At 31.8% G+C, this 71,624-nt stretch overlaps 7 protein-coding genes across 16 annotated transcripts; 4 read left to right on the forward strand and 3 right to left on the reverse strand.

Moving 5' to 3' along the window:
• Nucleotides 1–3,267: 3,267 nt before the first annotated feature.
• LOC124839203 (small ribosomal subunit protein uS2-like) lies at nt 3,268–5,929 on the reverse strand. The gene is made up of 5 exons (XM_047314945.2): nt 5,709–5,929; nt 4,690–4,952; nt 4,348–4,545; nt 3,963–4,179; nt 3,268–3,577 (listed from the first exon to the last, which is right to left on the reverse strand). The coding sequence occupies exons 1-5, from the start codon at nt 5,860–5,862 to the stop codon at nt 3,468–3,470; spliced, it is 942 nt and encodes a 313-aa protein (XP_047170901.1). The 5' UTR covers nt 5,863–5,929; the 3' UTR covers nt 3,268–3,467.
• A 6,149-nt stretch (nt 5,930–12,078) lies between these two features.
• PNT1 (mannosyltransferase family protein) lies at nt 12,079–19,233 on the forward strand. 7 transcript variants are annotated; one of them, XR_015785202.1, is made up of 7 exons: nt 12,079–12,359; nt 12,948–13,220; nt 14,024–14,206; nt 15,821–16,353; nt 16,523–16,833; nt 16,943–18,145; nt 18,949–19,233. XR_015785202.1 is itself a non-coding variant. In XM_088110695.1 (6 exons), the coding sequence occupies exons 2-6, from the start codon at nt 12,950–12,952 to the stop codon at nt 18,950–18,952; spliced, it is 1,290 nt and encodes a 429-aa protein (XP_087966821.1). In that variant the 5' UTR covers nt 12,081–12,359; nt 12,948–12,949; the 3' UTR covers nt 18,953–19,233. The 7 variants fall into 7 exon arrangements, 6 of the variants coding, with proteins under 6 accessions (XP_087966821.1, XP_087966820.1, XP_087966819.1 ...); XM_088110695.1 differs by lacking the exon at nt 16,943–18,145 and having other exon boundaries at nt 12,081–12,359; nt 14,036–14,206; XM_088110693.1 differs by lacking the exon at nt 16,943–18,145 and having other exon boundaries at nt 12,085–12,306.
• A 1,083-nt stretch (nt 19,234–20,316) lies between these two features.
• On the reverse strand, nt 20,317–23,864 carry LOC124839206 (beta-hexosaminidase 2-like). The gene is made up of 2 exons (XM_047314950.2): nt 22,961–23,864; nt 20,317–21,483 (listed from the first exon to the last, which is right to left on the reverse strand). The coding sequence occupies exons 1-2, from the start codon at nt 23,784–23,786 to the stop codon at nt 20,534–20,536; spliced, it is 1,776 nt and encodes a 591-aa protein (XP_047170906.2). The 5' UTR covers nt 23,787–23,864; the 3' UTR covers nt 20,317–20,533.
• Nucleotides 23,865–36,279: 12,415 nt separating this feature from the next.
• LOC124833957 (hypothetical protein At1g04090-like) lies at nt 36,280–41,630 on the forward strand. Its single transcript, XM_088108344.1, has 3 exons — nt 36,280–36,652; nt 39,599–39,682; nt 40,000–41,630. The coding sequence occupies exons 1-3, from the start codon at nt 36,532–36,534 to the stop codon at nt 41,547–41,549; spliced, it is 1,755 nt and encodes a 584-aa protein (XP_087964470.1). The 5' UTR covers nt 36,280–36,531; the 3' UTR covers nt 41,550–41,630.
• A 1,782-nt stretch (nt 41,631–43,412) lies between these two features.
• LOC124847350 (hypothetical protein At1g04090-like) lies at nt 43,413–45,277 on the forward strand. Its single transcript, XM_047324826.2, has 2 exons — nt 43,413–43,601; nt 43,746–45,277. Exons 1-2 carry the CDS (start codon nt 43,517–43,519, stop codon nt 45,209–45,211), a joined length of 1,551 nt encoding a protein of 516 aa, XP_047180782.2. The 5' UTR covers nt 43,413–43,516; the 3' UTR covers nt 45,212–45,277.
• A 13,518-nt stretch (nt 45,278–58,795) lies between these two features.
• Nucleotides 58,796–62,085, forward strand: LOC124842996 (UPSTREAM OF FLC protein (DUF966)). 4 transcript variants are annotated; one of them, XM_088111055.1, is made up of 7 exons: nt 58,796–58,892; nt 59,371–59,540; nt 59,810–59,879; nt 59,996–60,108; nt 60,274–60,982; nt 61,094–61,192; nt 61,812–62,085. In XM_088111055.1, the coding sequence occupies exons 2-7, from the start codon at nt 59,408–59,410 to the stop codon at nt 61,966–61,968; spliced, it is 1,281 nt and encodes a 426-aa protein (XP_087967181.1). In that variant the 5' UTR covers nt 58,796–58,892; nt 59,371–59,407; the 3' UTR covers nt 61,969–62,085. The 4 variants fall into 4 exon arrangements, with proteins under 4 accessions (XP_087967181.1, XP_087967180.1, XP_087967179.1 ...); XM_088111054.1 differs by having other exon boundaries at nt 58,799–58,898; XM_088111053.1 differs by having other exon boundaries at nt 58,832–58,936.
• Nucleotides 62,086–62,354: 269 nt separating this feature from the next.
• On the reverse strand, nt 62,355–66,114 carry LOC124842995 (elongation factor 1-delta, putative (DUF936)). The gene is made up of 4 exons (XM_047319617.2): nt 65,521–66,114; nt 64,220–64,486; nt 64,039–64,130; nt 62,355–63,372 (listed from the first exon to the last, which is right to left on the reverse strand). Exons 1-4 carry the CDS (start codon nt 66,076–66,078, stop codon nt 62,601–62,603), a joined length of 1,689 nt encoding a protein of 562 aa, XP_047175573.1. The 5' UTR covers nt 66,079–66,114; the 3' UTR covers nt 62,355–62,600.
• Nucleotides 66,115–71,624: the final 5,510 nt, after the last annotated feature.

Genomic DNA, 71,624 nt, shown 5'->3' on the forward strand with positions numbered 1-71,624 from the left:
CAAAGAGAATGTGATTTTTTTAGTGATTTTAAACTTTAGTAAACGACTAACAATGGTACAGGATTTGGTTTCGATAAATAGATCTCAAATTTGAGTTGAGTAAATAAAAAACGTGATTAAAATAGAAAATAGTATAAAAAATATTTATTCAAATTCTTCAAAGATTACATTTTTGTAAACTACATCTAGAGATCTATTTCAAAATTATAAAAAATCATGAATTTAATTTTAATCTATAATTAATTAAAAACTCTGAAATATAAAATATATATTCATATATTATATAAATCAACAAGTAGTTAATATGATTATTATTTTACAAAAATTCAACTTTGGATTAGGTGGAAAATGTGCACCTCTCATTTTAAATGTTGAATAACCTTTGAAGAAATATCAAAGGTAGGTTTCGCAAATAATTTGTCACGTGTATTAACTCGTGGATCGCATGGGCCGAATGTAGAGAAAAATCAATATATTAAAGTTTTATATGTGTAGAGAAAACCAGTTGTGTGAATAAAGACAAAATAATAAATTAGGATCTATACATGTTCAAATTTTAATTGCAATATATAAATTTGTAATTTTTAAAAAATATTAAAGCTAACATTTCTTTAATTATATATAAGAATATCTTATTTATACAAATTTTAATTTTAGCATAATAAAATTAATTATTTTTTGAGGAAAAAAAATGTCATTTGTTTAATGTCAAAATTAACGTTTTGTTCTTTCATTAATAATTACAACAAGAACACTTCTAAACCATTCTCAAAACCGATTCTTAGATTTATATAATTACAATTTAATAAATGCATTGTCTTTCATGAATTCAAATAAAGTGAAGTCTTTTGTAAGCCCAGTTTTGAACTCAAGTCCTTAACAGAAGACACTGAATTCTTAGAAAAATGGTTGATTGAAAAAAAATTGTTTTACTGAGAGGCATTTAAATATAAAATTCTTTCTATAAGAAATTCGATCAAATAATGAAATAAAATAGCTTAAATTAACTATTTACGAAATACACGCAATAATATATGTAATAAAACAAGTTAAATCAACTATAAATATTGAAATATAATGTACTTGTGTAATATCTAAACTACCTATACTTGTATTTTTGATAAATGTCAACATTATACTTTTGAATCTCTCTAAATATATGTGTCTTCTCACCGTTAGGATGTAAGATAATGTGAAATGTTTAAAAAAAAGTTTTATTCAAAATTGTTTTCCAAGTTAAATTTTTTGGTTAATGTTCGTTCAAAATAGTTTGAAGGATACCTATAAGATATTTCGAAACTAAAATTAATTTAAGGTTTAATTATTCAAATATTATTAGTATAGTACATACAGTTACATTCCTTCTTCTCTTAAACTTATATTTATATATTTTAAAATAATTTTTTTATTAATAACGATTTAATTACGATTCGATTCAATTATTAGTAATCATACTTTATTTGAAATTATTTAGTATTAGAGTTAATCACTTCACATATCAATCAAACTCCACTTTCATCCAATCTTAATGATGATTTTTTTGAGTTGTAACATTTCAATTATCTTTCTTTTTTTCTTGGTTTAAATGTTGTGGTACATGTTTGTTTTTTTTTTTTCGCGAGAAGTTTATTATTTTTTAGAGTTTTGTGTTCTTTATTTGAAGTTGTATTTAGTTTGGGGTGTGGTGTATTTTTACCCGTGTTAAGTTGATTTTGGGGTTAAAGATTTTGTTACAAATGTTACAGATCAATTTTGAATCTACAAGCACAAAAGATTCATGGTATCATCTATTTTTGTTGTGTTTAACTTTCACATCAAAATATTGACTATCCTTTTGACTCATTAATACGTATTTCTTATCAAAGATAAATTTTGCAGTACTATATCAATAACGAAAAATTGTTGAACCCGATCAGCATAAGCATTCCAAATACATGTATAAAAACTTTACTTAATACCAAAATATCAACCTTAACTTAAGTGATTAAGGGTGTCATATAACATTATTAAAATAAAATACTTTATTATAAATATTGAGAAATAAAATGATAATTCAATGTATATTATATATTAATATAGTTTTATAAGATAGAATTATAATAATATCATTCATATACTAGGCTACTTTATTATTATTTTATTACAAAACTATATCTATTATGTTCTAATATTAACTATAACTAAGACAATTAGCTCCTCGTCCACAACAGGCATCACTACACACATGCATCTTCGCCTACTCATATTAATAAGGTAATAATTGTAAAAAAAAAAAAAAACAACACAACAGTCACAAAATATACAAATAAAGTAAGTTAGGTGAAAAAGAGATAACATACTTTTAAAATACAATGTCATTCAATTTTCATATAAAAGCATACATAGATACAATCAAAGTCTTCTAGAATTAATCATTCAAAAACAAACATTAATGTCAAATCTCATCAGGTTTTGCTTTTGTAATGACATCTACTACTACATTACAGAAAATAGACTTTACCCTACCATTCATAAGATTAATTCTTTATTATCATAAAACTACAATTTTCTTTAAACCATAACCTCCTACAACTCTTATTACCTACCACATTTTCCCACCTGGTTATGCATACTAGAAAAAATATCTTCAATGAGATTTAGCCAACCATTCATACCTTTGTTTTATTTTACAAACCAAATACAAAGACAATATTAATGTAGCAACAGGTATCATAAAAATCATGTAACACAATTTCCAAAAATGTAGAAGGATTGGCACCCAATTTTATAGGGGCTAAATCTGATCATGAACCCAATTTTATTTGTATGATGGCTGGTCTAAGGTTGGTTTTATGATCTTAAACTAATACATTTCTAAAACATATAACATATAACCATTTCAAAATATTAATGTTATAATATTATTATCATAAAAATAATCATAATAATTCATTAAAAAATATTAAAATATAAAATCAAATTAAAAATTTATAAAAAACCTATAATAAAACTCTCTTCAAATACTTTAAAAATAGTATACAAAATTTTTAATCAATATTTTAAATATTTTTTTAAATACAATACCAAAAAGTAAATATTAATGTTTAACTTTTACTCACAATTATTTAATAATATATATCCGTAATTAAAATATATTATTAATAAAATTAAAATAATGGTAATATATAAAATAAATTATAAAAATATTTCATAAATATCATACTAAATATAATTCAACTTTTTTTTTAATTTAATAAAGTAATATAAAAAAAAAGCGACCCGTGGGGATGGAGGTCTCAAACTAGTTCCATTATGAAATAAATAATTATTAAATTTAAATGATAAAATTTCCTACAATATGTCAACAAACAAAATTTTACTGAGAAGCAAATTATGTTTCTTTTGTAAGATAATCTCGGAAGGGAAAATTCTGAGCCGAGGGGAAGAAAAACTATGGTTTTAACACCATGGAATCAAAATATCTTGTCCTAGTCCCAGCCAGTAGCAGGAAAAGTTTGGGCTGGAGGCACACCAACTTGTGGAGCCGGTACGGCAGCAGGAACCGGTGCAGGAACAGCCTCGCCCCAATCTCCTGCAGCTGTAAAAGGAACATTAGTCAAACAAATTGTGATTACACAAATTTCAAAACAATTATAAGAAAATGGTAACAGAAAAAGTATGGTGCGTGTCCCATCATCTTATCACTGCAGAATAAAAAATTCTCTGTCTTTGTGCACCAGGGGAACAGGAAATGTTGAATCATAGCAAAGTCACAGATTAGTACAATTTTTGCATACAATTTATAAAATAAAGATAGACGCAGATTGCATTATCTCAAATTCAAATCCAGACAGATTTTAGGATAATAAACAAGCTATATGACGAAGCTGAACTTATTCATCCTCAATCACCGCAGTTAAATTTTAGTACAACATCATCATAAAGCAAGGATCCAAAGTAAATTCAATAATTCATAGTCGTACCAGCTGTTTCTGGGGTCCAGTTAGTAGGAACTGCTGGAATTGGTTGTGGAGCGTCCCCTGTCCAAGGTTGGTCGAGTGCAGTAGGCCATTGTCTGTCGGCAGGGAAGCTGCTAATGGCAGTATCATTGAAATCGATGGCAAAATCTTGGGCAGGTGGTGCTTCATCTTCCTCTTGTTGCTTGGCTTCTTCAGGTTCTCTATAGAAGAATAAATCCACCTGCATAAGAAAAATTTAGATAATTGGTTACAAATCCAAAAACGTCAAGGAAAGCTCCCAAATAAAACTTATTTCTTACAAGAGTACACACATACGCCAACAGACTAAGACTTCTCTAAAGATATGGAACAGCCACCATTTAATTCATAAAAGCAACAGGTGTTTTACCATTACATCCCACTTGTGACCTGGACGAATAGTACCCCGCATCTGCAGCACCATGCGAGCTAAAAGCCAAAACAGACAACCAATGCTATGCTTCCCCTTATTATTGGCCGGAATCCCAACGTCAACATACCGCATTGGAGAATCAGTGTCACAAAAGGCAATAGTGGGAATGTTGCCAAGAGCACCTTCCTTAATAGGCTGCACAGAGATCAATAACATAAGGCAAAGTGTGGCAGATCATGCACAGTATAACAATATCAACATCAATTACTATCAGAAATTCAAAACATTCTCAATATGCCTGCAGTACTCTGGTTATAACTTCTACAAGAGATAAATAACCTGATGATCTGTTCTTGGATCAGTGAGAATTAGAAGACGAGGCTCATTGTAGGATGTCTGCATCTGATTGGTGAATGTTCCAGGAGTGTGCCTTCCTGCAATTGCATGAGCCCCGGTGTATTGAGCAAACTTAAGCACTGCCCTCTGACCATAAGGCCTGGCGGACTGAACAATAATATCTTGTGGGTTCTCAATGGCAACAATTATCCTAGCAGCAAGAAGGAGCTTCTCCCATGTTTTGCCAAGGTTAATTATGTATATACCTGAACAACCATAACCCCAAAAATCAACAAAAAACTCCAAAACTTTTTATTTTAGTAGCAAGAGCAAAACTATATAACAGTGCTAGAAAAAGAAAGCACCAGAAAAACCACTTTTAAAAAATTCAAATCAGTAAGAGTCCAACTAAAACCTTGCTTGGTTAAACCAGTTTGTAAACATATAATGGAGAAAAAACTACGAAGTCAAAATGAATTCAGTATCTCCATAATATAAAATCAAATTATGCACGTCAATCATTGGAGAAATTAACATTAGTTGATTTTAACATTTGGAGAAACTCAATTCTAACATTCTTGATTTATTCCTCCGTACATATTTAGGGAGAAATTTATCCAATGGCCTAAATCATACACACAACAGAAAACGTATTTCAGGATTGAATATTAAAAGACCATACAATTATCAAACGGCATGGATCACTGACCTCTCAAAAAGTCCTCAAAATTTAGAAAACTCATAAAACAAACATGGCTATTACTACAAGATCATGGCCACTATGAAGGAGATTCAAAGGTATCTAGAATTCTACATTTTGGTGACTATGTATAACTACATGAATTTAACTGAAACCCAATGGTGATGTATCAAAATGAAACCTATTTATATTACACAGACATATTCCGTTATATAACAACACAGAAAAACTAAGAACACGTAAATGGCCAGTGTTCGAGACAATGGATAAATAAATGAAAGAAAATAAAAGTAGAAAGGAGAATTTGAGAATGAGGACTGACCGTCAGTGCGGCGCTTGAAGACGTAGCGTTCCATTTGGAAGTCGCAGTTTTTTGTGCCGAGATGCACATCGGCGGCGAGCATCATCTGGATGTCCGTCTCCTTCTGCGAGAGCTGGCGTAAAGGAGCGGCGGCGGAGGAGTCGGCAGCGGCCATGGCTGCGGGAGTCGAAGAGGCGTAGTTGGAGAGGTTGGATTTGAGTAATTAGGGTTTCCGAATATTCTCCTCTATAAACACAAAACCCTAATAATTGCAAATGACGCTAATACCCTCTCTTCATCGAAACGGATGAGGGAAATACAACACAGACAGAAACCCTAATAATAATAAATGACGCTAATACCCTTTTTTCATTCTAACGGACGAGGGAAATACAACAAAGACAAAAACCCTAATAATAGGAAATGACTTTCATTTAATTCAAACCGCCCGACATAAATTTTTGGTCGAATTATTCTAAATTGTAATAATTACATGAAGATAAGTAGAATATGTAATATCTCAGTTAAATAGTTAAAATATTATTTAGGATTTATCACACATCTTAATATGATAACAAAGTTATCAAAGACATACAAAGTATTATAGTTATCTAAATATAACCATAAATTAAATTTTATAAATAACATTTTAAACCAAAAACTATACATGAAGGATTTTCAAATATACAATCAAAATTTAAACGCATGAGAACTAATATTTATAATTATATTATCATTACCTGAAACTTGCTCGAGAGACACATCTCTACCCTCTACTCATACCTACCAATATAATCATAACTGAAACACAAAAGTAACAAGAATACCCAAACACATAAGGAAACAAACAAGGTAAACTAGTGTAAACAGAATTATCATAGAATAATTAAGACTTCAACACATATCACAATTCCAAGCCAAGTAATCAAACATCCTAAAAACATATAATAAACGTTGACTTGACTCGTCCAAATATAGTATAAATGTCAAACTATGGTGGTTCATGCATTTGTAGTGGTGAAATAACCGGTCCATCCCAAGTTACCACACAAAGTTAGTCCATTAAACAATGTCTTTGGCTAAGGTAAAGTCCCTCAACTAAGACCTCCTGCTACTCTCACCACATGTTTCACCCCTCTTTACTTGAGAATGGATAACCGTCAGAGTGTCAGAATAAACCAATAGTACTTAGCTTCCTACATTCATACTAACAACACTTGAAACCACCAATAAGAATTTCACCTTAGAAATTCTTTTCAAACCACACTTTACCTCAATCATAACTTCATTCATGAATCATTCAAACGTTTCATATATTATACCAAACACACATTAAATCATCAGTGAAATCATTATTCACATAATCACAAAAGAAAGAAACTCAAAACTCATCAAAGGAACATGCTCAATTTTACTATTCTTTTGCTCCTCACTATAATTATCGCAAGAAAATACATGCTCAATTTTGAGCTCCCACTCCAAGTAAGCTTCAAGATCACTCTTACCCTAAAAGGTGGCACATTCAATTTTACTCCTTCTATTCTTCCCTCATTTCTATTTGGCCTTCCTCTTCCTGGTGGGATTTTATTCTCTAATTGATCCAACCTATCATGGAACTCATCTTGTTGTTGCTTCTATTTTATTTTGTTTACCTAGTTTCCCTATTTCTCATTTTAGGATAATTAGATTGTTACAAATAGAATATATGAAAATGTATTTTTTATGATTATGAATAATAAAATCAATCTTATTTTCAACTGTACGTTGTTCTTGTTGGTGTCTATTCAGCATGGATAATAAGGAACTAATCCAAGGTCAGGTCAAGTTTCATGTTCCAAGAGAGAAAATGGTAGGAAACATATACTTGGTTTAGCTTAGAGTAACAATAAGCAACATTGTAACTTGCAACTGCAGCTTCCTCAGGTTCTGGCTTTGATCCCAAAATAGACTCAAATTTCTTTAGTGCTTCATTATAACTTCCATTCCTTCAGCATTTAATCCAGGAACAGAGTGCACAATAACATTATCAGTGAGATAACATCATTTGTTAGAATTTTAACCGAGATATGATGAAAACTGAGATTTTGGAAAGAGAAGCAGGTACTTTCTTTAACCAGTTATTTAGGCCCTTGGCCATATTTGGGTAAGGTTTCAATCAATGACTGAGCAACAGAACAACATTTAGGATTCAAAACTAAAATTTCCAAAATAATTGCCGATGAAAGACAATATATCAATCATCAATCAGAGACAATTGTTTGATACTATATTCAGAATGTTTCTTAGTTCTTCCAAAGATGTTGCATTTCATCCCTTTTGAAGAATAGACTAATATTCTGAAATGTTAAGGGCTAGACAAACAAAGGATAGAAAGGAATACTAGATGCACCATAAATGTAAAAAAAGAATGATTTTGGATTGCTAATTCTTACTTATATAGTTGTAATCCTTCTCTCAAATCATCTGAAATTTTGCATGTTTGAGAATTGGCAATGAATGTTTGTACCCGCATGCAGACTATAGTTAATTATAGGCTTAATACCTTATTTTGTCCCCAGTTTCGCTCGACAATGTCAAATTAGTCCATCCTTTAAAACGTGCGTCAATTACGTCCCTACTTAATAAAATTTATATCAATGAAATCCCTTCCGTTAAATCCGTACAAACGGCGTTAATAGAAGAGAGAGAAAAATAATTAACGCCGTTTGTACGGATTTAACGGAAGGGATTTCATTGATATAAATTTTATTAAGTAGGGACGTAATTGACGCACGTTTTAAATGATGGACTAATTTGACATTGTCGAGCGAAACTGGGGACAAAATAGGGTATTAAACCTTAATTATACTATATTATACTAAAAAAACTTGATTGACTTTTATTAAAAGTTCAGTATATTGTTTTATGGTTTAGTTTTAAAAAACTAAACTTATAACATTTTCGGTTCAGTTAATTCTGAAAATTGTATCTACTTTTTCTTCTTCTCCAGGTTAAGAAAACATTGCAAAACCAATACTTGGATCGATTAATTGTGCTTGCTTCGGTATCACAGATCCAAAATGGTGTCGTCGTCTACCCACTGTTTAGAGTTAAGTTTCGGGGACGCCTACCATGACATGACAGAATAAACTTTTCCTTATAATAAATAAAATAAAATAATGTTGGTTCAATTTTTTTTCCCATGAAAGAGGAGTTATTCGTTTTTATTTTTAATTTTTGTAATTAATTTTCTATGATTTTTTTCCCTTAGTTTTATTTCAGGTTGTTAAATATAACCATAATGTCGATATTGTATAAAGCCATAAAAAATACCATATTTATAATGTCACATTAAGAAAAGGTTTTGGATAATAAAACATGGGCTTAAATATAATTTTGTTTTTATTTTTAATTAGTGTATTTCACGTGTCGTTTTAGTTAATAAAGTTTTAATTTTGTTAATTTTAATAATTATTTTGTTCTAATTTTGCATATTATTTTTTATCAATTAGAACTTTTTGATATAACTTCTGATACATTTTCCTTAGTTTAGTAAGTCATATACTTCTACATAGTTAACTGTTACTTTGTTATTAGATAGTGTTAAAATCATATTCTAGAACTAGTGCAGTGTTAAAATTAGTACAATTCAGTTTAAAATTAGTACAATTAATAGTTCAGTTCAGTTTATATTGTAGTTTTAGTTTAGTACAATTTAGTATAGTTTAGTTCAGTTTGATATAACAAAAACAGTTCAGTTCAATTTGTCTGAACTGTTTTATAGTTTAGACAAATTAGTTTTAATACAACTTTTAGTAGTGCAGTTCAGTTCAGCATTTGTTTATCCCTACATGTATACACATGATCCAGGAATAATTCAAAACATGAAATTCAACCAATTGAAGGACATAATACTTGAAAATCCATGTCATTTGGAAATTGATATAAAATTGCATAAATTATATAATAGAAGCTGAAGAATCATTGTTGGTGACTTTCAACATCTTCAAAAACTTTAGATTCATCAATAATTCTCTCATGACCAAAAATATCTTCTACAATTTCATCTATCATAATCAATTGAAATACAATCAAACTACTAGTATAGAGTTAATAATTTAATATAAAATAATGTTAAAAATAATAACATATAAACTTACCATTAGGGTTTTCAGAAAACTCATACAACCAATTTTGACTACAAATCACATTTGCATATGTTCAGAAAGAATGGAACTTCTATATTTTAAAAATACATACCCATCAAACTGATTCTAATGTCACTGTAGCAATGAAAATAATAAATACATCTTGAATCATTATAAACAATATAACAAATTTTTTTAGTTTTTTAATATTTAAGCACGTCAAAATCTTCACTTTCTTCGTCATATTGTTGGTATTTTTTTTTTCTGTACAACCAATATGCTATTAGCAATGCCTAACATCAACTTTTTGATAAGAAAAAATTGTAATTACCAGTATTATTTTTCTCTTATAATCTTAATAATTACATTGTTGAAATCATTTATCATATTTTAACCTTTAACTACCACTTTTAATTAGCTGTTACAACTTTATTTATACTCTGCAAATCATTTAGCTTCTCCTAGAGCAATTTATCTTTTCAGTTCATTTACAACTTTATATATATATATATATATATATATATATATATATATATATATATATATATATATATATATATATCACTCACAATTTATCCTTTCAGTTTATTTAATTTTTTTATACAATAACTTCTGCGCCAATAAAGATATAAGGATTAGTTCTTCATAGAACTTGTATTTTATTTTACTACTTTAAAAACAAAAAACAAAGGTTATCATGTCAACAGTATAAACATTTCAGTTTATTTAATTTATTTACACCATAATTTTTGTGTAAGTGAATATATTAAGATTAGTTATTCAGAAGTTTGTGTTTTATTTTACGTAATATGAAAGGAAAGGTTATTATTTTAAAATATAATTAAAAGTAAAATGGAAAAATAATTTGTATACGTTACAAAATAATTCTTTATTATATATGCTTATAAATTTTAAATATATATTATTATAAATACTTACGTATTTGTTTATTGATTTAAACATTTGTATTTATGTAATATTTTTAAAATAAAAAATAAAAAAATTTATTCTTTAGCATATGCAGTTAGTTAATAATAAAAACGATTTTTTTTATATAAAATAATTTTTATAAATTAATTTATAAACATATTAATTTAATTTATGAAAATATTAGTTTTTTTCTTTTAATGTTTTTTCTTAAAAACCTTTAAGAAGAACTCGTAAAAACACTCAAATTCGCTTATCATTAAATTAATTATAATTCATGGAAACATTTATTTATTTTAAAAGTTCTTTCTTGTCCAATGATAATTTAAGTTAATAATTTTTAGGTTTAATACCTCTTTTGGTCCCTAGAAAGGGGGCCAATGTTCAATGTGGTCCCACCTTTTTTTAGAAGTTCAATGTGATCCCATCTTTTGTAAAAAATGTGCAATCAAGTCCTTTTTGAAAACGGCGTGAAGTTTTTAACGGAGCAGCTGACAGGGTGGACTGAAGTTAGCTACGTGGCTTTGTGTGGGTAATACGTGGCAGAGAGAGGGTGATACGTGGCTGGCTGTGAGAGGGTAAATCAGAAATTAGGGTTTGAGTTGCAGAGAAATTGGGATTTATTGTCGCCTTGCAGCCTGGAGAAAAGCCGAAAGAAGAGCACCACCAACAAGTTCTGCTGCCATGGTAGCAATTGGAAATGGAGAGAATCGAAGTGTGTAGAGCAGTGAAAAGGACTTGATGAAGAAAAAGTGGTATGCCCCAACTAAATGCACTGCAATGCAGATATTGGCCAACTCTATTAGCCAAAAGGGCTCGTAGAAGCCGAACCCTGTGAGGAAATTTCCTGGTGCATCATTTCCAAATGCAGCATATCCTATCATAAAATAATGTTGTCGTCATTATCCCAATCAAACTAGCTCTCTTCATCACTCTGTTCTCTGGTGGACTTGATTTCAGGGTGTCCTGCAACATTATCGACCACATTTATGTTGTAACGCCTTTTTAGAAATTCTTAGCCATCTTTGAAATCGGCGTGAAGTTCTCCTTTGTTGGTGGTGCTCTTCTTTCGGCTTTTCTCCAGGCTGCGTTCGACGAATGAAGAAGGCGACAATAAATCCCAATTTCTCTGCAACTCAAACCCTAATTTCTGATTTACCCTCTCACAGCCACGTATCACCCTCTCTCTGCCACGTATTACCCACACAAAGCCACGTAGCTAACTTCAGTCCACCCTGTCAGCTGCTCCGTTAAAAACTTAACGCCCTTTCCAAAAAGGACTTGATTGCACACTTTTTACAAAAGATGGGATCACATTGAACTTCTAAAAAAAGGTGGGACGACATTGAACATTGGCCTCCTTTCTAGGGACCAAAAGAGGTATTAAACCTAATTTTTAATTATCTCTTTTGGCTCGTAACTTTTCCATTACTCGCGCTAGAGTTGTTCACACCGGTTTAGATTTTCGGTTTAGTCCTGTTAAGCGTTGTTCAATTCGTTTTCGGGTCAAACTATCTGTTGAACCGAACCGACCCGATCTGCAGTGTGCTTGTTCGTCATCTCAGGTTTTGATTCATTTTCTCGCTGAAGCTATCGGCTCTGTTTTCAAAGACCATTTGTGAGTAATTTTGTGTTTTCTCGTTTGAATTTTTATGGCTTCAGATCTTAGATTTTATCAGAGTGACGAACCATAAGATGGTTTTGTCCTTTTTCATATATGAGTAGCAACTTAAAGTGTTTCCGCTTTCAGTTTTATTCAATTCTTAGTATATTTAGTATGTGAAGCCGTTTCCTTGGGGTGCTCCTGAGATGGTAATGTAAGCTTTTATTTCATGTTCTGCTATTTTTGCAGTATTGTGAATAGTTTACTCTGACCATTGCAATGCTATTTTTATTTATTGACATTTTCTTTGGAAAAACTAATGAAGTTTAATTTATAGATAATATCGAAAATGTCTTATTCAGAGACTGGGGAGAATGAGAGAGACTTGTTATCTAAGTAGTGTATCCTTGTTTATAATTTATAATACAAGACTAGATTATGGAAACCATTTAATTTTTTATAGGAAAGAGGAAATTTAATTTTTAATAGGAAACAGGAAATTTAATTCAGAGTTAAATAGCATATTTACGTAATATTGAGGTAAATGTGATTATGAAGCTGGCCAGTTCTTTTTCTGATGTACGTTTTGTTGTTAACTTTCAGCAATGACATCCTTAGATATTCGTTCACTGCTTGTATTCTCTGCCATTTTTCGAGTTATTTTGATTGTGTATGGAGAGTGGCAAGATACTCATATGGAGGTTAGATACACTGATGTTGACTACCTTGTCTTTTCTGATGCTGCTGCTTTAATGGCTGTGGGTGATTCCCCCTATAAGAGAACCACTTATCGCTATTCCCCTTTGCTTGCCTTTCTTCTCATTCCAAATTCATTTATCCATCGCTCCTGGGGAAAGTTCCTTTTCTCTGCTTCAGGTATGGTCAAGCTTTTGAATGCAATCTCTGCTTACATTCTTTTTCAGTCACCAAGTTAAAGCAAGATTGATGAACTATGTATGGCATTAATTTTTAAAACTTAAGATATAAAAATTCGGCTCCTTAAGAATGAGGGTTACACTTTAGGGACAAAAGTGCTACTAGACTGGTAAACTGTTAATTGAAAAATCAACCAAGCGAATTTCAACAACTTTATGTTTTGTTATATTATGTCTGTGAATGTTATCACAGTGTCAGTCATTGGTTTTCCAATCATCAGTCACAATTTTGCACTTTTGTCTAGCCTATTGACAGGGCAGCAAATTGTCTTCCTTCCCTGACCCAAGGAGTATGCTTCAATACGAAAACAATAAAGTTGTTGTTTGTTTAAAGAATTGAATGTAATGGCTTACTATTAGTCAACATTAAGCCTAGTGACTGACCTATGGTTGGGGGTAGGAATGATAAGAAGTTGTGTTACTAGATAGAGTATGACCAATTGAATGAGGGCTTCAAAGTCACTCCGAATATTGGAGATAACATGCCTACAGGCATTGGTTTGGGTCGCAACCAATGTAGCCTTGTGTAGTCAGAGAAAAAGGTTATTTCCAATAAAACCAAAATGATGGGAAAGTATAAAAGAAATAGTGTTTGACTTGGGATTTGAAAATTTTTCATTATTTGTGAAAAAGTGACCATTTTTCCCCTTGCATTATTTCAAATCAATATGCTGTTACCTAATGAATATGGTAATTATTTTTCCAGTCATTACACCTAAGCAAATGTCATCTTATAAAATGCAGATATACTGGTAGGATATTTCATATATTATATTCTAAAGCTACGGAAGGCTCCAGAAAATATGTGCAACATTTCTGTCATGGCATGGCTCTTTAATCCATTTACCTTCACCATTGGGACACGTGGAAACTGTGAACCTATTGTTTGTGCAGTGATATTGTGGATCATGATCTGTCTTTTGAAAGGTGTGGTTCTGTATCTGTATTAGCTTAAATTGATATAGTTGGATTGTTTGGTTTGTCATCTTTTAATATGAACACTCCGCATGTTCTAACAACTGGAATAGTTTTTAGATGATTAACTGGTGGCCTTCTCTACAACATAAAGAAGAAAGCACTTTTGATAATAAATTTTAGAATCAGTCTACTATTGAGAATCTTTCAAAAATAATTTTCCATCTTCCCATTTTTCCAAACACTGTCCACTGAAAAGCAAAATCTTTTCATTTCATTCTTTGCTCATTAATTTCATCTCCTATTAAACATTCTAAGAGCTAAAAACTAGAGATTTGGTACACTCTATCTTATACCAACTAGTAGCTAACTTTTAGCTGTGTAATTACTTAAAAAAAATACCTTTTTAATCTTTTGTGTGAGTAGGACACATAAGGACGAGTCTTACATTTGATTTTGCTTGCTAATTGGTTGATAAGGCAGAGAGAGGTTGGTCATTATGGGATAAACTATCCAAAATATACACATACACACACACACATACTTATACACTTGATTTGTGTAAGGAAATACTATTACTGAAGAAAATCTACTTTTGGGTATTGTGTGTTTCTTGAAGATAGTCTAGTAACGTGAAGGAGTAAAAAGCATGATAGAGTATCTCGTTCTAGTGCAGAAGCCGAATCCCGAGCTCTTGCTCAAGGAATGTGCGAAGGACTTTGGATGAAAATCATTTTGGATGACCTTAAAGTCAAGGTGGACACCCTGTCCAACTACATTGTAACGATAAGTCTGCCATGAACATAGCCCATAATCCAGTACAACATGACATAACCAAACACATTGAAATTGACAGACATTTCATCAATGATAATCTAGACAGAGGCTTTGTGATTACAACTCATGTTCCTATAGAACTTCAGATAGCAAATATGTTTACAAAAGGGCTCCCTTCGGGTAGATTTCAAGATCTTGTAGGCAAGTTGGGAATGATTGATATTCATTTACCAACTTGAGGGGGAGTGTTGTAATTAGAGGAAATATCTATAGAATGTTCTTAATTAGAGAAAATATCTATAAAATCTTCCTAATTAGAGAAAATAGGTGTATGATCTTCTAGATTATTTTTTAGTACTTTGTTTCCTGATTTCCCGTTTTTAGAAGATTAGATTATTTTATGAATGAAAATAATAAAATCATTCTCTTTTTCAAGTTAGTAGAGTTCCTACTATAATTAAAGAATTGCATGAATCACCTCTAGGAGGTCACAGACTTTCACACTCTCAAAAGAATAGTAGGAGTTTTATACTAGGAAGGTATGAGAAGAGATGTTAAGGCTTTTGTAATGCAGTGTGAACATGGCCAATATTAACATCCTCTTGATCATGTTGTCAACTGAATTAAGTTATACCTATTAGTGTGTGATTTTATGGTTTCACTATAATGCATATTTATACTTACTATGTTAAATTTTAGAGCTGCATAGCTTAAAATCCTGGCTCTATCATTGCTGGTTGATACACAATGAAAACCCTTTTTTCGTAAAAGGTAGAAGCATTAGATATTTGCCTATCTCTTGGTGCCTTAATGATATGCCTTTTTTCACTTTTTGTCTCTGGTTTGCAGGTAATGTGTTACAGTCAGCATTTTGGTATGGACTTGTTGTCCATTTCAGGATTTATCCTATAATTTACTCTATTCCTATAATCCTGGTTCTTGATCCGAACTTCTTCCCATCTAATCAGAAACCTGTCCTAAGGAACTGGAGTGCTGTTCAAGGAGAGAGACCTAAAGATGGAAGTGGCTCGCATACTTTACACAATCTATTTAAAAGCATATTCACGTGGAACAGGGTGGTATTTGGATTGGTCTCAGGATTGGTTTTCCTCTTTTGTACTGGTCTTTTCTACTGTTTATATGAGTGGGAATTCCTACACGAGGCTCTGTTGTACCATCTTACTAGAACTGATCCAAGGCATAACTTCTCCATCTATTTCTATCACATATATCTTCATTATGGGTATGATACTTCAGTGGTGGAAAAGCTTATCTCCTTTTTGCCCCAATTTTTGGTTCAGCTGGTTCTTATCTTCTGCTTTGCACAAGATTTGCCATTTTGCATATTTGTGCAGACCGTGGCCTTTGTGGCATTCAATAAGGTTTGTCAAGTTACATTTAATTAAAGTCCCGCTTGTGGACTTCAGAGAATCAGATTGTTTATTTTAAGCAGAGTCATATCTGTAGTGGAGGCTTGGAGGCCTTTTGGTTATGGTCCCTTTTGCATGTTTCCTTATATTATAACACATCTGATTTCTGTATATTTTGCAGGTGATTACAGCTCAGTATTTTGTTTGGTTCTTTTGCTTGTTGCCTCTAATACTTCCTTGGAGTAAAATGAAACTTAGATGGGATGGGTTATCTTGCATTCTTTTGTGGATTGGGGCTCAGACCCATTGGTTGATGTGGGGCTACCTGCTTGAGTTCAAGGGTAAAAATGTCTTCTTGCAGCTTTGGGCAGCAAGCTTACTGTTTCTAGCAGCCAACATATACATCCTTGTCATGATTATTCGCAACCATAGATATGCTTCAGTTTTCAAAGCTTTAGAGTATGCTAACTCCAAGAATGCAGCTAAGCTTGAGTGAGTGACCTTGACGCTAAATGATTTCAATTCAATTTTTATTCTTGTGCTTATTACATGTTGCCCTCTTCTGTTTTTGGAAGTTAACAATGCAAATTCATGACTGCAGTTGAAGTTGAGAATCAACAATCATGTCAAAATTCGTGGACTATTATATTTTAAACGTGAAAAACAAATTGGTGAAATCGATGTATTCTTGTTATGTTAATCCTGTAATTCTTTTTCAATGCATTATCTTAATCAATGAATATGTTTTTATCGCTGTCAGCCTTTTGTTAAATTGTTATTGATCTGAACTTGTAGAATTGACCATAAGATCTTTCGAGAAACTCTCCTTATTCTCCTCTGCTGTATTTGAAAACATGTCAGTTACAATTTACAAATTGATGTTTAATCAAGGGTCAAAATTCCTGCCAAGTAACCCCTGAATCTGAACTAGTTTTAAGGACCAAACTTGCCCACTGGTTTTATCCCTAAATCTAGACGGTAGGGCCAATTCGTCTGATTGTAAGGAGTCAAGGAGAAAGTGTAATTTATATAAAGCATCAGAACGTCCTAATGGTTAAATTGACAGGATTGTTGGAAATAGAGCAGTTGTTGAATATATTATTAGTTCTAGCATAACAGAGATATAGATTTTTAAGAGTAAAGAAGCCAATGGGAAGCATGACAAAAACTTGCATATCAAACCAACAGCTAATGTTCTTCAGGCGTCAATTGCATACTCCTCCGACATTTTCTTGATTACTGGACAATTTAATACATTGCCAAACTTTACCCAAACAAACATGGTAGGCGAGAATTGTCATGAAATGAAGATAAAAGGATGTTTGTATCAGAGGTGTACCATGTGAGATGTGGTGTACCTAAACAACATCAAGTCATTGCTCTTTGAATTTATTACTGCTTTAAAAGGGTATCTGAGATTCGTCAACTACAACCTGTAAAAAAGGCGAGGGATATTCTCATTTGGGAATTTGCGTGCCGGTCCTTAGTGTTGTCAGGCTTAGGCAAAGCTTAGTTGAAATGAGACCACACATTGAGATGAAGCCACACAGAAAACCTTAGTGGCCAAACTTCATGGCTCATTCTGCAAACATTCTGCCAGCCTTCTGATGCTGAAGAAGATTGTATCTCGCAAAGTGTGGTGAGGTTAGAAACATGGGACTCGTTGGGGTCCTGTTTCTGTGAGCTTGAGGTTTTCTAATGTTGAAACCCTAGAGGCCTAAGGTATGGTAAGACTAAGGTTGTCCTTTGGCCATTGGAGCGAAGTCAGATTAGACAAATGGCAACCACCTCCAATGCCAAAAAGGTACCATGGCTCCTGCAGTTTCACATATTTTTGGACCAACTGGTCGGTATCAATATGTTTTTTGTATGTTTTAGCAAATTGGTGTATATGAACATAGTAGTCCCTAATTTATGTGGTGAGTTAAATATATATTACTAAACTAATGAGTGAGATGACATTGATATTATTAAATATAGGAAAAAACTATATATGGAATTAATCTTTCTTGTGTAGAAAATATACATAAGATACTTTGTTTATAACGAAGGAAATATAGACTAAGTTCAAAATACAAACTAAAAAATAATAATAAAGTAACAGAAGAAAAGAAACTGAAGATAAAAGATAAATATAAGATATCTAATAATCTAAGATTTTAACATATATGAAGGCTTGTCATGAAATTTTGACAAATGTGCTGATGGGTCACTTGTACTGTCCATGTTTTTACATTGTTGTTTTTGTTGATGCATAATCTTGTAGCTTGAAAGATGGCTATATAGAAGTTCTTAAATGAATTAGCAGGCCTTAAAACTCGAACAACCTAATGACAATAGAGTTTCAAAATATTTAATCCGTATTGAGAATGAAATGTATCCCAAGTGTCTATTGGATTGCTTTTTTATTATCAGTGACTAATTTAAATAGCATATTCAATTAAAATAACTACATTTATCCTAGCTGGATAGAAGAGGTTCAGGACTGTATTGTAATCAATTCTTGTTATAGAATCATTCACATCGTACTAGATTTCTGTACTGATCATACTGACAAGTTAGTACATATTGACTAATATTTCTGGTTCCTTTATTTTTTTTTTCTAGATGATGATGGGGGACATAGAAGAGGAGGATACCACACGTAGCGGTCAACCTCGCTATAGCGGGATAAATTATAGAGGGGTAGTCACTATTTTAAATTTTTTATGTAGTTTATATCATGTATACTAAACACATTTATATTAACAATGATCTTAACAAAAAATACAAAAATATACTAACGAGTCAAATCAAGTTTCCTATATAGGAATAACTAATGATTCATCACTCTTTTTAAATCTACTAGAAGTTGTTAAGAGTTTGAGATTTAGAATATAATGTCTTTGTTTAGATTTTTTTTTTCTTTGAAATTAACACATGCTGCCGTGAAAACTGTTTTAGCTCACTATTTGGTCAACTATGACTGTTGCACTAAATTGCTGCACTAGCTTCACTATGAACTCCTATAGTTGACAAGGGCCACTCTCCCACTATAATGACACTAGCATGCTAAAACTTTGATCCTTGCTTTCATTATTATGTATGGACAGACATTCTGAAAGCGTACTTTGCCTGACAATGTTGTCTTTGTTTCAGTTAGACCTTTCTGCCATGGTTATGCATACATTAGTGAGCTCTATAATTTTTAAAGAAATACACACCTTTTATGTTTGTATGTCCAGTTTACAAAATGATAAAATCTTGGGTTCTTCTCGCCAATACGTTGCAATTGGTTTTTGGCAGGTGCAACTTTTCTCTCGTTTTAGTCTAATAGTAGCTGTATAGCTGTTTCTTTTGGAAGGAATACAATTTTTTTTATAATGCATCTAAAAAGTAAGGCTACGTGTGTTTATTCATGGCATATATGCTCTCTTATGTATTGATGTAACTTGAAGTTTCTTTCGAGAACGAAAGTGGAAAGCATAAAAATACATATACATGAAGAGCAAGAGGATATTTTCGCCCAATGAATAGGAAAAAGTTGCTTTGAGATGGAACAACCTTCACAACTTTCAGACGACTAAAGTGTCATTCCTGTCTAATATTTATATTGTACGAAATTTTAGTAATGAGATTCTAAAAGATAAATTAGCGATTCCCATTAATAAGATAACAAGTTCCATATATATTAAAAGAAAATAGATCTGTACTTCACATTTAAAAAAAAGTTGAATTGAAGCATATGCACTGGTCAATTGATTTTAGTGATAAAACAAAGAAGCAATTATTCTTTCAGGAGAACCACACAGCAGCTGGCAAATTAAATTCAAATTTAGGAGATGGTTAGCCATAATAGTCCCTACTTTTATTTAGGTTAAATTTAAAATTTGATTTGAACACATAATATTACATTTTTTTTATAGGAACATTTTCTGCTGAATACTCACATCAGAACAACGTTAAAATAGTTTACCTGTAAAAAAAATGTTAATATAAGGATCAAACTGAAGTGTAAATTTGTATCACAGGAGAACTTCAACAAAAGAAAATATTGTTAACTACAAGGAGTATTTCATGTAAGAAACAAAGTTTAGACATTTTTCATACAAAAAAGATATGATGTGTAATCACTATTTAGTTCAATTGAGCCTTATTTTCATTACCAAATTTTCAATTCTTTCTTTCACTTTGTGACAAAGGAAGAATGGAACTAAACTGGATGCTGTGTGTTACACATGCCAGGGTTCTTAACACACCAAAGTGGCTGAATTGGCTCAGCCCCTATTCCTCTGCTTACCATTCTGCTTCTCCATTCATTCAGTCTATCTGTGGCCTCTGCATATCTCTTCACCCCCTTTTCATCCCTATTTCCTGACCACAGTGACTCAGCCATTGCAGAAGCTCTTGGCCAAACTCTTCCATCCAAAACACTTGCATCAGCTTGTTCAGACCACAGGGCCACTTCTCCACCCAAAACCAACTTTGCTTCTTCCTCACTCAGCCCATATGTTATGTCATAGTTGTATATGGTTTGCCATGTCTTAAAGGGTGCACACCAAGACCCACCATTGCCTGTGTTTCCATCTTCTTGCTTGTCATAAGCACTGTTGTTTCCAACATAAGTGCCATGTCCACAATCCAGATAATAGAATTCTGCAGATGACACAATGGTTCTGTATCCTGCAGAAACTATCTTCTTAGTGTGATCATGTCCATTGAGCCATGTCTGCAAAATCACATGCTCCTTTGGAAGGATTGTGGATGCCACGTGCACTGTGTCATCTAGTAAAACATCTTCCCAATAGATAACAGTGCGGTTGAGGGAAACAATGTAAGGGAGGGTGTTGTTGATATACTTCTCAAGAACTTGGTTGAGGGTTCCACCATTTGATAGATGTTTCTGAATTGTGGAGTCAGTTTTCCAGCAACCTGGTACTATCTCATCAGCACCTGAGTGGAAAAATGGTTCTGGGAACAATGTAGTTATGTCATGTATGACATTCTTTAGGACTTGGTATGTCTTGGGGTTTAAGGGGTTCAAGTGTCCTGTTCCTGGTTGTGAAGCTAGCCTTTCAGACCAATCACTTCCAGCTGGCCACCAGAACATGTTGGCACAAGTTACAATCTCAGGGTGGCCTAATGCCCATGATGCTGTGTGTCCTGCATATATAAGTGATTAGCACAGTTCTCAGAATTTCTATCTTGTGAAGTTAAATTATGTGTATGAGAAAAAAAAAATGTTAAGAAGTGGACTTTAAACTTAATTCAATTCTACAAAACTGACTTGTAAGGTGAGACATCTTATCTTTAGTCCATGTAGGATCTCCGACAAGAAAAGGTATGATTTTCAATCAAACATAGTATCACTGCTAAAACAATGTTTCAAACTTTGTAATCATACAAAAAAGCCTTGTTTATTGGCCTTATAGTTACACTACTTTTAAGCGAGGTTGTAACTACAAAGAATTTGGCATTCTAATGGTGACTTGCAGTTCACTTTTCATTCTTATTTTCCTTCTCTAAAAGTGTTCAAGGAGAAATTCTCCAAACATTATGAAATAAGAAGAAGAAAATACTAACACCTAAAATAAAGCTCCTGCCTTATTTATCAGCAATGGAGATAAGGATCATAGGAAAAAGGAATCTTTTAAGTAACCCAATAGTCATCATAGTGGGATCCCCATTAAGACATAAACTCTGCAAACTGGTTCACTTCATTCAACACAATGGTAGGATCCCATTCATCATTTTATATAAGATATCAATCTACTATTCAGGGTAATAGTTCAAACACATTAGTAATGAAAGTTGCTCTGCTGTGCAGAATGAAGAGAATGATCTTCCTAAACTTGTAACATTCTTTTGTTACAAAGAAAGCGTCTTCCTAACTTGGAATGAGATGCATAAATATTTGGTATCATCGTTATAAGGGCATGTCTCCAACTGCTATTTGTTTGAAACTTTGACAGGGTAAAATATAAACTTAAACAACATTATCACTTTGCCAGTTGTTTTGACAAACACACAAGCACCACAAAGTAAGAGTCAGCATGAACTTGACATGAAAAAAGTCAGTCAATGAATTAATGAAAAGGAAAAGGCAGAATGAATCCTCTCGTGCTCACACCTTGTGTTTATCTTTCTGCTTCTGCATACATGATTACACATTAAAATGGTGCAGATATATGTAGACACATCATTTGAACATAACCTTTCAGATACTAAAATGTGACGCGCCAAGAAAATGGTTTTGCAAGAAATTACAATTGGTTAATTACTCAACCGATTACTGCTATTCTTTTTTGTTTATCCACTATATCACGAAGTACAAAGGTTCATTTAAAAAAGCAACACCATCTAACCGTACTCGTCTATTTACACAGACAACAACTGTAGGAACAAGGAATTTGATCATATGAATAAGGAATTTGACTATGTAGCAACCATAACATACCGTGTTAGTCTAATTACTGTAATTTACAAACATCTGGTTTAATTCCTAGAAAAGACCAACATGGGGAGAGGAACAGAACAGCTAAGTAATCAGCCAATTAATCAATTCAGCACCGTTTATCAAGTTAGGAAATTTTCTAGAAACCAAGAAAAAGCCTCCAAAGTAAAAGAAATTGTTTCTAACCTGGTGTGTCAATCTCAGGAATCACACGAACCCCGTGATCAAGGCCAAATTCTACAAGTGTTTTCACATCCTCGGGTGTGTACACCATGTGAGGTGCATAAGCTCCCTTTTCAGCCAACGCAGGCTCTGAAGGCAGCACCAAAGGGAAAGATTCTGCGTCCGTGAGATGCAAATGGAGCACGTTGAGCTTGTTCATGCTCATGGCTTCCACTGTCCTCAACAAGTCCTTCACGGGGTAGTAGTTCCTTGCAGTGTCCACCAGCAGTCCACGGTGAACAAACAGTGGAAAATCCCACACTTCCACTCCCACTGCGATCTTCGTGGGACAATCCCATACGAGTTGGGAGAAAGTCTCCAAACCTCGCATGGCACCCCACACAGTCTCAGCAGTGAGAGTGGCATGAGAAGGGAGGATGGAGAGAGTGTAGGACTCGTTTACTCCGTGAACAAGTCCTGCATGAGGGTCCGCCACTTCAATACTCAAATTTTGCAGCGGTGGAAGGTCCTTGGAGATCTTGACTCCAAGAGGCACAAGAGGGTGGTGGTGCTCTGATTTGATGAGGGTGTGGTAGTGAGAGATGGCGGCAGAGAGGTGTTTGTTGCGGTGGATGGTGGTGGTGATAATGGTGAAGGAAGAAGAGAGGAGGGTGGTTTGGTACGGTGGGGACCATGTGAGGTTCCTTGGTTTGGGCCACAGATTGATGATGGGGGTGGTTGATGCTTCTGCATAATCGTTGAACCTTATGCATGACAAAAGTAAAAGTAGTAGAAACAATCTTAGAAACATGGTTGATTCTCCTTGCATCATCATCATGTTCATGTTCATGTTCCTGTCATGTGAGACACTGTTGGGAATGTTTTGCCCTCTGGGTTTCAGGGAGCAGAATTTTTTATCTAATAAAGATTTTATTTTCTTTTTTATATAGAATATTTATGAAAATTTGTGCAAACCAATCTGTGTTGAAGGAGAAAGGATAAATTTATAAGGTATAAAATTAAAAATAATAAAGATAAAGAGAAGCAAAAGAAGATTATGTATATTTTTACCTTTTTCTAATTATGTTTTCAACTTAATATGTAAGTAACTTATCTATGGCTGTGTTTCAAAAGTAAGTAGGACTAAAGAGTGTCCATTGGAGTGTGTGCCATTGACTTATTGGTTGCTCTGGTCTGTGGAAAAATTGGCATTTTTTTAGGAGAAAAGTTTGAACTGATGGATGTACAGAACCAATAACAAAATAATTGCTATAATAATAATAATAATAATAAATTATATATACTTAAAATATTGATTGACATCTAAAAAGAAAAAAAAACTATAATTTTATAAGAAATATAATGTAACAAAAAGATAGGCTTCGTAAAAATAAGATCGAGCGGAAAAGATTTATAAGAAGGAACGATCAGCCACATACCTCTCAATCTACGAAATTCAGTTGAACAATATGGGAACTACTCTTAGTGGTAAACATCCTTAAGAACTGTTTTCAACCAAAATTACTCGTAAGTGCTGCTTAATAAGTAATGAATTATGATTGAACATGATTAATGTTTTATTAATTTTAAGTTTATTTCAAAAATTATAAATAAAAGTTAAATATGAAAGAATAGATGATTATATTATTGTAAATTTAAGACTTTGTCCTAATTATCAATCGGATTAGTTATTAACTTCAGATCACGTACTCTGATAATTCGGAGTGCAAATAATGAATGATTTTGAGTAAAAATATTCAAACCTACTTAAAATAGCCCGGAGTAAAATATAAAGATATAAAAATATGCTTTGTGAAAATACTCTACCCATGACAAAAAAATGAAAAAATATTAAGTTTTTAATATATATATATATATATATATATATATATATATATATATATATATATATAATAAAGATATATCAGTGTTATTGTCTTTATAATAATAATAAGAAAAAGAAGAGCAATAATTTGGGAGAGGAAGTTGCCAAGAAACAAAGAAATTTCATTGGAAAAGATAACTAATTTCGTAAGAATGAAGGTACAGCATACTGATAATTTAATTTTGAACAAAAAAAGCTGATTGTTTTTTCTGAAAATATTAAACGTCTCATGATTATGTTCTATTCTTATTATTATTTATTAGATTATTTTATAGCTAAAATATAATTTTTTGAATTAGTTTCACATTAATTTATTATTATTTATTAGATTAATTTTCTTTTATCATTAAACTATAATGTTCAAGAATTAATTTATATTTTTTTAATATTGAGATGTTAAATTTCGTTTTTCTTCATTTTAGTAAATTAGATTAGTAGCGTTTTACATATTTAAGAATTAAATATTTTTCAATTTGTTTTATTTAAATAAAAAAGCTCCAGCAGTTTTATTTTGGATACTATCGATTATTCATTATGGAGTTTAATAATTAATATTTAACAGACTATCTTAATCAAATCATGCAAAATTAATATATTTTCCTTAAGAGTTAAGGATATGTATCACGAATTCAGTGAAGATAGCATTATATTGAGATTTTCTAATATATATCTATGAGATTTACAATCCACAAGTAAAAATTTGAAAATGCATTTTTATTTTGTATGTTAGTGTACTGTGTAAAAATACTCTGCCTTTTGAGAGAAATTTTGAGACATATTATAACCTTTCAAACTCGTGTTGAGACTCAAATTATACCAAAACAAATTATTTGTTCATTTTTTAAGGTTGTGATGAGATGAAAGATTTTAAAATTTTAGGGAATTTGAAATGTTGAAAATTTAAATTATTTGAACTTTAGATTTTTAATTTCAATTATTTTGTTTAAATAAATTAATTAAATTTCTTAAAGGTATAAGTTTGGATATGGTGATTTGATTTTTGTACGAAAAAAACTAAATAAATTTTAAAATTTAATAACTCAAATAGTCATATAAAATAATATTTAATCATTAAACAAATAAATATTAACATTTTTATATTATCTATACTTATATATACTTTTAGTGTTTACGTTTGTTTTTTAATTCTATCTTTTATATACAAGTTTTTTAAATTAAAATAATTATTTTATTAATTTTACTTTTAAATAATTGGTTATATATATATATATATATATATATATATATATATATATATATATATATTCGCGTTTAATAGTTTGAAATTTATTTAAGAGACAAGACTTCACTTAGTCCAAATGAATTTAATTGGAGTTTATATGGAAGAATGACTCTACTGCATAAATAGCGTTTTAACGTCACGAAAGAAAGATCAATTTAAAAATCATTAGTGGAGAAAAAGTTTTAGACGTCTTTCATTTTGGATTTTTTATGTCTCATCTTGACCTGACGTCTATTCGGGTGACGTTGATGGGACGTCGGACCTCAGTCAGACGTCTATCTGACCAGTACAGATCAGACGTCTATATAAACATCTGGCCTGAACGGATCAAACATCTAAAACGTCGCCGTATTTGATTGGATCTTTCTCTGCTTGAGGCCTCTTGGGTTGCTCCTAGCTCATGGTGATTCGAATTTACAACATTATATTTCAGTTTAAGAGAATGGATTGTACGTTTTTTTTGTATTGGATGGTTTTAAAAACGTAATGGAGGGAATTAGATGAGTGCAAAATGCAAGAAATCGCCGCCCAAGATTGCTGCCCAAGGACATGAGCAAAACTATACCAAAACCCAACGAAAACACATTTTAATCGGTTCAAATGAAAGATAATTCATCAAAGAGTAATGTAATTGGAGTAAAATTAATTTAAAACGGTGAAAAAGTGAGAAAATGAACCTGAAAAACGTAGCCCGTGTAGAGAAAACGCGAGGAAGATAATGAACAACGAGTGCGCGTAACGACTGCCTTGCGCTTGCGGTGTTTTAATGCAGACATTTAGAAGTCTGTTCCCCCCATAACAGATGTCTAAATGGCTTTAGAAGTTGGAGTGGCAGGATCAGACGTCTAAATGGAGTCAAAAATTGACTTTTTAAATTTCTGGGCTGAGTATTTAGAAGTCGGTTCCCCCCATAATAGACGTATAAATGACTTTAGAAGTTGGAGGGCGGGATCAGACGTCTAAATGGAGTCAAAAAGTGACTTTTTAAATTTCTGGGCTGAGTATTTAGAAGTCGATTCCCCCATAACAGATGTCTAAATGGCTTTAGAAGTCGGAGTGACGGGATCAGACGTCTAAATGGAGTCAAAAAGTGACTTTTTAAATTTTTGGGCTGAGTATTTAGAAGTCGGTTCCCCTCATAACAGACGTCTAAATGACTTTAGAAGTCGGAGCCCCCCATAACAGACCTCTAAATAGTTGTTTTATTTACAGAAAATGCCACCAGTCACTTTTTACGTTGGATATTCGAGGGTCGGACGTCTAAAGGTGACGTTAAAGACCTTTTCTGCACTAGTGAATTGACTAGTGTTAGTTTTATAAATAAAACGCCATTATAGACGTCAGCTAGGGTCCCTGGACGTCAAATATAATTACAGACGTCGGCTACCAAGGGTCCAATTGAAAAGTCACTGTTTTATTGTCTTTAAACGGTGGCTACCCCCACCCCGACGTCTGATTCGAAATAGACGTCAGCTACCCCCACCACGGACGCCATAGAGGTCCGAAAAAGCCTCTTTCTAAGCACCAAAATTAATATTTGTATTGCATTTAGACGGCGGCTACCCCCACCCCGACGTCTAATTCGAATTAGATGTCAGCTGCCTCTACCATTAACGTCATAAAGGTGTGAAAAAGCCTCATTTTAAGCGCCAAAATTAATATTTTTATTGACTTAAACAGCTGTTAGAGAAAGGGGCCGATGTCTTAGAGCACGTTGACGGCGGCTGGGAGGGGGGCCGACGTCAAATAATCTGCACTTACCCACTCCAGAACGCGAGCATTAGTTACGCGTACTGTTCTTCTTCTTTGTTGCATGCATTCTCTCCTTCGCCATTGACGTTAAGGTAAGGTTTTTGCCACTTTGCAACGTTTAAACTCATTTTTACACCGATTACATTATATTTGGATGAATTATCTTTAATTTGCACCAATTAGAATATGTTTTCATGGGATTTTGGTGCAGTTTCTTGTGCACGTTCTAGGACATATGTGGCGACAATTTTCTAACCATTATTGTGCATGTTCCTTGTGTTTTCTCCTCTGCGACAAACTACAAAACGCTTTCCCACTCCTCCATTTCCCTCCACTCCATTTTCAACCCTTGAAGAAGGTTAGTTTTTTGGTTAGTTATTGGTTATTAGTTTTTGTATATGTTATTGGTCTTTTGTTATTTGTTATTAGTTATTGGATATATGAATTTTAGTTTTCAGATGTGATTGGTTATTAGAGATATGATTATTGGAAATGTGCTTTTGGTCTCTTATGCATGATTGATTAAGTTTCTTCTATTATTATGATTATCATGTTATGTAAAGTTTTTAGATTGAATTTTCGCAATATATTGTTGATTACATTTTGAATATATTTGTTGTATGAAATAATTGAGTGAAACTTAGTTCCTGTTTGAGATTTAATACAAACAATTAATCTTTTAATCGTTTGTATTAAATTTTGAATTGTCCGATCGGACAGTTTGGAAAAATTATTTTTCATAATTTGCTCTAGCATGTACGGTGGAGTTTATGGATAAGTTTGATAAAATTTCGGTTCAGATTATTTGTATTGTTCTTCAGATGCATATTTGATTGTGGTCATCCATGTCCACTTTCATTTTGTGTATTTTGGAGACTAATGCGAAATGTTGCCAAAATCTTATCAAATTTATCATGTTAGACTTTTTTGCATGTGTGTTAGCATGTGTGTTGCATTCATAAATTCATTTTGTGGCCGTAGGTACATTTTTAGCCTGGCCTAAAGCATTGATCATGCACACATTGCCACACCACAAGTATTATATTTCTATTATTAGTATTTATATGTTAAATTTATAAATATTGATTGATTACTTTGAAATTTTTTTTATTTCAGTTCATACGTCTTGAGAAACAGCCCATGCATTAACCTGTGATACATGAAGATGATGATTTGGCAGAAGCCTCTAACCAAGCTCATGAGAAAATTACCCAAATTGTCCAAAGGACCGGTAGAATTGTACTAGGATTTAAGAGTATTTGGTCTCTAGTGTTATGTACTAGTATATATCAATCTAAATGATGCACTCGAGATCATTGAGGGAGACAATATGTTGAATATTTCAATCCTTTAACTATGGTTCATGTAAGATATTTCATTGTCTTCCATACTAATTATATTTACATTGTTAGTTTCTAACAACTTAACTTTCTTGTTATATGTACATGGACCACGGTTGGTCTTCGATGTATGGATTTGTTGAACCTCAGACCATTCAACCTTCTAGTAACATACTTGAGACCAAACAAAATTATTTGCAAACATGGATGATTGAGTCAAATAGAGACATGTACCTTGCGCCATACATTGATGGGTATGTGTTAGAAAATGTAAAATTTGATTAAAGTTTACTTAATTAGTCCGTTAACTATTTCTAATTCATGATAGGTCTCACTGGCAACTGATGATCATCATTGACAACTAATAGTCATCATTCCAAGACAATGCAAAATTTCATGGTTTTGTTCTCTACACAAGAGGATGAAAAATGACTTGAAATCCATGTTACAAGCGCAAGTGTTTCTCTTTTTATGTTTCATAATGAATTTGACTTAATTTTGCAGCGCTTTAGAATACATCACCTATATTAGAGGACACAATTAAGAAGATACAACAAAAGTGGACAACTTATCTTCTGCAGAGATGGACTTAGGACCCATGGACTTAGGGCCCATGGCCATGCCTTTAGGAACAATTTTATTGTTGTTGAATACATTAAGTAGCTTACTTTTGATAATTTAATTTTTGAATTGCTTTTTAGATTGTTTAGTAGTATAATCACTTGAAACACATAGAATATATAATTTTGTGATGTGTTGGGTTCATTTTCTATATTTCAGATGTGGTTTTATTGTAAAAATAAATTTCTTTAAAAAGAAAAACCAAGTTGGACGTCAGTTACTATCAAAACTGATGTCTAATGATGTTTGATAGTGCACATCCAACGTCTAAATGCTTCCAGTGTTCACTCCTCGCTCAATGAGCAAAGTTGTTATAGAAATCCTTATGGACTTATTGGTCATGGATCACATGAGGTCCAAATACGAGCTTAGGTAATGTTGGGGTCCCCATGTAAGACTAAGTTGGTTGAGAGACCAATACAATGAGTGTTGTGATAAGCATCAATGAGAGTATTCCACACAAGCCTATTTGTTACAACTTGTTGGGTGCACAATTTTTGCACATAAGAGCGTCATATACATTAATGTGTCCTTCTTGATGTTGTTTAGAGATCTACAGTCATGTGACAAACATGCATGATGAGTTGTTGCACTTGCACACACGTACGAGTAACTTGGAGATGTTAGCTTTGCACAAAAAAAGAAATTAGTTGAATATCCGATTTTTTTACAAGTACACATTTTACATTCACTTTTATTTCCTTTATTGTTTCCATATTGAAATACATTTACACTTTTTTTGTAGAGTTGGATATATGATCACTTCGTAACGATGGCAAAGAAAAAATTGCTAAATAGGTATGATGAGGCTAGTCCTCAAACGACATATTTTGTGACAGAGGGGCAAATTTGCAGCATACATGAGGTCAAGGTATAATTAAATTCATTAACATATGATGGGGTCATTTGGACCCAAATGAATCACATTGAATTAATCACTTGCTTTAGTCAATCTCTTTGTTCCCTAGCTTTAGTCAATCTCTTTATTTATTGTCAGATGCCTAAGCATGTGTTAAGGCAATATGGGTTTGAGAAACCTATCCAGTAGCCTCCACATGATGTTCCAAAGGCTGACTTGCCAATCATTGATGCTCAATGGTTACAATTCACTAACCATGTGTTGATCAATTTGATTATAGCATCCTCTCCGTCTACCTGTCTTAAGGGATACCTAAAAGGGTTCAGGAGGGTATCTCATACTTATGTTATTCGTGGTGTTAAGGAGGACTGACCCAATCTCGTACCTTGACTTAGCCGAGATCTTCCAAATGATATTCCAGTGTCTAGAAGATCAGAGCCATCATATAGTTTATCAGTATCTAACTAAACAATGTTTATGTATTTATATATTGAAACAATAATATTTAATTTGTTTTCATCATCACTATAGGGCATAATTGGATGCATTACAACCATATTACAAAAAATGATTGATTATCGTGATGTAAGTGAGGGCATTGTAGCATGGGACCAGACTCGCGAGGCATTACTGATAGCTTGGAAGGCGTATGAAGGACGTGCTCTCCACAACAAAGGAGATAATATTCTATGAGGCTGACTGTTTTCATGCATTAGTAGTGTGTTCATTATACTTGATGTTGTTTTGAACTTTGTATTAATCTTTAAAATTGATGCATGATAGAAATCTAATTTCATTTATAAAATATAGATACCTAATCCAAATATCACTCGTATTGTAGGTCTACATAACTAATATTGACAACCATCAACTCTACAAATATTTGCATCCTTCTAACATTAAAGGATGACCATGCCTGAGCCTCGGGGTAACAATTTGTTAGACAATATGGTATCTACCATAGTTATAGGACAACTTTCTTGCAGGTGAACATGTAAAGATAATATTGGTAAATGAAAATGCTTTGTAAAAACACTAACCACTTTACCTGCATAAAATGAGAACGATGAATATATCCTATATTAATTAGTCGATATTGTCTTATATCAGAAGGTGATGTAGAACGTAGTAGGAAGATGATAATATTTTGAACTAATAACAAACAGACCAAGATGACATTATATCGATTACCAATAGCATAACCAATATTTGGTATAGTCATCCACTCCTCCATAGTAGCCTGTAATTAATGAAACAAATTGTTATTGAAAAAAAAATTGTTACTAAAAAAATAAGGTTTTCTTAAGGAGGTTGCGCCAGTTTCTCATGGACTATTCACAAAGAATGCATCGTATTTTACGTTACCGCTCGTAGAGGTTCGACATTGCAAACGACCACTAGTGGAGGGAAAATAGCGGTGCGAAGAGGAAGAGCTCTAAGTAGCGTGTGTTGTGATATGGAGGAGCTTCGAGGGTATTAGAGTTTATGTGGTGTGGTGCGACGGAGACTCGCGAGCTACGTGATGCGACAAAGCTTTATAGGGTATGGAGGTTCTCGTTTGCATGGTACGAGGCGCAAACTAATGGTGGTAGTAGCAGGACACATAAACGAATGACAACACAAGTAAAAAAATTAGCCATGGTGGCATGACTCGAATGCGTAGCAATGAAGCACACAAATCAAAATAGTGGAACAACAAGTGGCATGAGCGACGACCACACGAGCGATGACATTGGACTGAGTGGGGACAACAATGTGGACACCAAGGGAGGTGGACAATGCTGCAAATGAGAGAGAAAAAGGTGAAAATAAGAGAGAAAAATAACACATGTAGTCGCAAAAAGAAAAGATGAATATGAAAAGCTTACACATGCTTTTTAACGATAGAGACAATAGGGAATCATTGTTGTTTTTCCAATGTACCACTTCTAATGATGGTTGTGTTGTTTCTCTACTATGCCACTTTTAACGATGGTTGTTTAGGAACTGTTGTTAAAAACTTTACCAATATTACGAAAACGTTATCATGTTTCATTTTACAACATTTATTATTCAAGTATCATTATTTAGCATCGTGGAAGTCCCTTTTTACACTAGTGGTAAACATTTTCTTAAGTCAATTTGACCAAATAAAGAAATCATCTGTGTAGTTCTAATATGTTTATATAGGTTTTCCTTATGTGTAAGTTACTTCCAAATAGCCTCAAATGAACTTTTCCTCTCTACTCTTCTAGAACATGTTATGCATTGAAGAAAGTTTAGGAGTAGAATCATGAAATAATCAATATGTTAGATATAAGGACTAAGCCTTTCTATTGACACTATTGTTGTGGTGTCTTCAAAAGTTAAAGAGAGAGCCTAAGGCTTTTTTATGGTCCTTAAGAGGGAGAAAGAATTATAAAGTTTAAGAGGGAGGCAAGAACAAAAATGGTAAACTTAGAAAATTATATTATAGGTGACATCCATTGTTATGTAATGGATCAAGTCACAATCAAATTATATTCTTCATTTTCTTTATGTTGAAAAGCTTTACAAATTATATTCTTCATCTTTTTTATCTTAAAAACCTTTTATACAAACATGATATATGTTTTAAGAAATATAACTTATTACATCATTATATTTTTATACTAAAAAATAGTTAAGTTATTTCAAACAATTTAGCGTCTTAAAACTTGTATATATTTATTTTTATATGTAAAAGTAATTTTATTTAATTAATTCATTTAATAAGTATTGATTGAATTAGTTTGATTTATTTTCATACATTTATTTTTTATTTTCAATTTAAATTACTATCACATTGATTTTGTTTTACAATTTTCATTATATGTAATTATAAGTAATAATATATAAAAGGGTCAAAGATAATAAAAAATAGACTAAAAAATATAGAAAATTAGTAAAATAAAATTAATTAAATTATGAGTACTTTTACGTTAGTTTTAAAATAAGATAATTTTAGTCTGTGTTTGTTTCCAATTATTTACTATAGCAGAGGATGGAAATACATGTGAGTGTTGTATTTGTAACCATTGATCTCGGAGGATTTGCAAGAATGGATTTGAGTGTGTGAGAGTAATATTATCTTAAGTGAGGATATTGTCTTTATGCTTTTTCATTTTTTCACTTTTTCACTTTTGCACTGTGCGGTGTCTTTTTTCTTTTTCTTTTTTTACTTTTTCATTGTGCATGGCATACATATCAATTTAAAATAATTCCATAATATCAAATTATTTCTTAATTTTATTTAAAATAATCCCCAAATTTTTATTTCATCTTAATTTCTAAAATCATATTTTAATTTAAGATATTTGTATCAATATTTTTTTCTATTTAAATAATCACTCGCATTTTATTATAATATAATTTACACTATTTGCAATTTAAGTTAAATTAATTTTATAAGTAATCTTATTTTTTATTAATTAAATTATTGTTTTTAATCCATCACATCTATCCTATCATTTATTAATTTTCATAAATTTTTTCTTTATTTTTCTTCAAAAATTAATATCTTTCTCTTAATCTAAACATTCAAATTTTCATTCTCATTCTCTTCAAATCTACTCTTCAAATCTACCCTTCCTAATTTCTTCCAAAAACAAACATAACATTAAGGATTTATCCTTTGAATTACTCAAGTTGACTTATAAATTAATAGATAAATGGTTTGCTATCTTGTTAAGTCTGGCAGACGCAAAGACAAGTAGCAATAAAGACTAATAAATATTTCTTGAAAAGTGGTTTATCACATTAATATTGGACACAAACTTTGATAAAATATCAACAATATTCTGACATTTTGACAAATTTTAATTAAGACTGCTAAACATAATGTGTAATTGAGTGGTTATAAAATAAATTCAAGAATTCTGAAAAACAAGTATACATCACAAGAAGCAACCTTATTTTGTGTTCCGTTTTCGTGGATTTCTCGTTGGTTAGGTTAATTACGCAGTTTTCGACGAATACATGTTCATGAGCTTCCGCAACAAAACTGCGAGTAATTGGATGATTGTGCTGCGAAATTTCGCATAGCCTTGAAATAACCAAATCTACGTTACCTCTCAACCTCACATTCTCGTAACGTGGCTAACGTAACGTTCATTATGTCATGTCATTTTACGTGAGAACTTGAAATAAAATACTAAAGTATTTTAATTTTAAAAAGTATGTATACACAATGAAATAACACAAATCTGAAATAACCAAATCTTTCACATATTAAATGACATCAAAGTATGTATACACAATGAAGTTGTGTTATTTTTGTAACACTTCAAGAATCCATTACCTATAATGGATGACACAATGAAGAAGATATAACATAAAAGTAGACAACATATCTATTGGAACGATTGAGTTAGGACCCACAATAGAAATTGTATTTGCTTGAAAATTGTCTAGGACAAGTTTCTAATCATTTTAGTTTTAGTTTTGTTTTAATAATTTTAGTGTTAGTAATTATATTTTGTATTTTAATAGTTTTAATTTTAAAATATAATATGTTCTGGGAATTTTCTAAATTGTTTTGGAGCATTTTATTTTTCAAGTTTGGATAAATTGTAAATATAAAAAATATATTTTAAAAAAATGTAGCATTTAACGTATGTTAGTACATTAATAGACATCAACTATGATATAGTTTAACCTTAATGAATGTCTGTTAATGCATTAACAAAACTATCCATTTTTTGTTAGAAGTGATGTGATGCTAATTAGACATTGGTCTATTGTGATATCCATCGTTAAAAGGACATCGAACTTTCTTATCACTAACATTTTTTAATATCCATTTTCAACACCAATATTAGATTGGCATCTCTTACTAAAACATCCAAGATTTTTTCACGTTAAATGTTGAAATTAAAATTGTTTCATGTAATTAAACATTTGAAAAATAAAATCTATTTATTTATTATTTGAAATTTTAAGATCTCATTAACTTTAATTAATTTACACATGCGCCTATAAATTTGAGCTGAAAAAAAAAATTCAACTAGCATTTTATTATAACTATGAACATTTATTGTATTTTTATTCTACATATAAAAGAAAGTTCCAAATGTTTTTTTTTGGCTAAAAGGGTAATATCATTCCACCTCAATTATCCTTTTCATTCACAATCTTCCTATGTAGAATATTAATTCTTATTTATTATAGTTCCTGTATATCCGCTTACAGACCTTTTTTCACCCTTTACATGAACTTATTTTGCTTTTATGCAGCATTTAATAATTTTTAAGAATATTAGATAAAAATAAAATATATTTAATGACTAAAAAACTCCAAAAACATATTATATTTTTTTCTTTACAAATATAAAAATTAATTTTTTTAATAATTAAAATACTCTAAAAAGTGAGTTGTTAATCAGTGCAAAGTGATGATATCAAAATAATATTTTTCTTTAATACTGTACTTGACATTTCTCTTTACTATTGTACTTGACATTTCTCTTATACAGAATATTTATAAATTTATCAGCATCATTTATGGAAGGAAGAACCCAAGTGGAGAAAAACCAAAAAGTTCCTATCTCGAAAAACAGGATAGATTTAAAGAATCACATGAGGAATCATGAGAACAAAAAGAGGGAAAAAACTTAATGCTAAACTTTTTGCAAATACTTTATTTTAAGAGGAAGAGACATAGCCACAAGAGTTTCAATCAACCAAAAGACAAAACCCATAGTGAATCCAACCCATACCCAACAAAACCCCCATTATATATATCTTTAGAGCATATATTAATTTGATTATTGCCAAACACCAACCACAACAAAAAATACTGTGCTTTTTCTGCTGCAGTTGGGGTGAGTTTTTTTCACTATTTTGCTTTGGCAAAGAGTCTCAGAGATCTGAGACTAACAACGGTTGAAAAGTGTCACAAATGGTTGGCAATGTGAGGATTCTTTTTTCTGTGTTTCTGCTGGCAACACAGGCAATAGGGTTGTCTGCAATTCCACCATGGAAGAAGCTTCATGTGCCATGGAAGAACCATCATTCTAAAGGTACTTTCTTTTCTTTTCTTCTCTTCTCTGCCATTGTTGCTTTATCTTCTTTTCTTTTTTTTGTTTTACTTGCTCATTTCGATTTGCTTTTCTTCTTTTCTCTCTCCTTTAGTTCAGATCTTTCTCTGCATAAGAAAGAGGACAGGGAAAAACAGTATATATAACAACACTCACAAATCAAAACTATGTTTTAAAACTCATCTATAAACATTACATTTTCTTTATATTTTTATTTTAAGTTTTTAACTGCTTCTGATTCACACTAACATTGTTAAGACAAACAATATGTGTTAAAACAAATTAATTTTCGTATACCCTATTTTCTCTATTATTGATTAAATATATTAATTTTACTGAAATAATCTCATTTTTAATTAATATATTATTTTTATTTGATTAGAGATTAATTAAAGTAAAGTTTTGTTGGTGTTAGTTAGGTGTGGATGGCCAAACCTTTTTTTTAAAGCCTTTCTTTGTCCTTTCGTCTTTGACATATGCTTCCATTAACATTTTGGTTTTAGTTTATGAAGAATTCCACCAAAAAGGAATAAATTGGGGACTGTGACACGAGGAAGCCACACATTTTTTTTTTAAATTCTGTCATGGAAAATATTATTTATATTTCACTTATTTAATCTTTATAAAAACAATAATATTTTTGTTTTTAATGTTAAATAAAACTATTTCAAGTCACACCGTTTTGCTAAAAATAAGTTGTGCAAAAAGATGGTTATTGATTAAGAAAAATATAAGAAAGCGTGTGAGAAGAAAATAAAAAATAAAATATATTTATTTATTTGAGAAAAAAAATTAATTTAGTTTTTACATCAATCTCTTCTCATGATATTTTCTCTTCAATCTATAGAGTCTTGAGAATAAAACTTTGAGGAACCAAGCTTCTACGAAAAAGGAAGTTCTAATTATGGTATAATAAACAAAAAGAGAGTATTTTAGTTGTTTTTCTAAAACAATAAATTAGGAAAATTTATAAATTATATTTTATATTTAGCAAACAATATTCATTTTGATGCAATGCTACTTTTGTTTTTTGACAAATTTTATTTAAATACAAAAAAAGTGAAGTATTATTCAAAACTAAAATAGTAAATCGATAAGATAGACAGTTAAGAAGAAAAGCAAGTATGCAAATGTTTTATAATATAAATTGAAAAAGTCGGAGCACTTTGTTTTGGCCAAAAATAAAGTAATTTTAATATAATTTATTTATTTACACAATAAATCACACCTCTTTTATTTCCAATTATAAGATGTTGTTTTGAAATTTTATTGTCTGACAATTTTCTAATTATAATTTGCATTAGTTTTGTTTAATGAAAATATCTATAATTATTTTATTTAATTATTAATAAATGGTACGAAGTATCTTTTCTGTATTAAAGAACTGAAGAATTTAATTTAATTTTTTTACTGTTATTGTTTCTTCACATGATAAATATATAAGAGGAATTTTAACAAAATACAATTCCAGGTAAATTTAACTTTACTAGCTAAATTAGTTAAGTTTTCTTATTTAGTGTAAGTTAACTATCAATGTCTTATATTTAGAGACCCAAAGAGCATTAATTAGTGGGACAATTTAATCGAAAATAGATTTTAAATGCACGCGTTTTACTCTATTTGTCCCTAAATACAAGACACTTATAAGTGATTTATACTAATTACAAAAGTTGATTAACTTCGTTATGGTAGTATTAACTTTATGTATGATTGTAAGACATTTTTTAAAATCATACTTAAAATAATTAATGAACAAGAGATAATAATGATAAAAAATAATATTTAAGAATGTGATTAAAAACAATTAAAGATGTGACTAAAATATGAGATGTAAGTAATTAAAATAATAATAATAATTGTTATTGTAGTGCGGAATATATATATATATATATATATATATAAATACTTTTTATCGTATAACTGTTGTAAATGTTGTAATTGTTAGTTTAAAATACTTTTTAGTGAATCTTTAAAGTAAACATTATAAATAAGCCATTTAAAAAAAAATCAATATAATTTATACTACTTCATACATACAATTGAATTGTTCTTCTGTCTTGTATAGTTAAAAAATCTCAAGATAATTTTTTTTGTGATTTATAATTATTTTAATATATTTGTTTTATAAATTTTTAATAGTAGTAATAATAATTCTTATACGAAAAATAGTTTTATACTTCATTTAGTGTTTTCTATTCAATGTATTTTTATTTTATTAACATTAATTATTTCATTTCTGAAGAGTTTCACAATAGATGATACCTAAAATGTTCTGCTCAGTTTTATTTAAATACAAACATGCAAATTGTAGCAAATTAGTGTCACAAAAACTAAACTAAGAACATGAAAAGTTTAAATTAAAATAAAATATCTTTATTTTATTATTTGGGTTGTTGATATAAGGAACATAAATAAGCAGTCAATAATACATAACAGAGTACTCTGTTTTTCACCAGTTCCTCCCCTCTGTCCATAAAAAGTGAAGCTGATACAATAATAATAATTCTACTAACATCACAGATATTCCAAACAATCAATTATGAAGAATTCCCAACACATGCTAAAGTAAATTGTCTAGTGCGTTTCATGATGTTGAAGATCCCAGATAAATTTATACTTCAAGACCAACATAGATCAGACATAAAATAAGTTTATATTATTATCATTATAATTCTTATAAATTATTAATGTAAAATTAAATTACACTTAAAATTTACTTTTTAATATTATATAATACATGAAGTTATAATCTGCCTTTAAAAGTCCATTTCTTAATAATACCTTCAAATTTCAAAATTATCCTAAAAGGAATAAACTATAATTCTTGCAAAAACCTCTATTATTGTAGAGGAGTCATGTTTTTGCATATATTAGCAGTCTTTGCAAACTCAACAATGGGTGATTGTCTTACTTCATGTTACTGTGCAGAGAAATCCATTAACAAAAGGCAAGCTCTTGCCATTGATACCACATTCAATCTTCCTGTTCCTGTTAAAAATGCTTGGCCTCCAGGTAAACATAATCAGAAAATGCTCAAGTTCTCTTATTATTATGATAAAGGGTGAGCTTGCATGTCTTGTCTTTTAGAATTTGTTTCATTAAAATAAGCAGATTTCAACTTTTCTTGTGTGTTTTTTGGATTTGCTTATTTTTAAAATGAACAGTTCTCTACCTTTCGTTTAAAGAAATTATCTACTTCTTAAGCAAGTGTGATTATATCAAGAATGGTTTATGCAGAAACACTTGTTTCAAGTTGATCAAAAGTTTATCAAACAGAATAATCTAGTTAAACGCATGCTGATTATTTGGTGGTGACTTGCTACATTCAGGTGGTAATTTTGCTAGTGGAATAATTGATCTGGGTGGGTTGCAAGTGCATGAAACATCGACATCAGCATCAACATTAACCAAAGTTTGGGGGGTCTACGAGGGTGGAGCTGATGGTAAAGGGTTTTCAGTGTATGAACCAACAGGAATACCTCAAGGTTTCCACATGTTGGGAAGCTACTCCCAACCTAACAACAAGCCTCTCTTTGGATGGAATCTTGTGGCAAAAGATGTGTCTGCAAACACCAACAACCCCACCTTAAAGAAACCAGTTAATTACAAACTTGTGTGGAACAGTGGATCTCTGAAAATTGACCAAGATGGTCCCATCTATGTTTGGCTTCCAATTGCACCTGATGGCTATAAAGCTGTAGGCCATCTTGTCACCAACACAACAGATCAGCCTTCCCTTGACAGAGTCATGTGTGTCAGGTCAGACTTCACAGATCAATGTGAGACAAATAACTTGATTTGGGCATTGGACACCTTCAATGTGTTTGATGTTAGGCCAAGCAATAGGGGAATTCAAGCTCCTGGTGTTAGAGTAGGCACATTTGCAGCCCAAACTGGGACTCCTAACCCTCCATCTATTGCTTGTTTGAAAAACAACAATCCAATCCCAAAATACATGCCTGACTCGGAACAAATCAAGGCAATACTCCAAGTTTACTCTCCAGTCATGTACTTGCATCCTGATGAAGACTACTTTCCATCTTCTGTGGAATGGTTTTTCACCAATGGGGCAGTGTTGTATAAGAAAGGGCAAGAGAATCCTGAAATGATAACACCAAATGGGTCTAACCTACCTCAGGATCCTCACAATGATGGTGCCTATTATATAGGCCTGCCCTCTGCTGCAGCAGCACAAGAGAAGGTGAAGAGAGGGGATTTGAAAAGTGCCGTAAGTTATGTGCATGTGAAACCAATGTTTGGAGGAACCTTCACTGATGTTGCAATATGGACATTCTATCCATTCAATGGACCTGCAAGAGCCAAAGTTGAGTTTGTTACTCTTAATCTGGGGAAGATAGGTGAGCATGTTGGTGATTGGGAGCATGTGACACTGAGGCTAAGCAACTTCAATGGTGAACTAAAGCAGGTCTATTTCTCCCAACACAGTAAGGGTATGTGGCTTGATTCCTCCGAGATTGAGTACCAAAGTGGGAACAAACCAATGTATTATTCTTCCCTGCATGGCCATGCATCATACCCTCATGCTGGCCTTCACCTGTTAGGGCAAAATAACGTAGGCATAAGGAATGATACTGCTAAAGGTGATAGTGTTTTGGATTTGGGGGCATTTCAGTTGGTTTCTGCTGAGTATTTGGGTTCTGAGGTTGTGGAGCCTCCATGGCTGAACTATTACAGAGAATGGGGTCCTAAAATTGATTATGACATAGATGAAGAGGTGAAGAAGCTTGAGAAGATGTTACCAGGGAGGCTAAAATCTACTTTGGAAAATATTGTGAAGAAGTTGCCTAGTGAAGTGCTGGGAGAGGAAGGACCAACAGGGCCAAAGGTGAAGGATAATTGGAATGGAGATGAAAGGTGAAGATTGTAGAATTTGGAGACATTGGTTGTTGTAAACTTCAATTTGGTTACAGGAATGATAATTATTGTCTGCACAATGGAATTGAATAGTACCAACTGTTTACTGAAAAAATATATTAAGAAAATGAATAGCTAACATCAACCAATTGCTTCAAACCAGTTCATAAAAATTTTCTGATGACTTTTTACAAAGTACATTGATATTTGTATACTAAAACGATTTTAATATATTTTAAAATATCATAGTGTAGATCAATGTATTTAAAAAAAGTAAAATGTTGAAAGTAAATTAATAAATAGAACAAGTAATAACACTATTAGAAGAATTGTTCATAATATGTTATAATTAAAAATAAGTGACAAAATTAACTAGTATACATATGCAATTATTGTTTTATATAATATAATAAATATATTTATATAATTTAATTACACACTTAAAATTAATTTAGTTAGTTTAATTAAAAATATTGTTTTAATTTAATTAATTTTATTCAGTTTATTTGACATGTCACCACTAAATTTATAATAAAAAGACTTAAATGAATACTTTTCCACTACACTTTTCTATTTTTACACATTTTATCTTACACATTTAATTTTGTAAATTTTCTCATATGAATTGAAAATCATATATAACATTTTAAAGAACCAATTTAAGGAGGAATCACTGCAAGAGAAAATACTAGATCAAGAGCAGAAAGAAAGAGTCCAAGCTTTGAGAGAGACTTCAAGAGACCATAAACAAAAGTAGAGAAGACAAAGTTAGCAAAATCATTAGAAGACAATTACAGCTTAATTAAGTTTGAATGATTATGATTGATTGATGAGTAAAGAGTGCTACTTAAATAAATTTTGGATTCTCAGTGATTATTTTGAATGTGTTTGAGTTATTTTCTATAAATTAATTTTGAGTAAAATATTTGAAAAGTGTTTGAGTCTATGTATGGGGTTGATTTACTGATACTTTTGTTTAAATGGAGAATTTTTATGTAGTAAAAATAAAATAGAAATCTAGACCTTAATCTCTGTGTTATATTTTTGCAACTTAACTCCTGATTTAACTAGATTTTTGCATAAAGTCAACTATTTTTGTTACGTAAAAAAAGTCTCTTCTTCTCTCTTTAATGAACTGTATTAGAATGATTATTATAAATATAAAATGAATATTAGTTTTATATTTAATTAATTTGTGTTTTGTTTTATTGAATTATGTTATATGTGTTGTAATATTAGTATATATGTAACCAAGAGAATTCGTCGAAATAAAGATAAAATGTTTTATATAAAACATAATGTTGGTCATTTTGTTTTGTTAAATTAGAATTAACATCCTAGTAAAAACTAACATAAGAGGAAAATTACATATTTTTTAATTAAATAATATAAAAAAAGACGATAAATACTAATCACATACAAAATAAAAGGACAACACAATGTTTGATTAGCATAAGAAACTAAAATATTACAAAAGGACAATGAATAGTTAAGATAGGGAAACCCTACAAAACCCGTTTATATGATAAAGAAACTTATCCGATATTAAGATAAAATGCATATTTTGGTTTTATATAGTTTATTTTTTTTCTGGCTGTTTCTCATAAAAACTCCATCTAGAATCTTGGTTGGTGATGAAATACCTTTTCCAAAAGAAAAGAAGATTCCCTCATTCTCATGAAAATAAAGTATCTCTTGAAGAAAAAGCAAAGGTGCTGGATAACCTATACACAAAAGTATAACCTCTATCTTGCATGGATCACAATATCTTGGTTAGTTTGTTCACGCCAAGAGGAATATTTGAAGGATTTTTTCATTAATTAATTGCTACTAAAACCCATTTAAATTATATTTTTGTTGCTATGTTTCACGTTCTTCATGCAAAATGCTCATCTTTTGTTAATGTTCAATGAATAACCTCATTGGGCAACAAAAGTGACATCGTAATATTCAACTTCTGAAAACACAGCAATGGTAGGTTCTCACAAGAAAAAGAAAAATTTGCCTATTGGAAGCACATTTAAACTTCCTGCTGAAATACCAGTTTGGCCACCAGGTAGCAGCATTATATATTCAATATGCATATCTTCATTTCTGTTCTGCATAATAAGATAAGAAACAAGGTGGCCAAAATTTCTGATTCATTTGGTTATGGTAATTTTCCGTGATGGTTTTTTCTGGCTTGTCATGGATTTTGTAGGTGGTGGATTTGCAACAGGCATCATTGACCTTGGTGGTGGGTTGCTAGTGTCACAAATCACAACATTCAACAAAGTTTGGACTATCTTTGAAGGTGGAGCAAACAATCTTGGGGTGACATTTTTTGAACCAACAGGTTTATCTGAAGGATTCTTCATGCTAGGATGTTACTGCCAACCTAACAACATGCCTCTTCATGGTTGGGTTCTTGTGGGCAAAGATAACTCTTCACTCTCTAATGGAGCTTTAGCCAAACCAGTTGATTACAACCTGGTGTGGACCACTAGGTCCTTGAAAACAAAGCAAGATGAAGAAGGTTACATTTGGCTACCGATAGCCCCAGATGAGTACAAACCTGTGGGCTATGTTGTCACCACCTCACCAGAAAAGCCTTCTCTTGACAGAATCAGGTGTGTCAGATCAGACCTCACCGATGAATGCACAAGATACAATTCAATGAAGCTTTGGAGAACAGAAAGCAAGAGGTTTGGTGTGTTTGATGTTAGACCAATGAAGAGAGGCATTGGAGCTCAAGGTGTAAGTGTAGGAACCTTCCTAGCTCAAAGTGGAGGAGGGACAAACCCTAAACCTTTACCTATAGTTTGTTTGAAAAACACAAAGGCAAGTTTTTCCTACATGCCCAATTTATCTCAAGTTGAGGCAATGATCAAGGCCTATTCTCCGTACATGTACTTGCACCCCATGGAAGAGTACCTCCCTTCTTCTGTGGACTGGTTTTTCAGCAATGGGGCAGTGCTGATGGAGAAAAGAAAGGGTGTGATAAGGGAGAATGCAATAAGAGCAAATGGCTCAAACCTTCCCCAAGGTGGTTCTTTTGATGATGGAGTTACCTATTGGTTGGACCTTCCATTGGATGAAGCCAAGAGAGTTAAGGTAAAGAAAGGAGATTTGGAAAGTGCAGAAGCTTATGTTCATGTGAAACCAATGCTGGGTGGGAGTTTCAGTGACATTGTGATGTGGGTTTTCTACCCATTTAATGGGGGTGCAAGGGCAAAGGTGGCATGCACCAACATTACTCTAAGGGGAAAAGGGGAACACGTTGGGGATTGGGAGCATGTGACATTAAGGGTAAGCAACTTCAATGGAGAACTGTGGAAGGTATATTTGTCACAGCATAGTAGGGGTGAATGGGTGGATGCATGTGAGTTGGAGTTCCAAAATGGGAATAGGGTTGTGTCTTATTCTTCCTTGCATGGGCATGCATTGTTCCCAAAAACTGGGCTGGTTATGCAAGGGATGAGAGGGTTAGGGGTGAGGAATGATGCTGCTAAAAGTGATGCAGTGATGGATATGGCAAATGGGTTTCAAATAGTTGGTGCTGAATATTTGGGGTCTGAAATTAGAGAGCCACCATGGTTAAATTATTGCATGAATTGGGGTCCAAAGAATGGGCCAGAGGGTCCTAAACAGAAGGATAGCTGGGAAGGAGATGAGAGGTGTAAGTAGTACACTATTTACCAAATTATATGTTTCAACAAACACATAGTAAAAAGTTTGATAACTATCATCAACATCTATCCAAATGAAACTTCTCTCTTTATCTTTTTTTTTTCTTAACCCACAATTTTGGTTAGGATTTTAGATTTACAAAATAGAATCACTCATCATATTTAACATATATAATATTATATTATAGAGTGAAATTTTAACCAGTAAACATAAAAGATAAAGGAATATATATTAACTTTTAGGAAAATATTTTTTTAATAATTTTCTTTTAACATTTTTTTACAACTGCTTACTTGATTGCTTACTCGATAGCCTGTGGTTTGTGATTGAATATTTTTAAATATACGAACTAATAAAATAACACATGTTAAAATGTTAAAATAAATTGTTAAAATATCATGTTACTAACTCTTATAATGTGAAAAAGTGTATCCTTAAAAGTAACACTTTTAATGGCATATTTTTTTTAGTACAAAAGGTACCTAAAGATTGTCATTTTGGGACATACCAAATGTCTCGTTAAGAGCAGTAGTGACATTTTTCAATTATTGATATTAAATCCTTAAGTGATTAGTTACTAATTTGTTACATTTAAATGGAAAAGATACTTGAGTTGATTATTTTAAGAGATATATACAAGTTATATCATTTTAAACTCAATTTTTTAAGGTCAGTAAAAAAAATTTTAAACTTCTAAAAAATTGAAAATGTGTTTATCCTTAAAAGGAGAAATTAATTAAAATCATTAACTATCTCAAATAGAAACTATAAAATTTGAACACTTGTATATTTGCATACTCTCTGAAATATCTCGAAAGATAACTAAAATCTAAGATTTTTTTTTATCAGTATAAAACAGAAAGAGTGTTTTCTGTAAGGAAAAAGTTATTTTGACACCCTTTTATAAATAAATCATTTTACAACTGTTGTTAATAATAAAATATTAAAATGAAATAAAAAATTAAAATTAAATAAAAAATTATTTTACGGGGTTATTAGGAGGAAGTAAGAAATTAAAATTGTGAAGCCTGTACAAGAAATATAGAGATTCATACATTTGAACTTAACATGTATAAAACTAATGCCCCTCCACATCAGGCTTAAACTTTTTCACATTCCTCTGCAACATAATCCTGTAACAGATGAGGAGAATTTGAAATGGTATGGAGCATTTTCCAACAAGGCAGAGCAAACACTATCGTCTGCTCCATGAAGGTTTCTGCTAAAACTAATGCTTTCATGATGCACGGTGTTGTTTCTTTTCTCAGGTTTTTTGTGTCTTTTTGCAGAATGATATGTAGTAGTGCATCACTTTCTGATAGAGTCTGTTCCTCCATTGTGCAAAAGAAGGTACTCGTTTCTTTCACATTCTTCCGACATATTTTATAATCTTTTCCTTAAAGAATTTGTGAAAACTATGTTTCTACTGGTCATTGGTGTGTTATTCAGAAGTGAAGTTTATTCATGTGCTTTGGTTGTTCTGCTTCTTTCCAATTTGCTTTTCTTCATGTAGAATACACACCACTATCACCATGTTTGTAACGATTGTTTTTTAGGCTTGAAAAAATGAACTTGTCTCAGTTGGATCATAGTTATGACAACTTCTCCTGATTAAAATTTTCAAAAAATTTAACAAAATTCAAATAAAAGTTCACTGGGAAGAAGAAAGGCTTATGCGCATACATGGCCTTCATGCATACTTTGTAGCTAACAATAGAATCTAATTAAAAAAGTAGAACATATATTTCTTATTCATGTATAAATTAGACAATAATATGGGATATAGACAAAACTGTTACTTCTTAAAAATAAATATTTTTAAGGAGTAAAAATGTTAGACAAAAAGTATTAATATTTCATTCGGTACCAATATTTGTAACAATTGTTTAATGTTTTTTTTTCGTGTTTTTTTACTTAATATAGTTTCAATGTTTATTAGACAAAATCAATATAATTCCTTTCATTAAATTAGGATTGAACTTGTTAGAATGTGATGACGTGACAAAAAGGTATATTTGTATTTTTGTAAAAGAAAAAAAATGTTTATATCATTTTGTTAAGTCATCTTCCTTTAATGACATAATTAACAAAAGAAAAATACATTATTTTTTTCTAATAAATATTAATACTAGATTGACAAAAGACATTGAAGTATTGCTATATTAAGGTTAAAACACTAGTGTAGAAAGGGCTTTAGACGTATGTTATTTTGGCCTTTTGACGTCCGACATGCACCCGACGTCTTTGTGGGTGACGTTAACCAAACGTCTATTGTGCAAGGTCGGACGTCTATATAGACGTCCGTTCCGACACAACAGACGTCTATATAGACGTCCGTTTGGCCCTTCAACTCTTCAACTTATTCTCATATATAGACGTTCTGACACAACAGAAGGCTTAAGCAATCAACTCTTCAACTCCCCCCGTTAGCCTATTGAACGTCCGTTCTAGAGGGGGCCGGACGTCTACAATATTATAGACGTTCGTCCCCCTCCAGAACGGACGTTCAATAGGCTGAAGCAATCAACTCTTCAACCCCCCGTCAGCCTTTTGAACGTCCGTTAGAGGGGGCCGGACGTCTATAATATTATAGACGTCCGGCACCCTCCAGAACGGACGTCTCCACACTCAATTATTTACATTTATGCCTCTGGTCAATTATTTACGTTGGAGTTTTGGTGGACCGACGTCTATTAAAGGCCAATTCTGCACTAGTGAAAAGAGTGTTAGAGGACAAGAATGGTCTTAGTCCCCAATTGTTCTAGAGCTTCTAAAATTACAAGAATCCTTACACAATACACTAAGAAGAAAGAAAATATGAGAATAATTATAAGTATGATGAGAAGGGGAGTGGTTGTAAAACCCTAAAATATGTATTATAGGTGTGATTAATGTGATGTTTTTGAGAGGAGAGAAGTGGAGCATGTTGAGATGGATTAATGGTGAAACATATATAGTTGTGATGTGAAACAGGCTGTCCATGAAGTGATATAGAAAATTGATGATTGAGTTTATGAATGTTTCCAAGAAGAAGAAACCAAATAAGAGAATCAAGTAGGTCTACTTATGTCTCCTCAGTGTGCATTGATGCATGTTCATTTTCATGGAGTTTTGTGCAACAGGAGTGTAGGACATCTACGGTAACTGTACTGTAAGAATAACGCCAAATACATGCATTTATTCTTCCCAGTTGGCATAAGCTTTTAGGATTTTGAGGTTTGCTGTTACATGTTACCACAATCTGCATCATGTCAAACTAAAAATGCAATTTCTAAACTCTACCATAATGTAAAAGGTTAATTATTTTATTTGGAAATTATTTTCTGAAACACCTAATTTAAAAAATCTTTTTTATATTTCAGATTAGATATTTCCGAAGATATTTTTAGATTCGAAAAGCACTTTCCAAAATAACTAATTGGGATTATAGAATAAGAAGGTATTTGGCAAATACTCCTTCCGAAATTCCGAAATGTATTTTTTTTAATTATATAATTCAAAATGTATTTTTCAAATTTAGAAACATTTTCTTAAATATCCAATTAAAAAGCATGAAAAAAATGAAATGCAAGAATTTTTATTATAATTTAATGAGAGATCATTTGAGGATTATAGGTTTTATGAGTGTCCTGACAGAAAAAGAGGAGCAATTATTTAATAGGAAACAAATTTGTTATTTAATTAGCAATTATAATTTTTCTATTTGTTTCCTTAATTTTCTCTTTATTTTTCTTTTTTTGTTTTCTTCTTCTACATTCTTTGTCTTTTCCTTGATAATCTCCCCTGACAATCTCCATGACAATCCGAGACCAAACTTAATAAAATATACACTATTAAACAAAATCACAAACGCATTGAAAGGCGAAGGAAAGGGTTAAAGATAAGTATGAGAAAATATGAAATAGAGCTGTAAAATAGTTTTGCAATTTAGGATTTATCAAACTAAATCTGTGAACCAAAATCAAATCATAACATCACAACCTCTGTGCATTACCTTACAATGATTTAAGGATATTATTAACTAATTACATCATATAAATATAAGAAAATCGCATAAATATAAAAATGTGTAAAATACCCATCTTTTAAGAAACTATAGACAAAAGAAAATTGTTTAATATGCACTAGAAATAATTTTAAAAAACACATATACGAGTAAGAATATAAACAATACTCAATTTTGTAAATTATTTATAGAGATAATATATATATATATATATATATATATATATATATATATATATATATATATATATATATATATATATATATATATTATTTTCATTCTTGTACTATTTTCCTTTTTAAAATATCTTTACACCTTTAATTTATTTAATAATTTTAAAAAATTATCTTCATTGTTTTTTTCAGTGTTACTTTTTCATTTGAGAACTTTCACTACATAATTTTTTTCTCTCCCACTCATATTACCAAGGTAATTTCTCTTCCATCAATTGGATTATACATTTATTTTGTATATCTTGTTTATCGAATCGAATCAAATCATCTACAAAAACATTTAACCGTCATAAAATTTTACTTATGTATGTTTTTTTTGTATAATTACTTACATTTATGTGATTATCATTTGATGCAATATCTTAATATCTATGTAATTATAATTTATTTCTTTCTTGATTTAATATAAAAGCAAAAAGCACGTATCCCTTTAGCATTATATTTTCTCTATTATAAATTTTATTTTTCTAAAATAACCACAAATATAGACATACTTTTTATCTACCAAGGACAAAAATAAGACAAATTTTATAGTCATTAATAGATAAAGAAAATGTAAATTTTTACATAAAATTAAAAAAAAAGGATAATGAAATCAGCTGTGTTTTCCCTGAAATGTTTGCCACTATAACTTGGAATGTGTTATGGTCACACCAATTTCCACCTGTGTTTGACAACATCAATAATATATATATATATATATATATAAAAGGAAAGATGCACAATAAGATGGAGACAAGACTCTTTAAAATAATTGTGGTGAGCATCATAGACTGTATGCATCTTAGAATAGTGCCATCTTCTCCAATCAATCTTGACCAGTTTCATCTAATTTATTATCCAATTTCATCAGAATAGTTTAAAATGACATTATCATTTTCAAATGATAATGTAATACGGCTTCGAATAATAACATTGCATGCATTTTGATTTTTGTTTCAAAAACAATGTTGTATGAAGTTGTTAATTGGCACTGTGGTTTTGGGGGACAACCAAAAGGGACAAGATAAAGACTTGAATAATAGGTTGACATCATTGGACTCTATAAAACTATATGCTACTCACTCTACCCTGTGTTTTCTTGTTTTGACTTCATATAGTACAATTGGAAGATATATTATCAAATGTAGGTTGGGTTGTTTAGAATCTTATATATATTTTGGTAAATGAGATCCTAGGTTCACTTTGCTCTCCATTTGGAATAATCCTAGACTTTGACTGTTAGAGTTTGAACTTTTTGGTTGATATTTTTCTTTCTTTTCTGTTTTTTAAGTTCCTTGTCAAAGATTAATGGTAAAAAGTTGTCATTTTTTATAGTTTGAAGGTAAAATATGGTACCATATGTCAATCACTCTTATTTTCAATAAGAAACATTAGCCTCCTGAGAAGTAATTGGTTTATCAATCCAAGGTAAATTTTTTTATTTAAATTAATTTTATGACTAAATATTTTACTTTTTTGAGATTTGTTTTCTTAGTACGTGAATTCATTCTAAATTAAGGTAGACTAAGATTTTTAATCTATTTTATAATTTACAATAATTTCATCCAACTCATACTAACACTAAACTCGCCTATCATCTATTTACATATTACTTACAAAAAATAAACATAAAAAATTATTGATAACATACTTGTAATTAATTATTCAAAATTTACATATAATGTCATAGTAACATATACAGTGTTAATTTACATACGATGCAACTTTAGCTCACATTGCAAGAGACATTTAAAACAGCTTATATTTAACACCGATCTCATTGGGGACGAATAGTAAAGATATTTCCTATATCACAAAATTAAATTTTAGGATTATTTACGTTAGCTTAGTGATAGGTTGTACCTATTATGTGATAATCATTAATTACTTATTAGACATAGTGAAAATATTTACGTTTATTGTTTGTTAGACAAAACACTTGCACTCATAATTTGTCTAACCACAATTTTTGTTATGTTATAAAGTTTTTGTATTCAAGCACGCAATAAAAAAATATAGGGTGTTGAACTTTTGTTCTAACAAATATTTTGATGAGAGAAATCATGGTGACCAATAATGATAAAGTTTCATTTATGTAAATAATGTCTCGTAAGGATTGGTAAGTTGTGTAAAAAAAATCTAAAAATTTGAATTACGAAGTAAAAAATATAAAGCTTAATATTTAAATTATGGCGTAATCTTCTTTACCTTTTTTCTTTGTTTCATAAAGACTACCAATCCGAAAGAAGATACATATGCAAAATTCAGAGGATATTTGAGGTGTAATTCCCTTATATAAGCTGAATTTAACAAGTGTGATGAACTATTTCCCTATCTTACTAAATTTTAATAGGACAGCATGAGAAAGAGTGGAAAAATTATTTTGTTAGATTCATCTTCTACCATGACGTCTATGACCTAAACCTTCATTAAAATAAATTTAAGCTCTTCAACGATATTAGTGGAATAAAGAAAGTACGTAGGGTTATATTAGAATTGCTCAATGCGAATTTTTTTTCTTCAAGAAAATTAATAAACACATTTTCTTGGTCATCTATCGTCATTATACTGCATCATGAGGGGAATCTTCCTTATAAAGGTAAAGAAAATTGTGTTTTCTTCTATGAGAAGCTCAAAATTAGTGGCAAGTGGGGACACTCTTATTAGGGCAAAGTTTCTCTACAAGGAAAGGCAAACCTATAAACTTTTCTCTAAAGGTTTCCCTTTATTAAGGCAAAAGAGGAGAATGTTTGAAGAATTTCCTTCTACGTTACTATTGCTAACTTATTTATAATCGAGCTTATGCAGCTATTTTTCACGATATAGAAACGTGCTTTTGGTAAACTTCACTATAGCCATATAAATGTTCATAAAGTAACATCGTTGACACTTTTTATAAGCACATTCAGCCACTCCAATGGACAATCACAGCCATTAAAACCTCCTGCATCGTCAGGTGAACATGACATATCTCTTCCCTTATTTCTTCATGACTCATTCATTTATGCGTTGTGATGTGATCTTCTCTGTCGTGTGGTTTTGTACCATTTTCTTGCACATGAAAGAATTTTTCTTCCTGTGGTTTGGTTGGAAAACACTTGAGAGTGATTAACAACACCTTTTTCTTCTCTGGTTTGAAGTTTTGGAGATTTTTTCTTATAGCTAGTTTGCAAAGAGAGATAAAATGTGAGTGTTAACTAAAAATTTGACTATTTCTCTAATTCGTAAAACCTATACATTCCTTCTTTTGTTTTCTGAGTGTGCTTTCCTTCATGACTTGATTCTTTTACTTCAAGGTTGTAGATATACAAACATTGTAAAAAATGCAAAGACGTGTAGACATTATAAATATCATAAAGTTCCCTCTCTTTCTTTTTCTCTTTTTTAATGAACAAAAGAGTTTCTAAGAATGTAAATTTGAGGTTTTTGTTAAAAATAGCGTTTTGTTGCTAATGAAAAAAAAGCATATATAACATTTTAGAAGTTAAGTTTTAGGATATTTTTTATCTATCTCAAATTTTTTTGGATCAACTCCCACTTATTTCAAAATGTTTTTTTTATAAGTATAATATATATTCCACTAGTTTGGACATTTCAATCAAAACATACAACTTTATGAAAGGAAATGCCAATTTCTTTTACTTCTTTTTCAATCAATTCTCGAACATTTTGAATTTAAGCTTCATTGAGTGTAAAATTTAGTTTAGTTATTTAAATCGAGTAACGTAATCCAAAAAAAATAATTCCAAATCAGGTTGTATGAACTTTTTAACTCTTTTTGGAGTACTAGATATTATGAGGAAAGTACATCATGGATTGGATTTTTCGAATCTAAATCTAATAAAATAATCTATATAATCCAATTTTATTTTAATTAAATTAATTATGATTTTTTTTCAATCCAATTTTAATTAGACCAATCTACTTTATCAATTAGATTAAACTCAATGAGATTAATCTAATATACATGATTATTAATTATTAAGTCCATTAGATATGGTCAGGCTGACTCGCTCGACTTAGACTCAAGTCGACTTGTGTTAACTTGGATTTGCTTCACTCAGCTCAACTTGTATTTGAGCATTCTCATCTCAACATCAGCAAGAACTGACTTGAGACAACTTATGCGAAACTGATTTGACACGACTTGGGTTTATGTCGATTCGGTGTCACCTGGGTTGGGCTGAGTCAACTCAACTTGGGATCAATTTAAATTGGCTTGACCTTAGGCTTGTGATGACTCAGTTTGACCCTTCGGTCTAGGTCGATTTGGCTTGACCTTCATCTCGGATAACTTAGGCTTGACCTTTAGTAAGGTTGACTCGACTTGACCTAAGTCCATGATAACTCGGCTTGACTTTCAGCCCAAGCTTACTTGACTCTACCTTCCCGGATCAACCTTCATCATGGGCTAACTTGGCTCGAACTTCAACTTTGGCTAACACGACTTGAGCTTCAACTTGGGTTTACTCGTCTTGAATTCAGACTCAAGCTAACTCGTCTCAATATTCAACTCAAGCTAACAGATTTTGACCTTTAGCTTAAGTTGAATCAGCTTGATTCTTCTTCTTAGACAGACTTAGCTCAATTCTTTGACTTAGACTAACTCTGCTTGATTCTTTGGCCTGAGTTGGCTCAACTCAATTTTCCAACCTAGGCTAACTTAGCTCAACGCTATGCTTACAATGACTTGACTCTACTCTTCGACCCAGACCGACTTTTCTCAACATTTTTACCACATAAATGTCACTTAAGCAATTGGTTTTTTTCTTGCGAAAATCATAAAAAGGAGAGAGCATTGTCTTATCATGACTTTAGCTTGAATAACCAAGTTGTTGCTTGAGCAAGAAACATTTCAAGAAAAGAGATGTCCTATTTCAATTTTCACTCAAGTGACAAAACAATCACTTGTACAAAAAAATTCATCAAAAGAGATAAACTTGTCCCATTCTTACTTTTGCTTAAAAGTTTGAAAAAATATATTATTAAATAAAAAAAATTATGCATATAAAACATAAACACCATGATATAATATCATTAATCTCAATCAAATCATCGTAAAATCAACATGTATACAATTGTTTTGTATTTCTAAATTCATATGGACTCTCAAATTCAAAACAAAATCATCAAATTAATTCTTTATAAAATAACAAAAGTATTTTAACTTTATAAATTTCTATTTCTAACATCAATTGTTGATTTAGTGACTCATATCTTACCAAAATTTTAGAACTTGGTTTTCGGTCCACGATGAATGTCAATGTTCTGATTCAAAGTTTGTTAATTGTCTTCGTTGGGGTCAATCACTGTGCATCCAAGGTTTTATCTATTTTAGAGTCTGGAGTTCCGTCACAATTTTTTCTCTAAAGACAAATCGAAGGATAAAATAAAAAATGAATATTTAAACTACATTTGGCTTCTAACCTAAATTATATGAGACCATTAAGAGTATCGAAATACAACTCAACTTAAATGAATCATATTAACTTTCTTTATCTCACATCTCGCTAAAAAAGATTTAAAGAAATTAAAAAAGTCTTAACTTGTTAAAAAAAAGAAAAAAAAAACTAATTCACCAACATATACATTATTCAATCCTGCAAATCTTACAACTCACATGCAAATACAAGAGAAAATGAGACAACTAGAAATTTAAGGTGAAAATATTTACTCTAAACTAAATCATTGATTAGATTAAACTATGTTGTACTCTACATGTTGACTTCTAATTGGAGAAAAGACGGAAGGTAATACCATAATTTTATAGAGAAGTTAGAAAAAATAATGTAAAAGAATAATTAGAAAAATAGTAAAGTTTGTAAAATGAATTTTTATGTATAAAACTTTAATTTATATATTAACTATAAGTTAGACTTTTAAATTTCATTATTTTTAAAATCACTTCTACTAAACATAAAACTCATTTTTACTAAACATAAAATTGTACTTACAAAATAAGTTAAAGCTTAATTTATGTATCTTACACATGTCGGACATTATTGTTTTTCTCTGCACATGAAACAATCTTCAAACTTTAATTAGTATTTTTTATTAGAGTAATTAGAGATTTATACGATATTGTATCTTCTTTGGAGCATTTGTATTTATTATTTTTATTATTATATATATAATTTGGCTCAATTAAGTTTATTGAATTAGATATTTAGTAATTTCTTTTATAGCACAATCATAATTTACTATACAAAAAATAATCGAACTGACTACAAAAATATAATTAAGTTTGGTAAAGTTGAAGATAGAGAGATTCATTGACTCTCTTTTTTTATATCACTATATCATTCTTTTGGGTTATATATGTAATTAAGAAGAGTGAAATTACATGTCTATGCTGAATGCAGTAAAATAGTAAAGTACACATACATACATGATATGATATATACATGTTTTGCATCTTCACTTGGTTATTTGTTACAATGTTTGTTATAAAAAAAATATTTATTATTGACCTTTAAATTGACTAGTGTTTTAATTACTTGAATAGGTTGTTGAATTGTCTATGCATGAGTTATTTAAGCAGAAAAATTTCCATTATTTTGCTGACCCTCTTCATGAACTTTTAATTCAAATTAGTAAGCTAGGTTCACATCACATGATTTAATAAATATTGCTCACTACTTTTCTTTTCCTTATCTTTATAATTGTTCATCCAATTCATTAAATTAAGCTATATGGTCCCAATTTATTTTCCTTTTTCGGCAAAAATAAGAGATCATGCAATAGCTAATTAGTCATAAATGTAAAAAAGAAAAAGAAAGGGAAAAACTATATTCCACAAACAAAATTATTGGTAACTTGGCACCGAAAGAGAAGAAATCAGAGAACAATAAACACACTTATATTTTGAAAATCTAAATCAAAATTTTACAAATATATAAAAAAAAGTAAAAAAAAAATGTTTCGTTTTGGATTTGTTCTTCAATGAAGAAATCGTTTTCCATATTAGACATGATGATACAAAAATGGAATGATTCCTTTTCATTGAAGGTGACAATCTCTAATTGAATGATTTTCAGAGAATTATTATTATAGTTTCCTAGTTTGTATTTTCAGCTACTTATTTATGAGTCATCTTGTGATGAAAATTGCAATGTGATGTTGAAGGAAGGAATGACAAAAGGGATAAAACAAAACTTATGTGTCATGTATTCAATGGCAATGGAATCATCAAAAGGGTACTCACACTATACAAAGGAGGATCTACACATCATGAAAAGGTCAATATCTCAACAAAATCCTTTGTTTTTTGGACCATTATGTTTGATGTTTTTCTTAATTTTTTTAGTATATTTTTTTCCACTTTCACTTTATATGATTATTATTCTGTATAGTGTTCTTGTATTTGCTGGCCAATATTGCCATTTGGTATTTTCAAATTGTCAAACACTTTCTAGTCTTTCTTGTCATCTATTTGTCTTCAACAATTTGTGTTTTTAAATTAGGTCAAACTGGTTTTCTATAAGCATGGTTTGCTTTTCTTTTTGGTTGCATTTGGGTGCATCTTTGTGTTAGGCTGCTAGCAAAACATAAACAATTTAAATTTCTTATGGGCAACAAAATAAAAAACTGATTAAGTAATTAGTTTAATACAAATTAAACTAAAAATCAGAAAAATTACATGAAGATTGTACAAATTACAACTAATGAATAAATTAATTTCAATAACTCACGGAGAAATTCATATAATTTTTTTTCTCTTTAAAGTATTTATGATCGAAAAAGTTTGTCTAATAGACACCTTCATTTATTTTATATCCTTTTTCATTGAATTTGTAATTATTATTCTATACGTAGAAAAAAATTTGTTAATTATATGTTAAGAAAAAATGTGTGAGAGAAAAACCTGGTCCCAATCTCTTGAAATGTAGGGTTCTTGTGATAAAATGCATTAATTTCTTAATACATGTGAAATAAAGTCTAAAATTGTTAAAATATCAATTGATTTTATTATTCTTCATTTTATCATTTAATGTTCACATCTCTTACAAAAAAGAATCTTCGTAAATAAATTTCATGTCCATTTCTTTTAGAACAAATATTACGAGAATTAAAAGTGTATTATATTTTTATGCCGTTATATTATCACAAACTATTATGTATGGCTATTGATTTGTCATAATTCTTTAAATTTGTAAAAAAAATTACTGCTAAAACGTGTCATTAAACTTATTCTTACAAAGAAAAAAGTGTACGTTTCCTTTATAAAATATTTAAACTGAACGTACTTTTAGATTTATGGAGGCACTTTATTTATATATATATATATATATATATATATATATATATAACATTTCTAGTATTAATTATATTAAGTATTCATTTTTAAATATTAAAAGAATTCTTAAATTATAGATAAACAAAATATTTCTTTTAAAGATTTAATATTGGGAATGTGATAATCAATTTCACATATTATAGATCGTTTACATTGATATATATAATAAGCATTGGTATTCGTTATATGAATAATTTAAAATAAAATTGTATTAATTATTCTGTAAAAATATTAATTTAATTATTCACAAAATAATATGTTTCCAAATCATGCTGCTGCATCTTTACAATAAAATTATAAAATGAAAAGAATAATATGTTTTATAACAAAAACATCAAAAATAATAATAAAATATTATTCTTTTAATATTTTTCTTAATTATCATATACTATATATATATATATATATATATATATATATATATATATAAATAGTTTTCAATAAATTCAATATACCATTTCATTTAATTATTTGACCAAGTCAAAGTGGTATGTTTTCTTAATCATCAATAATTTTAATAATTGATTAGGACTACATTTCAGTTTCTAATTGGTTTATCCATGAATTCTGTTTGTTGAATTTGAGAAAGTCAACAACAATGACAATAATAATAAATTATCAAAATTATTCCAATGCAAAAGGTATGAAAAATTTTATAGGCAAGTATGTGTAATAATAGTATGCACATTAAACACTTAGAGAAAAAAAGAAACAATATAATAAAAGACATGTAGAGGCAGTTATTCAACATATTCCAAAACAATACTATTTGTGCTATTATTCAACATCCATAATTTTTATTATAATAATAACAATAAAGAAAGTTATTAAAAAGAAATAAAATAATTTAATTTTCTAGTTTCTGAGTCAAACAATAAATCTTAATTCTCACATTAATTATCTTTCTTTCATTCTTTTTCTCTCTTTTCTTCATACCATCCCTCTATGAAACAGAAAAAGAAGAAACAGAAAAGAACTTTTTAGGGAACAATGATGTTAAGTCAAAAGCTGACTATAATACATTTATTATATGATTTCTTAAATCGCGAGAAATCAGATTATCCCTCTGTAACTACATCTTTATATATCCTCAAACCCTGGTCAATTCTTGCACACTTTTTTTTCTCTCTCTCTATCTGCTTTTTCTGTTAGAAAGAAGAGGTAAAGGTAACTGCGTTCTAGTCCACAAACCAATCACTTGCTTGGTATTCTCTGGTCTCGATGTTTCTCATTCTTTTGTCTATGTTAGGGAGATAAAATGCTTTTGTTTTCTTGTTAGAAGATAAGAACAAGTAAGCACTCCATGCATATATGCTCATGTAGCTACCTAGCAGGCCTGCATTATCTTAAACATATATTATATGATAATGATATGAAATTTGTGAATATTTTATTTCACATGAAGGTTTGCATGCTGTGATGTCAGTTCAGTTCCTTGTGTCGCAGGCCGGCAGAGAGACAAAGATCTCTTGTGTTGTGTGTTTTCCAATGTTAGCTGCTGCTTTCTACGTTTTATATAATATTTTGAAGCATAGTAGAAGATAGCTGAGTTAAACAATAGAGGGTGCTTTGTGTTGTTCCTCAAAAGAAGAGTACTTGTAGGGTTCCTTTGTTAAGAGGGTATTGGTGTTTACTGCAGCAAAAGCAAGAAGAATAACACACCAAGAGAAATTGAAATGGAAGGCAAAGCTTTAGGAGAAGTGAGAAGGCTTCACATCGTTTACTTCCTCAGTCAGATAGGTGGTCGTGCAGATCATCCTCATCTAATTCGTGTTCTTCATCTTACTCGTAATGGGGTTTATCTTAGAGGTGTGTTGTGTTTCCTTTGTTCGATTCGATGCTTCCTTTTCTGCATATTGTTGTTTCTGGTGCACTACGCATAAGATGATGTGAATAGAGAGTAAAGAAATGCAGACACTTGTTACATTTCAGACTCTTGGTTTCTATCTTTTCTCTTGTCACATCATATTACCTTTCACATTTACAATCTCTTTCTAGGTGTTGATGGATCATTTTTGCTGTGATTAATGTGATTTTTATTAGCTAACGGTATTGCCTTTTATTTATCTCCTGAAAAGATGTCAAGAGATGGCTTGGGGAATTGAGAGGAAAAGACTTGCCTGAGGCATTTTCTTGGTCCTACAAGAGGTTGAGTGATACCCTCCTAATCCTTGCTTGGGTCCATTTCTATACTTCATTTTTTTAACCTTTAACCATATGTGTGCGTTGTGATGAATTTGTAACTAACAATTATTGAACGGCAGAAGGTACAAGAGTGGATATGTGTGGCAAGACTTGCTGGATGACGACCTCATAACCCCCATCTCTGACAATGAATACATCCTCAAAGGATCACAAATCCACACTACCCCATTTGGTATGTACTTAGAGAAAATTTCTATTCCCACTTTTGTTATTCTCATTAATATTTCAGTATGGCCACCCATAATTTCTATCCATGGACATTTCCAAAGCATTCTGCACTTTTCCAATAATGTCAAAAGCCTCATTAAGTTGGACAACTTTTTGGATAATGCTGCAGCAACAACTCCTTCACTGGAAGAAAAGAAAGCTGTAGGTTGTGATATCCATGCTGAAAAGATCTGCCCTCAATTACAAGTTGTAGAGGACAAAGAACACCAGCAGCAGCAGCAGCCGCCACTGTCTCTAGCAGAAGAAGAATCTCAGATTCAACCAGACCAGAATTCGAAGACAAATTCTCCAACAAAAGGGTCATCAGAAATCAGTCAGGACTCGTTGGTCTTCAGCTCAGACAGGTCTTCTGTGACAGATGATGACTCTTCTAAGGTTGAAGAAGAGAAGCACTTAGAGATCACAACAGGCAGTGAAATGCACCAGGAGAAATTAGAGACTTTCTCATTGCCTTCCTTGTATCACAATCTGTTGAGTAAGAAGGGCACTCACAAAGATGACCAAAATAAGACTCACTCACCTGATTCATCCCTGTCCACCATATCCACATCATCATCTCAATCATCCTTCACTAAGATCAGAAGCAATTCTACCAAAGTTTCTAATATTTTTCGAAATTGGATCACTTGTGGAACTGTGGAAACAAATGATGCAGCACTCATCATGATGAACCCGGCTCAAACAAAAATTTCCAAGGAACCCAGCAACATACCTGAAACAAAAGCTGAGATTTGTAAGGGAGACCGATTGGGAGGATCAGAGAGGTGCTTTAGGACTTCTTGGGGTCATCAAGACCAGAAACAGCAATATGGCGCAAGGTGATGAGTTATGGTATCAATTGAACTTTGAATATATTTTAAAATAATGATCCTAATATTATTATCTACTTGGTTGCTTCTTGATTACTCATTTTTTTTTCTTGTTTGCAGAAAAAGCTTTGATGGAGAGGAAACAAACAGGAGCAGGAAAAAGTTAGCCGACTTGCTAAATCAAGGTTCTTCCAAACCATTTGGTGGACCAATTTGCTCGTAAGTGACTCAAAATGTCACCTCTTGAATATAATTTCAATTATTACCATTTCAGCAGTATGGTGAGAAGCAACTTTGCATGAAAACTCACGGTTATATTTGTGGAAGATGTTTTAGCTCTGTTGAAGATCAATAGGATTACAATATTAGGACTTGTCAGGACCTGATTGAGGCTCAGCTAAATGAGGTGCATGGAGACCAGAAAAGCTGCACTAGACTGTTTGTTATTAGTCTAATAAGTATGAACAAAATTAAAACATATATACTGAAACGACAAGTGGCAAAAGTTTCCAACAAAAAGGCCAGTGAAGTGAAGATTCAGGGTGGTGGTTGTATAAGTCTAGTCAAAATCCATAATTTAGATTTTCTTGTAATAAAATATAAAATATAAAAAAGGGTTGACATTTATTAGCAGATTGTGATGTTTACCAACTTTTGGCTGCGGGGTATAGTGTTAAAGATTTCACAGTTGTTTCATGCATCTCAATTAAATGTGAGTAGTTAGTGTAGTATGTATGAGCTATGTACTTGATGCCCATATGTTTCGAGACACTTTCAATTTCACGTTTTTATCATAATCATCAATGAGAAAGACCATAAATAGGACTTGATGATGCAGGCAATGTGGGAAGTCGTTTAAGCCTGAGAAAATGTACAAACACATGAAGTCTTGTAAAGGAATGAAAGCCTTGGGAAAGTCAGCTCCAATTGTTGAGGAGGCACAGCTTCCGAGATCATCAACTTCATCCCATACACATTACTTTTTGACCAACTAAAATATCAAAGTATACCTTCGTCACAGAAGGCATTAGCTTTTGAATTTTGATGTTTTCACACTTGGTCCTAGTGCTCTTATAAAATGTCTCTATCAGTGTCTCTTTTTTTCTCTACCATACCCTTTGGCACGATTATTCTTTTGTCTTGAAAACGAAACCAAAACATTCTGCACCACAGAAAAAAGCCAACCTTTTGGCACAACACTACAAACCAAGAATTAACGGTTTATAGCCAATAAACGCAAAGAATGGCATTTGCTCATACACTACACCTTAAGAGTGTACTTGAGATTTCTAAGGTTAGCTTAAATACCGTTTTGGAAACAAATGACCAAAAGGTTAATCCAAAATAAATTACAGCATAAATCTACAGTCAATAATAGTAAGTAATGACATATCCTTATCATAGAATACAGCTCAAAAATAGTACAATCTTGGGAATTACTTTGTTCAGCCAGAAAGTTAAATTAAATTATACAGGGGTTAAGATCCTAATTAAAGTAGTTATACAGAGACCTTATAACTTTAAATCTTCACTGTAATACCAATGTCAGCTGTCCAATGCAGAGTCAGTTGAGAATAGTAATCACCATATTCTCAATTTTGTTAGTCATTGTGTTATTGCACATTTATTAATTAGAAGCAATAGTGGAATTAACATGCTCTAGTAGAAACCGGTACAATTTTTTCCTTAGCTTCTCTACTCTCCGATCGACCTTATCTCCACCAACCAAATTATCTAACCAGTGATTCACCTGTTTGAGCTGTCCGAGAAGACTTGCAATTTCAGTGTTCACTTCATTTTTCAACCCAAATTCATTCCGTAGGGACTCCTCCAAGTACTCCAGGAACCATTCACTAGATGCCTCGAGCAGTTTTTCAGCCAAACTTACAGCCACCTTTATTTCAATTCCTTTTGATTGATCCTGCTTGGCAGCATCCTTGTTCTTGGTTGCCAAGAGTTTCCGCTTCGCAGAAGGAAGCCTTTTAGCAATTGAATTCGGTAAGGGACTTGCTTGAGTTGCTCGGTTTTGCTTGCTTTGAGCAGTTGCATTCTCAGTATTGATGTCCTCAGGAGAATTCTCAATGACAACATAATGACATTTCTCATCATTCAGAACCTCACTTTTCACCTGTTTTTCAAATAGATTGAATCTGGAAAGATTGGTACCTATGGCAGCTTGTACCCAAGATATAGCATTCATTCCACTGGGAACTTTGCCAGCATCTTCTGTTGCACACTGCAGGGTAGAGTGGCCACATGGCTTTGGTTCGGGAAATGGGGTGAGTAAAGAATCAAACAGCACTAAAACTCTCCGCAAACTCAGGTGAAGCTCCAAAAACTGCTTCACAAGTGATCCAGCAGAATGTGTTTGATATGACTTGCAAAGTTCTGCAAACATGCTGAGAAAGAATGCCTCATCTCAGTCGATAAAATTATAAAGCCATTCTAGTAGCTCATCTTTACCCAAAGGACGAAAAAACAATGTGTATGTTTCTGTGCATGTTGTGTTTAGCTAACTTCAAGAAAAGCAATCACTTTAAGATAGCTTCAGAAAAGAAACAACTATTTCCCTGAAGAAGCTGATCCAGACAAGCTATTATTAGAAAACAGAGAAATTTCCTTCCAGTTCTGATTATCAACAAGTGACAATGATAGTGATGGAATAACAATAAGACTTGTCATGATATTTGCTTGGCAAGAAATTTAGTTGAAATAACATTCAAATAGTGACACATTTAGAAAGATAAAATCCACAACAACTTGTACCCTAAAACTGAAAGGGGTACAGGTACAGTTTACAACAGAAATCAGTTAACCATATTTTGAAACGAACAGTAACAGAAGCATTTCTGTATTTTAATAACTAGAAATGCTTTCTGAAATTAGAAAGTGTTTAGGTTCATTATATCATTAAATGCAATATTATAAATACTGCATGAACAGATAATATGCATTTGTTAGACATAAGTATGGCCAATACCAATGAGAAGAAGGAAGCGCAGAATGAGGTGACAAAAACATAAGAACTGTATTGTCTACAATAAAAATATTAAATAAATAAATACCACATGCATTGGATCACAGTATCTGTAGCAGATGCTTCTTCAAGAGACCGCACAGCCACCAAAAAAGTAAAATTTCTATGACCTACAACTTGCTGCAAAAGAGTGACACAACAAAATTCAAAAACTAGAGATGGTTGCGAGCAAGTTTGAATATTAGCAAGACACAAACCCAGTTCAATACCTTTGCAAGATCACACATGGAGGGTGAGAGATCATCCCAAGATTCAGGAGTATCGTAAGACCAAGTCTTGAAATTGAGGGGAACCTTTACTAGTTGGGTATGAACAGTGCCACCACAGGGTGACCTACTGCCAGTACTCTTCCTCAGAGGAGTGTTTGTCAATGATTTTGGACACAGATTCTCGTTTTCTTTCTTCAAGGGTGAGACACTAGAAGTTGGAGATTTTAGCGGAGAATCAGCTTTAGTAGAAAGCTTCTTGTCTATCACCTACAGCATCATACACCATGTACCCCCAATAAGCTTCAAGAAAGCTAAAACACAACAAACGACGCATAAAAATAAACCTTTTTGTCTCATACAACATCAGAGTAAAAGTGTTAAAATCTTGCTACATGCAGTGCAGACATCAGAGCTTGTAGCACCCTCAAAAGTACCCTCAACCAAAGGCCCTACCATATTGACCTCAAACGTTCACGAAACACATTTACATAATTCATTGCCAAAAAAAATTGACAACGTTTCAAAGCTTACGAAGAAAAACCTGTGGCCGTGGTCCACAACAACAGAAATTAAAGCCTTTTAAAAGCGCAAAAAAATTATAAAAAAAGAGGGCCCCCATTTATCCAAAACGGTGATTTAACAAAAGGAAAACAACAACATTCAGCAGTGGGACGACAACCTCACGTTTCCTTAAAAATCTACAACCTTAAACTTGGGACATTGCTGAACACAACTTAATGACTACTATAACATGTCCGCCATCAAATACATACTATAAGAACACACTCACTCACTCCCTGACAAACCCTCTATTAAACCACCCCTTCATAGAAAACCCATGCAAAATTTACAACAAACAGCCCAAGGGATCCAAAAGGAAAAACCTTTCATTCACCAAACAAACTAAGAATTTAAAATAAAACACAAACTTAAATGCAGTTCAGATCTTTTACTCGAAGAAAAAGTGAAAGAAAAAAAAATATTTATTTGATAAATAAAAAATCCTTTTTTCCTCTCCATGTCAATTCAAATTTTAAAATTTTTCTCTTATTTTCCATCCATCATACTCCCTGCCAAAATAGGAACTTGGAACGGTGAATGAAAAACAAAGAAAGTCCATTAAAAATTTTGAATTTAAAAAATTCATTCCCACATACAAAAATAATTTTTCTCTCTACCAAAAAAAAACAAAGATACTTCCTTTTCCCTCTTTTTTCTTCCCTTCTATTCTCCACACATCCCCACATGTGAGTAAATGATTGAAAGAAGAAGAAAACAGCAGAAAAAGAACAGCAACACACGTTAGGCGAAGTGGGGTTGGATTTCTTGTGCTTGAGTTTACCACCACCGGAACTCGCAGAACCGGTTTTCTCCTTGCGAACAGGGCTATGATCCCAGACCCTTCTCGCAGAGTCCAAACTCAACCTCCTCGTCTCCACCTTCTTCTCAGCGACCCTCTTCTTCACCTCCTCAGTCTGGCTCTGGAGCGCGTGGAGGGACGCGCCGGGGAGGAGCTCGGTTGGGTTGCCGACGCAGGGATGGCGCTTGGGGAGGACGGTAAGGCCGCGGACGATGGGGACGGGGGAGGCGCGGTCTAGGCGGGTGATGTAGACGAAGTGGCCGAGCTGAAGCTTGTCGGAGCAGATGAGGTGGGCGTCGTCGTCGGGGACGGAGACGAAGGCGGAGTGGAGGGAGTCGGAGAGCTTGATGAAGTAGCCGCGGGTCTGCAGGGCGGAGGTGGAGGAGAGACGCGGCACGATCTCCGTGACCTGGAGAAGGGCCTGGCGGTGTGCGGCGGTTACCTTGCTGCCGGCATTCTCTAGGAGCTTGGAGAGGACGCCGGGAGTGAGGGACGCCATGAAGGTGCAGTTTGAGTAGTGGGAATGGAAATGAGAACAATAACTGAAACAGAAAAATATATGTTATTTGAATAAATAAGGAAACTAAAATATAAATTTGTCATGTGAAAGGTTTTCTAAAACGAAGTGAATAAATAATTATTTTTCTTGTTTTAATGAATATTCACTATCTTTAAAAAAATCATTTAAAGAAAAGGATAACTCTCAACATAAATTTAATATTTGGACTTCTTTACTTCCCGTACCTTATTCCCACCAGAATAACTGTAGTACTTTCTCTTTTATTCCTAGTAGGGTGAAGGTGAAAAGGAAGAAATATTTAAAATATAATTTAAATATTTGATATAATATGTGATTTTGTGAAAAAAATCTAACGTTGGAGTTAGAGAGTGAGACAGAGGAAGGAGTGTGGGGGGGAAGGTGCAGGTGTGACAGACGCAGAAGGGTGATTACACATGGCAAACCAGAGATGTCACCTTTCTTTATATTTGAGTGAAGAAACAGAGGGAAAAAAAAAGTGAGTTTCATTACATAGAGTGGGACAGCACAATGGACAGTACAAGGCTCAGGGTTCACACAGGTTATTATTTCTTTATATTTATTATTATTATTATTATTATTATGAGTTGAAGAAAGCTGTTAGAATTCGGAGCATGAAAAAACATTGAACTGGTCTTATATAACTAAAATTAAATGTTTATGTTATGTTTCAAGAAAGTTAAGTTACGAGGGTTGTGTTTTGATGATCGTAAGGCTTGTATTATTGGATAGGCATTTTATTTTTGTTGTTAATTATTCATTTAATATAGATAGATTTTGGAATGTGAACATAATTCAGATATCAAAAGTTCTACATATTTGAAAACTATGTTTGCCAAATTGATTTTTATTATATAATCAAATTGTCACTATTATAAAAATACCGTCGTTGTTTTTTACTTTCACAGAATTTAAAAAGTTCGACAGTTATCAAATTATCGTCGAAATTTGTCGATATTCGACGTTAATTATTATTTTTTAATTAATTGTGACCTTTTTTAACAACTCTACAAGACTTACAAAGCATAAAAAACAACAAATTTCAGTTTTTGGTATTTTATAAAGTATGAACTATGAAAATGTAGTATAGTATCAACAACAAATAATAACAAACAACAAACAATAACAACAAACAAGTTAAACCAAATAACAACAAACAAGTTCAATCAAATAACAACAAACAAGTTCAACCAAATAACAACAAACAAGTTCAACCAAATAACAACAAACAAGTTCAACAAAAAAAACAACAAACAAGTTCAACAAATAAGTTATTCAAAACAAAACCTTCAAAAGGTGGGTTTTTCGGAATAAAGTGTCGTCACCAGTGAGAGAGAAAGTAGAATCAGTCAAAACAAACGAAAATAATCAGTCAAAACAAACGAAAATCATACATAAAGTAGTTAATTAACATGCATTTGTATCAAATGAAAGAAAGATTACATGAGATGGTCATCAAACTTCGTTCGAGAAAAGTTTGAGAATAGAACAGGAGTCTTGCGCGCTAAGAGAAAGTGAATGAATTTTCAATCTTCCGCTTAAATTTTTACTGAATTCACTACAGAATATGTTGAAGACCCTATAGAATTCGACATATTGTGGTTTAAAAGAAAAAAGAAAATAGAATTAAAAATGGGGTTACATTTTGGCTTCTGGCGGGCAAATAATACGTCGAAGCCACTGAAGAATTCGACGTATTATTTGTTGTTTAAAAGAAAAAAGAAAAAAAAATTAAAAGGGGTAACTCTTTGGCATTTGGCTGAAAAATAATATGTCGAAGCCTCTTCAGAATTCGACAACAAATGCCTGTTATTGCTATGGGAGCCTGTACAATTACGGGGATGTTTAGTACCGATTCTTATAGTACTATTCGAGGCGTAGATAAGCTAATTCCTGTAGATGTATATTTGTCGGGCTGTCCACCTAAACTGGAGGACATTATAGATGCTATAACAAAACTTCGTAAGAAAATATCTCGAGAAATTTATGAAGATCCAATGAGTTTTCAACGAGAGAATAGATGTTTTACCATCAACCATAAGTTTCATGTTGGATACAGTACTTATACTGGCAATTATGGTCATAATTTTTCTATCAACCGCCATCTACTTCAGAGATATCGTCTAACACATTTTTTTATGGTTTAAAAGAAAAAAGAATTAAAAAGGGTGACTCTTTGGCTTCTGGCTGACAAATATTACATCGAAGCCCCTATAGAATTCGACGTTACTATTGATAGTTTAAAAGAAAGAAGAAAAAGAATGGCGCACTAGTTTAAATAATTACCATCATAGAACGTCGAATTGTATAGAGCTTCGACGTTTTACAATTCTAAACTACATCTAAAAATTGCATTTATTTATAAAAATGTCGCCGATCATTTTTAATGTTGACTATTTAGTGGTTGGACATTGAACATGTGACGTTATATACTATTTTTGCACTAGTGTGTATGATATAAATAGAGATAATGGAACACAAAATTAACTTATATATGGTTGAACTATTTGGTTTTGGTTTAAGGATAATATTGTTTTATGTAGTATTGTTAATTTTTACTAGTTTATCTTTTGTTTCTATTTTGTGAATGATATTTACTTATAATGATCGTATGTTATACATTAGTAGAAGATCGTGCAGGTGGTGGAGACTACAAAGCTTTTAAAATGTTAAAGTGGAACTTTTATATATGTATATTATTATATTTTATAGTTTCTTTAAGGATTGTGATGTTTATGTTATTCTTTGACAAATTTTGAAATACATTTTTGAAGAATGTAAGTATATTATGTATATGTATATTTCATGAGGTTTTTTATTGTTATTAATTATGTGATGAATAAATTCTTAGTGTGATACCTACTCATTTAGGTTGTTACATTTATTGTTCTCTTTTTTCTTATGGTCTTATTATTAATATTGGTGGAGTCGATTAAAAAATTTATCATAAACTTGTTGAAATGATTTTGAAATTTGATTGTGTTGAATCTTTCTTCTATGTTCCTAGATTTTGAATAAGTTAATTTTTCATGTAGAATTTTCTTTGGAATAAGGAATTACAGGTAATTCAAGCAATTTATGTTTCTTCACATAACCTTTGGATAAATGATTTAGATGTGAAAGAGACTTATTTGTTTATAAGATTTTGGTTTTTATGCAATAATATCTTTTTGGTTGAAAGTTATTTAATGTTTGAAATGGAATGTTATTTGAGTTTTGAGTTGATAAACTTCTTGTTTTAAAATATTTAGAATTGAGTGTTGTTATTTAGAAGTTTATTTGGTGGCTAAATTATGCATGTTAAGGTGTATAGTTTATTAAACTGAATTTTAAATATGGTTTTGATGAGTAAAGTCAATTTATTTAGCTGACCCTCACAAAATTCAAATTATTCTTTTGAAATTAAGCCAATTAGCAATTAATCTCATGTAATTAAGCTAATCAAATACGTGGTGTGCATAATTACATACCTACTTAGATCATATTGGTAAGTATATATACTTATCTCCAATAAATAATAAGATACACATTTAAATTACTCTCTCTCATACATGGTATCACTAGCCTTTTTTATCTTCGCCTATCTCCTTACGTAGTGTTGCTCTTCTTTATGCATTGCCTTATTTCCTAGTCGTTGAGCTCCATGGTTGTTTGTTTGTTGGTTGCCGACAATCTGTAAAATAGAGCAACCCGAACCCTTGGAACCTTCACTACACCCACACATCCTCCGTCCTTAGAATCTTTGTTGGCTCGTGCCTTCTCCGCCCCTAGAACCTCCATTGCGACTACACCTCCTTCATGCCTTGGAACCTCTACTACCGATGTTGGTTACGATCACAACTTTTGTCATCACTTCATATTTTACTCTCTTTCCTCGAAACATAGTGATGTAATTATCATCGTGTCAAATGTCACCATTGTGCCTCTAATTGTCACTGCCTCCACTTGTTCACATATGCCCCACCATTGACGCATCGCCATGTCTTCAACAAACTCTACTCCATGGCTCTTCTCCTCCATAGTCCTTCTCGAGTAAACTTGAATTTCACCTCACTCTCATTGTCACTAATATTAAAAATAGCATTCCATTTGTGTTGGAAATGGAGAAAGACCATTTTTTCTATGGGTTGAACTATTTTAAATCATGCTCGGGGTACCATAATTCTTCACCATATCATCCCTCAAACTAAGAAGGAACGTTCAAATCCAAGTGATCCTGATAACGAATAATAGATCACCCTTGATTCTATTGTACTTTAATGGATCTACTCTGCCATCTCTTTTGATCTCCTCGCCAATATCATGGAGAAAGGCTCCACAAATATAACTATATCACTGCAATTTTTTTTAAGATAATAAGAACTTTCGTGTTATTGTTCTTGATCATGATTTCTCTTCCACTCACATGGATGACTTTCGATTGTTTTTGCATAATTGTTAGCATTGCAAACAACTCTCTGATAAATTAAAGAGTGTTGGTGCTTTTGTCAGCGTTCTTCGTTTGGTGTTGCAACTAGTCTCTAGATTCTGTAAGCCCTTTCATAATGTTGCTACCCTCATCCGTTAAGGCGATTCTTTTTCTTCCTTTCTCCAGGCCCATTCTATGCTGACTCTCGAGGAATTTGTTTTGGCAAAGGTGCAGACCCCTACCTCCCAAATTACCATGCACACTTTAGCCCCATGGGTCGTTGATCATTCCTCTCAACACTTCTCCAACAGTTGCTCGAAAACTCGTTTTGGATCCTACTGCAATCATAATAGCCAGGGTCGCTCTAGGGCCATGATCAATGTAATGGCTTCCATTCAAACAATTCTTTTGGTTCGTGTGGCTCTCTTGTTGCAACTTATTCCCCATCATGGCAACCACCTCAATATGCCACTTGGAATCCTTAAGGTTAAACTTTCCCACATTGAGACATATCTCTTTACCCTTATCCTACATCTCAATGGACTCGCCCCACATAATCTTTAAAGCAAGCATGCATTCTTAGTCATAGTCCTTATACCCACACCACAACGGCTTCCCTAGAACCCACCAACATTGTTGTCACTCTAGTTAATACCAAACAAAAACTCAATACATCCCACGACACACCTTTTGAGGATCCCATTATATATCAAAGTCTTGTTGGCGCCCTCCAATATCTCACTTTCACTTGCCCTCACATATCATTTGTTGTTTAGCAGTTTGTCTTCACATGCATGTCCCATGTATTAAACACATACTAGCATTAAAATTCATTTTACGTGATGTTCAAGGTACCCTAGAACATGGTTTACACCTATATTCAACCTCTATTGAGAAACTTCTTGCTTATACTGATGTTGATTAGGGTAGGTATCCTAACATGACGCTCTACATCTAGTTATTGTGTGTTTATTGGTGACAACCTCATCTCCTAGTCTTTAAAGTAATAATACTCTTTCTCGTTTTAGTGCAGAGGCTGAATACAAAAGTGTTGCAAATGTTGTAATCTTTATGGCTTCACAATCTCTTACTAAAACCT

This window comes from Vigna umbellata, chromosome 3 (assembly GCF_029865625.1).
Source record: "Vigna umbellata cultivar VRB3 chromosome 3, Vumbellata_1.0, whole genome shotgun sequence".
NCBI classification, from domain to species: Eukaryota; Viridiplantae; Streptophyta; class Magnoliopsida; order Fabales; family Fabaceae; genus Vigna; species Vigna umbellata.

Bases quoted from the DNA above. Each gene is read 5' to 3' on its own strand.
- LOC124839203 (XM_047314945.2), bottom strand. From the start codon at position 5,862: ATGGCCGCTGCCGACTCCTCCGCCGCCGCTCCTTTACGCCAGCTCTCG. The intron at 4,546-4,689 runs GTTATTTATCTC...ATCTCTGTGCAG, and splicing joins ATCCAAGAACAGATCATCAG to CCTATTAAGGAAGGTGCTCT. The intron at 4,180-4,347 runs GTAAAACACCTG...TTTCTTATGCAG, and splicing joins GTCACAAGTGGGATGTAATG to GTGGATTTATTCTTCTATAG.
- PNT1 (XM_088110694.1), top strand. From the start codon at position 12,950: ATGACATCCTTAGATATTCGTTCACTGCTTGTATTCTCTGCCATTTTT. The intron at 13,221-14,023 runs GTATGGTCAAGC...TATAAAATGCAG, and splicing joins GTTCCTTTTCTCTGCTTCAG to ATATACTGGTAGGATATTTC. The intron at 14,207-15,820 runs GTGTGGTTCTGT...TCTGGTTTGCAG, and splicing joins CATGATCTGTCTTTTGAAAG to GTAATGTGTTACAGTCAGCA.
- LOC124839206 (XM_047314950.2), bottom strand. From the start codon at position 23,786: ATGAACATGAACATGATGATGATGCAAGGAGAATCAACCATGTTTCTA. The intron at 21,484-22,960 runs GTTAGAAACAAT...TTATATATGCAG, and splicing joins TCCTGAGATTGACACACCAG to GACACACAGCATCATGGGCA.
- LOC124833957 (XM_088108344.1), top strand. From the start codon at position 36,532: ATGGTTGGCAATGTGAGGATTCTTTTTTCTGTGTTTCTGCTGGCAACA. The intron at 36,653-39,598 runs GTACTTTCTTTT...GTTACTGTGCAG, and splicing joins GAAGAACCATCATTCTAAAG to AGAAATCCATTAACAAAAGG. The intron at 39,683-39,999 runs GTAAACATAATC...TGCTACATTCAG, and splicing joins TAAAAATGCTTGGCCTCCAG to GTGGTAATTTTGCTAGTGGA.
- LOC124847350 (XM_047324826.2), top strand. From the start codon at position 43,517: ATGGTAGGTTCTCACAAGAAAAAGAAAAATTTGCCTATTGGAAGCACA. The intron at 43,602-43,745 runs GTAGCAGCATTA...TGGATTTTGTAG, and splicing joins AATACCAGTTTGGCCACCAG to GTGGTGGATTTGCAACAGGC.
- LOC124842996 (XM_088111055.1), top strand. From the start codon at position 59,408: ATGGAAGGCAAAGCTTTAGGAGAAGTGAGAAGGCTTCACATCGTTTAC. The intron at 59,880-59,995 runs GTTGAGTGATAC...ATTGAACGGCAG, and splicing joins TTTTCTTGGTCCTACAAGAG to AAGGTACAAGAGTGGATATG. The intron at 60,109-60,273 runs GTATGTACTTAG...ATAATGCTGCAG, and splicing joins AATCCACACTACCCCATTTG to CAACAACTCCTTCACTGGAA.
- LOC124842995 (XM_047319617.2), bottom strand. From the start codon at position 66,078: ATGGCGTCCCTCACTCCCGGCGTCCTCTCCAAGCTCCTAGAGAATGCC. The intron at 64,131-64,219 runs GTATTGAACTGG...ACTCTTTTGCAG, and splicing joins CCATGTGTGATCTTGCAAAG to CAAGTTGTAGGTCATAGAAA. The intron at 63,373-64,038 runs GTATTTATTTAT...ATTCTTTCTCAG, and splicing joins ACTGTGATCCAATGCATGTG to CATGTTTGCAGAACTTTGCA.